Source organism: Lepidochelys kempii, chromosome 2 (assembly GCF_965140285.1).
Source record: "Lepidochelys kempii isolate rLepKem1 chromosome 2, rLepKem1.hap1, whole genome shotgun sequence".
In the NCBI taxonomy this organism is placed as follows: Eukaryota; Metazoa; Chordata; order Testudines; family Cheloniidae; genus Lepidochelys; species Lepidochelys kempii.
The window spans coordinates 73,299,930-73,372,018 of record NC_136381.1 but is presented as its reverse complement, the minus strand read 5'-3'; the positions used below and the strand labels follow the sequence as shown (position 1 = coordinate 73,372,018).

Below are 72,089 nucleotides of genomic sequence, written 5' to 3'. Positions count from 1 at the left end.
ATTTACACATATGACACTATAATCCAGTCCCCTTTAGGTGTCACTGACTGCTGTAGTAGAGCAACCTTTTTCAGCTAGCTAGCCGTGAGTTCAGAGGCAACTACTGTTTCACTAAAGCTACTAGCCTTTGGTGAGTTCCCAACACTCAAACATCTGTTAAATTATAGATTTATATATATGTTTACCAGATTTTCTGGCAGAAAAGAAAGGATGCAAATAACCTATGCACAATTCTTAGACAAGTACAGTCACACACCCAGTTCAGTTAATTTCTGTGGCCCAGAAGCAGAAGCTAAGCCTGATTGGTAACCTGACTTTTCTTTGTATTTTTTTACAGAAGGCCTCTGTATTCTAAAAGTATGACAAACTAACATGTTGAGAGGCTGCAGAGTCTAAGGGTATGTTTTCACTACCCACCAGATCGGCAGGCAGCAATTGATCCAGCGGGGATCGATTTATCGCTTCTAGTCTAGACATGATAAATCAACCCCTGAGCGCTCTCCTGTCAACTCCTGTACTCCGGCGCCATGAGAGGTGCAGGCAGAGTCAATGGGGCAGCAGTCGACTCACCGCGGTGGAGACACCACAGTAAGTCGATCTAAGTACGTTGACATCAGCTACATTATTCACGTAGCTGAAGTTGTGTAACTTAGATTGATCTCCCCCCACCCCAGTGTACACCAGGGCTAAGCAAAGGCATGCTATAAGATATTTGTGACTTGGACCGTGAAAATGAAGAGGCTGGGTAGTTTTAAGCTGAGTATAGCTGAGCAATGAAAAAGAAGAGCAGGTCCAGCCTGTACAAATTGAGTCCTTGATCATCTCAGTGTTTGTGACTTAGCCCTGGTCTACGCTAGGGGTGGGGATCGATCTAAGTTACGCAACTTCAGGTACATGAATAACGTAGCTGAACTCAACGTACTTAGATCAACTTACTGTGGTGTCTCCACCGCGGTGAGTCGACTGCTGCCACTCCCCCGTTGACTCTGCCTGCACCTCTCGTGGTGCTGGAGTACAGGAGTCGATGCGAGAGCGCTCGGGGGGGTCAATTTATCACGTCTAGACTAGATGCGATAAATCGATCCCTGCTGGATCGATCGCTGCCTGCCGATCCGGCAGGTAGTGAAGATATACCCTATCTTTCATCTTCTGCATGCTGACAAAGGTTTGAAATGTAAAACCAAAGCAACAGTTCTTGGCTGGAGCCTGAATATCCAATCCAAAGTAAGTGACTGAAGTGGCACACAAGATCTTATCAGTGAATTTCCTAGCTTTTGTTTGTGTCCATCTCAAAATACAAAATACAAGCAAACCAAAACAAAAGGTCCTACAAATCATCCTCCTGCATAGGAATTATAGAATAAGGAGTACTGGAGATCAGTGATTCTCATTATTTTGTCTATAGCTAACCAAAAGAGACTTTTTGTGTAAGTAACATGTCTTTACATGCCTCTGTTGCTCTTTGCTGCTGTACCTGACACTGGGGAAGGTCACTGCAGAAGAACAGAAGGCCAGATCAGGAATGAGAGAAGGAGGGTCCCTGAGGCAGAAGGGAAGAGCCCTAGGAATTTGTATCAGACTCTTCAATGAGTCCAGGGTCACAGTGGAGCTTGAATTTCTATGTGAGGATGGTGGAAGAGACAGGACATCAGGCCTGTGGGGCTGTCTTTGCAAGTCAAAGCACACCCTGGTTGATGTTCATGGAACCAGATTCTGCTTGATAGTTGTTCTGAAGCTCTTTCCACTCTTCCTCCTTCCTTCCAAAACATGAAACTGTAGACTATGAGTGAGGTGATGCTCCAAGTAGGGGGCATACTTGGATTCTTGGGCTCTTTGACATGGGCCTGGCTGCGTTAGAAACATAATAGTGCTCTCAGTTTAACAGGACTCTTGTTTGTTTATTTAGTCATATTTTTTCAATGGAGCCTTATATGTTCTCCTATCCACTAGTACATGAATGGCCCTTCCTATATTTCTATCTTTTAGATGCCAGGGTCTAGTTTTCAATAGCCACAGAACACACTTTACTTTTATCCTAAGTGTCTATACTATGGCTTTCTGGCCGTAATCAAGAAAGATAAACTCAGACTGGAGCAGGTGCAGAGAAGGGCTGCTAGGGATGATCAGGGGAATGGAGAAGCAATCTGACAAGAGGAGACTTGGCTTGTTTAGGCTGGCAAACCGAAGGTGGAGAAAGGAGATGATTGCCTTCTATAAATACATCAGGGGGATAAACAGCAGGGAAGGAGAAGAGCTATTTAAGTGAAAGGACAATGTTGGCACAGGAACAAATGGGCATTAACTAGCTATGAATAAATGTAGGCACAAAGTTAAAAGGTGGTTTCTAACCTCAAGAAGTGTGAGGTTCTGAACTGCCCCCTCAGTATGAGTAGTGGGGCAAAAAGCCTAACTGGCTTTAAGATGGAGCTTGATAAGTATATGAAAGGAATTATAGGACAGGGTTGCCTGCAACATCAGGGGACTGGACTCAAATGACTCAGGATTGGTTCCCTTCCAGTCCTATGTTCTTATGTTCCAGCTATGTTATCTTTTAGAGTCAGCTGCAATCATTGCCCTTAAATGGGCAGCACTACCCTTCACCTTTACTAAGTTGACAGATTCAAATGGGTCTTGGCACTGGACTTTGAGCACTGTGGCAGAACTTTGAACTACAGATAACAGGAAATCTGATAGTGCCTCTGTGTCCTGGTGCAGCAGAATTACACTTGGCATAAGAAGAGAATAAAGTATGGATGGGAAAGAAACATGCATTAGACTAAAAGAAAAGAAGTATTTGTGGCACCTTAGAGACTAACAAATTTATTTGAGCATAAGCTTTCGTGAGCTACAGCATACATCCGATGAAGTGAGCTGTAGGTCACGAAAGCTTATGCTCGGATAAATTTGTTAGTCTCTAAGGTGCCACAAGTACTCCTTTTCTTTTTGCGGATACAGACTAACGCGGCTGCTACTCTGAAACCATGCATTTAGACTGCCATTGCACTCGATGAAACAGATGAAACAGAAATAAACTAAGGGCTAGGGCTGTGCCAAGTTTATTTATACCTATTTTCCCCCAAGGGAAATTCAATAATTAAAAAGCACATTTCTCTGTGTAAAGAAGAGCCACTCTCATGCATTACAGATTGAAGAATGGACTTCCTAACAGCTAAGCTGGCCCAGATGGTGGCATGTACACGGGAGATATATTCTGGGCAAAATTCACCTCCCCATTGCCATGGTGTAAATCCTGATTACTTCCATTGAGGTGAGTGGAGCTATTCAAGATTTACACCAGTGTAACTGAGCATAGAATTTAACTCACTCTTTGTTTTTTAACTACACTTTTTCCCTTTCTCTACTCCATTTTCACCCTACTTGTTAATTAGATTTTTCTCTCTTCCTCCACAGTTTCTCCAAACCAGGCTGTGAATTCCAAGAGAATTCATGTATTCAATGAACTTTCAAACCTGCAAAGTTTGAATGGGTTTGAAGTTAAACAAAATGAGTTCACCCATCCCTAATAATAAAGTTGGAATGCAAGTGGACCAATGCACAGAATTAGGATTTAAGGCCTGCTCTATCTTTAATTCAGTCTTTTATCGCTTTTGTGCATATTGTAGAACCTATGGTGCATGAAATTCTGAAATGATTTAAGATCCTTTTAATCACAAGATCTAATCAGTGAATTTCCTGGCTTTTGTTTGTGTCCATCTCAAAACACAGAATACAAACAGACAACTCCTCCTAGCTAAATTGAATTAAAATCACATAACACATTGAATAATCATTATAGGGACTTTGTACAGGTGCACCACCCTATTGGGAATTCCTGGAGGAAGGACTTTCTAGTACTCGGAGGCACAATCCTTCCCAGAGTGGCAGGGAGGATTATACAGGCCACACCATCCTGTAGCATAGTGCAGCCAGCTACCCTTGATGTAACAGGTCCACTTTGCCTTGGCGCCACTTCCTTTTGTTGCTCTTGTGTGTTGACTAAAAGTGAGCAGTCCCTGAACTCTCTTCCAAGCCTCGGGTCTGCAGTTGTGACAATCCCTTGGCTGTCCACACTAGGGGAGAGACTCCTCATGTTCCCCACCCCAGACCTCCTGTATCAGGGCTTGTTACTGTCTGGCCCTTGTCAAACACATTGATACATTCTATAAATGCACTAGAAGTAAGGAGGCAAAGGAAAGTGGAAATATCTTCATTACTTAATGGATAAGCAGAGCAAATAATGGATGACACAGAGACGGCTCAAGGGCTTAATGCCATTTTTGCTTCAGTCTTCACTAAAAAAAAAGGTTTAATTGTGTTAAGTATCTGGTCACAATTAATATTACTAACAACGTGGGTGAGGGAACACAAGCCAGAATAGGGAAAGAACAGGTCAAAGATTATTTAGATAAGTTAGGTGTATTCAGGTTGGCATGGCCTGATGAAATTCACCCTAAAGCACTTAAGGAACTAGCCAACACAATCTCGAAATCACTAGCAATTATCTTTGAGAACTCATGGAGGATGGGTGAAATCCCAGAAGACTGGAGAAGGGCAAGCATAATACCTATCTTTAAAAAGGGGAACAAAGAGGACCTGAGGAATTACAAACCAGTCAGCCTAACTTCAATACCTGGAAAGATACTGGAACACACTATTACACAATTGATTTATAAGCATCTAGCAGTTAATAAGGTGGTAAGCAGTAGCCCACAAACCATGCCAAACCAATTTAATTTCCTTCTTTAATAGAATCATAGAATATCAGGGTTGGAAGGGACCTCAGGAGGTCACCTAGTCCAACCCCCTGCTCAAAGCAGGACTGATCCCCAACTAAATCATCCCAGCCAGGGCTTTGTCAAGCCTGACCTTAAAAACTTCTAGGGAAGGAGATTCTACCACCTCCCTAGGTAACGCATTCCAGTGTTTCACCACCCTCCTAGTGAAAAAGTTTTTCCTAATATCCAACCTAAATCTTCCCCACTGCAACTTGAGACCATTACTCCTTGTTCTGTCATCTGCTACCACTGAGAACAGTCTAGAGCCATCCTCTTTGGAACCCCCTTTCAGGTAGTTGAAAGCAGCTATCAAATCCCCCCTCATTCTTCTCTTCTGAAGACTAAACATCCCCAGTTCCCTCAGCCTCTCCTCATAAGTCATGAGTTCCAGTCCCCTAATCATTTTTGTTGCCCTTCGCTGGACTCTCTCCAATTTATCCACATCCTTCTTGTAGTGCGGGGCCCAAAACTGGACACAGTACTCCAGATGAGGCCTCACCAATGTCGAATAGAGGGGAACGATCACGTCCCTTGATCTGCTGGCAATGCCCCTACTTATACATCCCAAAATGCCATTGGCCTTCTTGGCAACAAGGGCACACTGCTGACTCTGCTGACTCTGCTGACTCTGTATCCTATCCCTACCCTCCAGCGTATCTACGACTCCTCCCAGTTTAGTGTCTTCTGCAAACTTGCTGAGGGTGCAGTCCACACCATCCTCCAGATCATTTATGAAGATATTGAACAAAACCGGCCCCAGGACTGACCCCGGGGCACTCCACTTGATACCGGCTGCCAACTAGACATGGAACCATTGATCACGACCCGTTGAGCCCGACAATCTAGCCAGCTTTCTATCCACCTTATAGTCCATTCATCCAGCCCATACTTCCTTAACTTGCTGGCAAGAATACTGTGGGAGACCATGTCAAAAGCTTTGCTAAAGTCAAGGAACAACCCGTCCACTGCTTTCCCTTCATCCACAGAGCCAGTTATCTCGTCATAGAAGGCAATGAGATGAGTCAGGCATGACTTGCCCTTGGTGAATCCATGCTGACTGTTCCTGATCACTTTCCTCTCCTCTAAGTGCTTCAGAATTAATTCCTTTAGGACCTGCTCCATGATTTTTCCAGGGACTAAGGTGAGGCTGACTGGCCTGTAGTTCCCCGGATCCTCCTTCTTCCCTTTTTTAAAGACGGGCACTACATTAGCCTTTTTCCAGTCATCCGGGACCTCCCCCGATCACCATGAGTTTTCAAAGATAATGGCCAATGGCTCTGCAATTGCATCTGCCAACTCCTTTAGCACTCTGGGATGCAACGCATCCGGCCCCATGGACTTGTGCTCGTCCAGCTTTTCTAAATAGTCCCGAACCACTTCTTTCTCCACATAGGGCTGGTCACCTTCTCCCCATGCTGTGCTGCCCAGTGCAGTAGTCTGGGAGCTGACCTTGTTTGTGAAGACAGAAGCAAAAAAAAGCATTGAGTACATTAGTTTTTTCCACATCCTCTGTCACTAGGTTGCCTCCCTCATTCAGTAAGGGGCCCACACTTTCCTTGACTTTCTTCTTGTTGCTAACATACCTGAAGAAACCCTTCTTGTTACTCTTAACATCTCTTGCTAGCTGCAACTCCAGGTGTGATTTGGCCTTCCTGATTTCACTCCTGCAAGCCCGAGCAATATTTTTATACTCATCCCTGGTCATTTGTCCAATCTTCCACTTCTTGTAAGCTTCTTTTTTGTATTTAAGAGCAGCAAGGATTTCACTGTTAAGCCAAGCTGGTCACCTGCCATATTTACTATTCTTTCTACACATTGGGATGGTTTGTCCGTGTAACCTCAATAAGGATTCTTTAAAATTCTTTAAAAATAGGGTAGCTGGCCTAGTGGATAAGGGGGGAAGCTGCAGATGTGATATATAACTTGATTTTAGTAGGCTTTTGACAGAGTCCCACACGACGTTCACATAAAGAAACTAAAGAAAAAATGGTCTAGATCAAATGGTCCCTCGGCCTGCGCCGCTTCCAGCAGCTCCCATTGGCCTGGAGCAGCGAACCGCGGCCACTGGGAGCTGCGATCGGCCGAACCTGCAGACAACAAGGTAAACAGGTAAACAAACTGGCCCGACCCACCAGGGGCTTTCCCTGCACAAGCGGCAGAACAAGTTTGGGAACGACTGGTCTAGACCATTGGTTTTCAAACTGTGGGGCAAACCCACCTGGGCTGCATGATGAGGTTATTGGAAGGGGGTGGGTGCAAGGACCTGTTGTAGTTTCTGCTGCTTCTGCCAGGCTGGAAGAACAAGGAGGAGGAAGGGATGGATGAGGAGGGAGGGGTGTTACCTTTCCCAGCACAGGAGGCGAGGAAGGACCCATTCCTGCTCCTTCGCCTCTCCAGAGGATGATGCACATGCGCCCCCTTGGAAGGTAGTTTCTCCCTGTCCACACAGGATCTTGCACATGCATCACACCAGGGCCAGAGGAGCCTGCAGTCTGTGAACGCGGATAGGGGCATGACGAAAGGAAAGGGGCTGTCTGTATCCTGCTGGCACAGCCTACCCGGAGCGTGTCCCGGGGAAGGAATGCTCACAAGCCACAGAGCAGCAGGCACCCTGGCCAGGATGGCCTCCTGGATCCTCGGCATTCATGGAAATACTGGTTCTTAGAAAGAAGGGGGTGCATATGCGACATGAATCTCTGAAAGGGAGATCAGCAAAAAGTGTTCAAGAATCTCTGGTCTGGGTGAAATCACTATAAGGTGGATTCACAGCTGGTTTCAAAAACATATCAAAGAACAGTTACCCATGGTTCTCTGTCAAGGGGAGGGGTACTGGGTCTGTCTGAGACTGGTAATATTCAATATTTTAATTAACAACTTGGATGACAGAATGAAGGGTATGCTTATAAGACTTGCAGATGATTCCAGGCCTGGGAAGAGGTCGCAAACACATTGGAGGACAGGATTAGAATTCAAAATTATCTTGATAAATTGGAGAATTGCTCTGGAGAATAACTAGCTAGGCATTAGTATGGCTGAAAAGGATTTGGGGGCAAGTATTGACTCATGAATTGAATATGTCAAAAATGTGATGCTGTTGCAAATCAGGCAAATGTCATTCTGGGATGTATTAACAGGAGTGCCATATGTAAGACATGGGAGGTAATTGTTCTGCTCTAATTAGCATAGGTCAGGCCTCAGCTGGAGTACTGTGTTTAGATTTGGGCACCATACTTTAAGAAAGTTTTGGACAAATTGGAGACAGTCCAGAGGAGAGCAACATAAATGAAAAGAAGTTTAGAAAACATGATCTACAAGGAAAGGTTGAAAGATGTGGGCAAGTTTAGTATACAGAAGAGAAGACTGATAACAGTCTCCAAATATGTTAAGGACTTATGAAGAAGATGGTGATCAATTGTTCCCCATGTCCCCTGAAGGTAGGACAAGAAGCAATGGGCTTAATTGTCCTGGGTTTAATCTGCAGCAATGGAAGATTTTAGGAAAAACATTCTAACCATAGGGATAGCTAAGCACTGGAACAGTGCTACCTAGGGAGTTACCTAGGGAGTTTATTGAATCCCTGTCACTGGAGGTTTTTAAGAACAGGCTAGACAAACATCTGTCAGGGATGGTTTAAAGGTGTTGGACTAGATATACTCTAGAGGTTCCATCCAGCCCTACATTTCTGTGATAAATCCTTGGATGGAAGGTGCTGTTTATTATAGGATCAAGTCCTGAAGTTCTTTCTTAGTCTTTATTTGAGTCAATGGGAGTTTCATCTGAGTAAGGAGTAAGAACTTGAGAATTTGGCCCATTAGGTTATTAATATCTAATAATACAATATCCACTATGGTTTGCTTTATTTACTTGCAGAAAGCTTTAAACTTGTCGAGGCATCAGCAAGCAAAGCATAACTGGAATAATTCAGTTTCTCATGCATGTGTTGGGAACCTGATCATAATTAGATATGATGCATTTTCAGTCAAAGCCACATTAAATCCTTGTCTATATATCAGGTTGGAGTAAGGAGGTTATTTAGGATTTACAAAGAAAAAGATTTAGATTGGATAAAAAATACTCGATTGATGATTCATGATCACAGGTATTGTGTTTAGAAATCTGAACCTAAGCTTGCTTAAATATCAGGCAGATGTTGTTTATCTGTAGGATTAAACCTTCAACTATTTCTTCAGGCAATTTTTACTGAAACCCACAGATTACCTTTGCTTCACAAAAAGGCTACTGGTTACTAGATATACAGTATGTGCAAACAGCAAATTACAAACAGAGACACATGTCCACCGCATAACAAGCTATTTTTAATACTCTCTAAGAACTCACCTAAAGGTTGCAACTGATTAACAAACTGATTGACAGTACATGTAGAAAAGTGAAAAGGAAACCCAAAATGCTGAGCTCTGCACTATCAAAAACTTTTAAAAGCATATGAATTTTTAAATAGCATAAATTGCCTTGCCCTAAATGTACATGCATAAAACAGCATCCATAACATGGTTAATAGATTACAAGAGGGCTTAAAACAAAGAGCTGCTGACACGAATTTTTAAGACAACCGCAACATTACAGTTCATTGAAGGAAATTCACTTCTGAGGTATATATATTAGGGCAGGTGAATAACTCAGGCAGGAATATCAGCCAGCTTGAACCAGCTACATTCATGCTGTACAGTGCCTCACCATTACAAGCTGGGTTCAGCGGACAAGGGATAACCTTTTAGCAAACATCACCACATTATAACAACCACTTTTGCCCTGCCAGCCCAGTGAAGCCCATTCTTTAGGCAGGTCTGACCCTGACAACTTGTAACCACAGGAGGCTCTCAATTCTCAGGGATCATTCAATGAAAGGAGGTGTGGAAGACAGTACAATATGTGCAGGGTGTATTCACTCCTGATTTCATAGAATCATAGAATCATAGAATATCAGGGTTGGAAGGGACCTCAGGAGGTCATCTAGTCCAACCCCCTGCTCAAAGCAGGACCAATCCCCAATTAAATCATCCCAGCCAGGGCTTTGTCAAGCCTGACCTTAAAAACTTCTAAGGAAGGAGATTCTACCACCTCCCTAGGTAACTCATTCCAGTGTTTTACCACCCTCTTAGTGAAAAAGTTTTTCCTAATATCCAACCTAAACCTCCCCCACTGCAACTTGAGACCATTACTCCTTGTCCTGCCCTCTTCTACCACTGAGAATAGTCTAGAACCATCCTCTCTGGAACCACCTCTCAGGTAATTGAAAGCAGCTATCAAATCCCCCCTCATTCTTCTCTTCTGCAGACTAAACAATCCCAGTTCCCTCAGCCTCTCCTCATAAGTCATGTGTTCCAGACCCCTAATAATTTTTGTTGCCCTTCGCTGGACTCTCTCCAATTTATCCACATCCTTCTTGTAGTGCGGGGCCCAAAACTGGACACAGTACTCCAGATGAGGCCTCACCAATGTCGAATAGAGGGGAACAATCACGTCCCTTGATCTGCTGGCAATGCCCCTACTTATACATCCCAAAATGCCATTGGCCTTCTTGGCAACAAGGGCACACTGCTGACTCATATCCAGCTTCTCATCCACTGTAACCCCTAGGTCCTTTTCTGCAGAACTGCTGCCTAGCCATTCGGTCCCTAGTCTGTAACTGTGCATTGGGTTCTTCCGTCCTAAGTGCAGGACCCTGCACTTATCCTTATTGAAACTCATCAGATTTCTTTTAGCCCAATCCTCCAATTTGTCTAGGTCCCTCTGTATCCTATCCCTGCCCTCGAGCGTATCTACCACTCCTCCTAGTTTAGTATCATCCGCAAATTTGCTGAGAGTGCAATCCACACCATCCTCCAGATCATTTATGAAGATATTGAACAAAACCGGCCCCAGGACCGACCCCTGGGGCACTCCATTTGACACCGGCTGCCAACTAGACATGGAGCCATTGATCACTACCCGTTGAGCCCGACAATCTAGCCAACTTTCTACCCACCTTATAGTGCATTCATCCAGCCCATACTTCTTTAACTTGCTGACAAGAATACTGTGGGAGACCATATCAAAAGCTTTGCTAAAGTCAAGGAACAATACATCCACTGCTTTCCCTTCATCCACAGAACCAGTAATCTCATCATAGAAGGAGATTAGATTAGTCAGGCATGACCTTCCCTTGGTGAATCCATGCTGACTGTTCCTGATCACTTTCCTCTCATGTAAGTGCTTCAGGATTGATTCTTTGAGGACCTGCTCCATGATTTTTTCGGGGACTGAGTGGCCTGTAGTTCCCCGGATCCTCCTTCTTCCCTTTTTTAAAGATTGGCACTACATTAGCCTTTTTCCAGTCATCTGGGACTTCCCCCATTCGCCATGAGTTTTCAAAGATAATGGTCAATGGGTCTGCAATCACAGCCGCCAATTCCTTTAGCACTCTCGGATGCAACTCATCCGGCCCCATGGACTTGTGCACGTCCAGCTTTTCTAAATAGTCCCTAACCACCTCTTTCTCCACAGAGGGCTGGCCATCTTCTCCCCATGTTGTGATGCCCAGTGCAGCAGTCTGGGAGCTGACCTTGTTAGTGAAGACAGAGGCAAAAAAAGCATGGAGTACATTAGCTTTTTCCACATCCTCTGTCACTAGGTTGCTTCCCTCATTCAGTAAGGGGCCCACTTTCCTTGGCTTTCTTCTTGTTGCCAACATACCAGAAGAAACCCTTCTTGTTACTCTTGACATCTCTTGCTAGCTGCAGCTCCAGGTGCGATTTGGCCCTCCTGATTTCATTCCTACATGCCCGAGCAATATTTTTATACTCTTCCCTGGTCATATGTCCAACCTTCCACTTCTTGTAAGCTTCTTTTTTATGTTTAAGATCCACTAGGATTTCACCGTTAAGCCAAGCTGGTCACCTGCCATATTTACTATTCTTTGGACTCATCGGGATGGTTTGTCCCTGTAACCACAACAGATTCCTTGAAATACAGCCAGCTCTCCTGGACTCCTTTCCCCTTCATGTTAGTCCCCCAGGGGATCCTACCCATCCGTTCCCTGAGGGAGTCGAAGTCTGCTTTCCTGAAGTCCAGGGTCCGTATCCAGCTGCTTACCTTTCTTTCCTGTGACCTTCTTCACAGAGGTCTACATTTGGTCACAGGCCAACATTACCTAAAGGGTGGTAAGGAGAAGACTAACTAGTTGATGATGGCCAGGTGAATGGCCACTCTCCACCCTCCAGATACCAGCATAGATTTCCAGTGTAAATTATGCTCTTCCTCTTCTCAGAATGCTAATGTACTTTTGCCTGAGCATTGTATAATTTGGCCCATTCTTCTGTCATGTGACAGACTGTACATTGACACAAATTCCTACTGTGACCCTGACCCTCTACATTTTCCTTGCTCAGTTGTCAGGTGGGTGAAAAATGCATGATGTTATGCTGGCATATATTTTTGGAAGGTGGAATAAAATTTCAGAACTTTCTGAAAAGTACAAACTCTGAACAAATGCCAATTACTGGTGATGGCATGAACTTTTCATACAATAAATACAGTGTTTGAGACCTGTACCACTGACAAGGGATTGGCATTGTTTGGGAGGAGCTCCTTTTTTTATCTCTGAGTGGTTTAAAATGTATGATTATTCCTGATATATAAAAGATCACTTTGGGAATCTGTAGGGAACCTGTCTTGGCAAGTTAGTAAATAGGATAGACAATCCTTGGTTTTAGACTGGATAGGTACAGCATTTCATGTGTGATATTACTGGGCTTCCATTCAGTGGCTATAAAATGGTTCATCCCATATTTTTGGAAATGTATGTACCCAAGAGGTCCCTGCTCAGATACAGCACCTGATTTTCAATGATATATTGCTTTTACCCTGCTCTCTAGCTTGCCTGACTAATACACACAAGATGGTAGCAGAGACTTGCCCAATACCGTCATGTAAGTGTCTCAAAACAGATTACAATCAATACTGCTTCTGTGTCTGAAATCTCTTTCTGTGGCCATGAAGCCATATGGCCCCCTTTGCACTCTTTATATTGTTTTAAGTGGATTTATTGCTTAGGAAAAGAGATGGATTGATAGCCTTGGAACTCAAAGTTTTCTATTTCTCCCCAAACAGATGTAGCATGGATAAAAACAGTGCATATTTCCGCACAACAATATATTTACTTTTAGAAGCTCAGATTTTATGTCTAATAACTTTGAGCAAGATTGTGCAATTTATGCACAACCAATAAGGGGACATTTTGGAGCTGCAGTATCCCAGATGGAGCACTGTAAGGCTCCCAGGTGCATACAGGTGCTGTGTTTGGTACAACATTCATTTATGGGGGTCAGTAGCTGGAACAAAGGGTGACTTGCCCCCCTCAGCTCTGCTGAATGGTGACCAAAGGAGGCATCTCCCTGTTCCCTTTGGGATTCTGTGTGCCCAGGGGGAATGGGGAGTAGGGACAGGGCAATCCTACACTCCCCTGATTTCAGAGCCTACTGTGCCACCTGGCCCTTACACAGGCTGTGAAAAGGAAGGAAGGATGCTTCTTCAGCCACCACCGCCCCTTGAATGTGCAACTGCACAAGAGCCAGTCTAATCTGTCCCTTTGATAGTTTCCCTTTTAAGTACCAATACCACATTTAGGGCCTAAGCCTGCAAGCTTTATTCCCATGAGTATTCCCTCAAGTCTCATTAAAGTCAAATGTTGAATGCTCCCGAAATCAATGGGACTATTAACCTGGGAAAGATTTTCAGGATCTGGCCCTTATTTTGTACAACACATTACCAAAATCCTTTGCAAGATTGAATAATAACTAACTGTAGATGGAGGCTATGATATATCAGGGCACAATCCAGACTAATGAGCAGCTGTGTCACCCCTGCCCTGCAACCTTAGAATGCCTTACAATGCTTGGTGAAGTAGCTCCCACCTGGGCTGCTCACAAACAGTCTTCCAGCCTGCAGGCCGCACCTTGAGTATCTGCATGTAATTGCAGCCTGCCAGCCACACTTGGGTTACACTCTGGATTTCACCAGCCTTAGTTATAAAGCAGGGTGACCCCAACACCCCCAAAGGCTGAGATATCTCCCCAGATCTGTATGTCCTGAACTACCCATCCCTCTCCCAGGCAGTACAAGTTATATTAAGTCTGTTATTCCTTTAAGAGGATAATATGCACACAACTCGTCACCCCAAATGAAGTTACCCAGGCACTTCAAGTTAAACACACTGGATTAGATAAAACAATAAAACAAGTTGATTAACTGCAAAGAGAGAGATTTTAAGCGAGTGCAAGTAACGATACTTAAAAGTCAGAAATGGTTACAAGAAAAACAAAGATAAAATGCTTATCAATGCCTAACTTAACAAACTATGTAAGATTCAAGCAAAGTTTTTCACCACATGCTTTGACCAGTCTCACTGACCAAACCATGTGGGTCAGGACTTCTCTCCCAGAGTCCAACGAATTCTTCCTTTGTCCTTCAGATGCTGTGAATACGATAAGCGGGCGGGTGCAGGAGTGTGTGTGTGTGCTTTGGGTGTGGTTGTCCCTCCTTTTTATAGTTTCAGTCCCTCTCCTGACAAACATTTCTAGCTGAGCACCAGGAGATGGAGAGTCTATGTAGGAGGATGTTCCCTGTTTCTCACCTGTTTGAGCTTTCTTTATTTCCCTTCCTGCTTGATGATTCTGTTTACTGCTTAGATGCAAATTAAGCAAAGCATGGATTCCTTTTTTAGGACTCTTTGCCAATTTCTGTTGGGCAGGGCTGTGGGGTTTGGGACATGTGTTAATAACATCATATAGGGATATCTTATAACTTCACATGCAGTGTTGACACAAATTTTACCAGGACAATAATGACCAGCAAATTATGATTTTACAGATGACACCTCACAAGACATAATTTGTGCAAAGAATATTACAGAAGTGCATAGGGTGTGAGTACAGGGAAGTATTCTGTCACAGAGACAAAAAGCTAGAAGTGAGAAAACATATGGTCTGGGTGACATTAGAAATGAGCTGGAGAGCTGAGAATGGAGGAAGATAAGGCAGGCTTTTCCAGGAATCAGGAAAAGCCCCAAATTTTAAACAGTGAGGGTGATTAACAATTGGAATAAACCACAGCAGAAGTGATTGCTCTATATTTCTTGATGTCTTCAAATCAAGATTAGATGCCTTTCTGAAATATATACTTTAGCCCAACACAAGTTATTGAGCTCAATATAGAAGTAAACTTGATGAAATGTAATGGCCTGTGGTATACAGCAGGTCAGATTAGATGATCTAATCATCCTTCTGTGAATCTGTAAAATACAAGATTGGAAGGTTCCTGCATTATCAATGGCCAGATGATGTGCAGGGGTATTGTGATGGGGTGGACTAGGTCTGGAGGCCCCCTGCTGGAGGCAGGGAGAAGAGCAGAAGAAAAGACCTCCAGGCTGCCTAGAGGGGCTGCAAGGGAGCAGCCAATCAGAGGGGCTGCTAGAGCAACCAGTCAGTGGCCAGGAGCATATAAATAGCTTGAAGATGGAGATCTGGGTGACTAGAAGAGCAGCGGGACTGTGCACAGCTCACTGCAGGCAGAACTGAGCCTAGGGAAGGCTGCCAAAGAATGGGCGCCTGGGTGGCCGGAAGAGCAATAGGACCATGGATGGTCAGTGGAGGTAGGCTGAGCCCAGGGGACTGAGCCCAGAACCTAGCCAGATACTGTGATGGGACCTGCTGGTATGGTTGAAGACTGAGCCAAGGGAGGGCTGCCGAAAGGACACCAACTGAGAGTACTGATGGGCTGTTAAAGAAGGCAGTGTTTCCAGGGAGGAAGCCTTAGTGCTACAGTCCCATAGCAGGGCCGCAAGAAAGAGCTAGAGACTGTATACCCCTTAAGGTGAGACAGTATGTGTGAGTCAGCCGGAGGGCTGAGTTGTTGAAGGCCTGCTGAAAAAACATTGGCTGCGTGGGGAGGAGGGGAGTGCTCGCGAGAGGCGGATGCCATCCCGTTGTAAGAACTGGGGAAAAAAAAACAGGCTCACACGCAACCAGAAAGGGGTGCCTGTGAGAGGTGGGTGCCACAGGGTGAAAAAGACTGAATGATTGCAGGCACATATTGGCCAGAGAGGGGGTGTTTGCAAGAGGCGGGTACCAATGCTGTTACAGGAAGAAAGGAAGCCAGTGCAAGATGAGTGGAGAGAGCAATGAGCAGAGAAGAGGTAGACCAATTAATACAACTGTAAATCAAGTGATTTTGCTGACATCAATAGTTACACCAGTGCAACATGAGAATCGGGCCTACCGTGTGTGTGTTGACAAGGCTTTCAAGCAAAGGAATAAAGGTTCTGTTATGACTTTTAGAAAGGGAAACCTGAGAACGTACATTGATAATACTGTCTCTTTTTAGATCTCTTAACACATGCAAAATAACTACTTACGTGCATTATGTGAACTGTTCAGGGAATCTGGTATCCCCTGGATGAACATGTGTTTTTCCCCAGTATCAAATGATCTTTGGGTAAACATAGTATTTTTTCCATTTACCTACTCATTGTTAGTAGTACTGATGATAATATATGTGAACACTGCAATAACACAAGTTAAAATATTGCAGTGCATATTGCAGAAAACCAATAAACAGCTTGTATGTATGGATAGGTGTGAAATTATTGCTTACTCTTCAACCATGCTCCAGCAAAATTGTGATTTCAGATATCTGTTCAGTCAAATTAAAGTTTGGTGACCGCCTCCAGATATCCATTTATCATCAAAAAACAAATCAAACAGAGAGAACGGTCAAGAATACATAACTGTATTCAAAAGCAACAACAACAGCACCGGTGGGTGAACTTTCCAGCAGTAGGCAGATAAGAGAAGCAGGAAATAAGAGTACCACAATAGATCGCATTAGGACAGGATATTATAGGATCTCAACCTTATTCACTAATATAAAATTATGAGCTACAGCTTTCATAGCCATACCTGTCAAACTATATTAAAAAGCTAGAAAAATGTGATTATTTCCTTTCGCATGTGGTGATTTGGTCAAGAAATTAGGTGTGTATGGTAACAAAAATACAATATGTCCTGCATAATTCAGAACTGCCCCCCCTCCCCCCGCATCATATTATAATACTAATTTTGTATCTCATCAGGTCCCCCTTGGCTCCATTCACTGTATTCAGATGAATATCTTGCAGACCTTTTCTTCATCCTTAAAGCTGAAGATCCACTCAGTGCAGGAACTAGGAGTGCTGGGGGTGCTTCCGTACCCCCTGGCTTGAAGTGGTTTCTGTTATATACAGGATTCACAGATTGGGTCAATGGCTCTCAGCACCCCCAATTTACAAATTGTTCCAGCACCCCTGGGTACACTAGTGAGTAGAGTTGTGCCAGTAGAACATAACCATCTGGCTCTTTGGACTGTGGTACCAGTTCATACTCTATAGAGTTGAGAAGACTGCAAAAGCTAAAGAATTTGCAATCCCTCTGTTACCGTAAGTAACTTATTTTCACTTAATCTATTTTATTAGCTGGGAGATGTCTGAACCTTTTTATATTCTTAATCTTAGGGTGTGAAAGTCTGGCTGGTGGCATGCATGTGTGTATGAACTCCCCAAAAGTCCTTATGGGTAAGGCACCATAAAGAAATTCTCCAGTTTAAACAGCCCTAAATTGTCTCTTATGAGATTAATCATTAATGTGTGTTCTATATTTAGAAGTCCTGAGAGATTGTCATCTGACATTTCTGGTAAATAGAACATGTGAAATTTCTGTTTATCAGGAATGTTCTGTTAAAGTGGCTATTATGATATCCTTATGAAGGGGGAGAGAGGGAAGAAAGGGTTAGCCACCATAGGAGTTTTAAACTAACAAGGAAGCTTTATAATTGGTTCTGAGACATATAATTGGTTCAGACATAGATAATAACTTGGTTTCAGAATTAAGATATTTAACCAGCTCCAAGGTTTGATTTTGGGAAAATTTCTTAGTTAGGATTTGTAACCAATTGGCCAACTTCCTCCTTAGACTCCTTCTTAGAATTTATAAGGATTTATTATTTTTGGTATTACTTTGATATAACAAATGTGATTTTACTACAATCCAAAATTGAGACTAACTTGTTTGCTATATTGGTTTAATTTTGCTATTAAATTGATAGTTGTATTCCTTTATTTCTAGTTCAATTTAATATTACTAGCTTATCTTTTGTGAGGTTTCCTTGATTTTTATGTAGTTTGTTTCAATGAAATATTAAAAAAAAATACTGAATCACATGTCTTTCAACAAGCAATCCAGATCCAGCCCCTTTAAGGACCAGAGTGGACATCAACTGGACAGACAAAAAGCCTGACAAGCTCCCTCCATGACCCTTCCTCCTCCCCGGTAGTGTTTGGTTCTCACAAAGGTGTAATGTTAAAATGTCCAGGCATCACACTGAAAATGTATTTCATAACCTTGCATTAAGGTAATATTTTCTTTGGGGTTTTGTGTGTGTGTATGTGTTCAAATACATTTGATGTGCTACTGTATGTATCACAAAGAAAATATGAAGCAGTAGTAACTGAGGAGATTTTATGTAGATTAGTTAAACCGCTCAGCAGGTAGAAAAAGCAGAGACTAGATAAAAAATGTTTATTTGAACCAAACAATATGGATATTAAAATGCCCATATATTTTTAGCTAGTAACTGAAAAATGGACATGGATTTGAGTTGCCTAACCTACTCCTCTCATGTCTGCAAAAGAGTCTGTATTTATATACCCATAGGGTTATACTAACATGTTTGTAATTAAAATCCTATTTTAATCCTATTCCACTTGGTAAGACTATGATTTATGATTACTATTCCTTATTTGGACACTTTGTCTATTGCTTAAGCCTTCTTCTTTGGAATACTTAAGAGATGAAGACAATGAAAGAATCCCAAGTGAGAGTTGGAAACTATACATGTGCTATCTTGGAAAGAAAGCAAAAGTCAGTTTGCTGGAGGTATTTAATCATCCTGTTGAGCATATAATATGTGCACCCTCACAAAAAAGCATTTTAATTAAATGCTAAAATGTAGGATGAATGCTAATATGACAAGTATTGAAGTGTCTTTTTCCTTGTGACAAGATCATATTGTTGTGGAAAACGAGTCACACCATCTGTTTGGTTCAAACAGTCTGAGGTCCTTTTATTGAATACAAGCATGCAGGGAGATGGAGATAGAGATGGTCACACGGAGGTGCCATCCTGGTCTCTCTCTGCCCTGCCCCTATAATACCAGACTTTATATAGGTCCAAATTCAAGCCAAATGATACATCTCCTCACCACTCAAGCATTATTAATAAAGCCTTATAAGGAATTAATGGAAGGGCAGTTTCATAACTAGCACAGTGCTGATGCACCGTGTTATTATCAAGATCTGCGGTTTGCTGTGGCAGTGTTTTGACTGGGGACTTTTGCAGGGTGGAGGGTGCACATAATGGACAGCTAGGGACTCTTTCTGAGGCCCTTTTGGTTCTTTTCTAGTTAGAGATTGGCCTAGTCCATTATCTGGGTCAAGTGCCGCAGCCTAGCACACATAAATGCTTTAGTTTAAGCCAAGTCTTACAGGATACAGCCCTGTAGGCCTCTTGTGTTACAGCTCTTGTATATGTTGCATATAGTACATAGATTTTTGCCGCAGAATGGGATGGGGTCAGTTTCAACACCAAGGTTAACAGCAATTTCCCCCACAATACCATTGTGAGCACCATGCTATATAGCTGCACATAATTATATGCATATTGAAAAAGAAATGTTATCAATACCTTTGACAGCTTGATGTATGCACTCATCTGTGAATGACCTTTAATCTCTTTTTAAGCTAAAAATTATATTAGAGTTGTGCAAACAATTTTGCAACACAGACAATCTTTTCCAGGACTTTCTGGTAACACAACTTACTGCTGAAAAGTATTTCACCCTCCCCCCAGACTCTTGTTGGCATCTGGGGAGTTGATTTGCACTGCACATCACTGAGGTGAGCTGTTGTGAGGCTGAAAATTCAAAAATTACTCTGCTTTTGGTGTTGCCTGGTTTGAATCTACAACTTTCCAAGATAAGTAGGGTTTACTCTTGCAGACAGACAACACAAGGAAAGGAGCTAAACTGAATGAATGATGGGCTAATCAGGGGAAAAATGCAAGGAGCACCACAAATTTGTTTCCTGATTTAAAAAAAAAAATCACTTAATGGGTGAGATTGTTTAGTACACAGATGGTGTAAAAGATCCAAATAGCAGCCAGAACTGCCAGCTCAGAATTCCACAGTGCATGGGAGCTCTCGCTTGGTAAAGAGATGGCAGGCAACATACTCCACCTAACCCTCACATGGGGTCAGAGAAAGGCATACCCAGTCATTCATCTGCTCAGTCTATACTGAGCTAATTTATTGCCTCCTGGGCACTCTTGCCAGCTGGCATAGGTTAAAATAGCCCCACTCTCTTTACCTGCCTCACACATTTGTTTAACTCCTCAGAGGTCCCCCAAACCCATATTTCCCTCAGCCCATAGCCATACTTCCTGCTGTCTGGTCTGGCTCTCAGGCTTATTAGGAGTGTGTGCAGATCCCAATCAGTGAGACAGAGGCCAGTTGCCAGGATTGTTCAATGGAAGTAGCTAACAAACCAGAGAGGTTTTAATAGCTAATCTTTGCATCGCTCAGAACCATTATTCTGAATAATAGAAAAAGCTTCTTGCACATAGGCCACTTTCAAATGTTACCATTAAACATGAAGAGTTATCAGAGTACATAAGAATGGCCATACTGGGTCATACCAAAGGTCCATCCAGCCCAGTATCCTGTCTACCGACAGTGGCCAATGCCAGGTGCCCCAGAGGGAGTGAACCTAACAGGTAATGATCTTGGGATCTCTCTCCTGCTATCCATCTCCACCCTCTAACAAACAGAGGCTAGGGACACCATGCCTGGCTAATAGCCATTAATGGACTTAACCTCCATGAATTTATCCAGTTCTTTTAAACCCTGTTATAGACCTAGCCTTCACAACCTCCTCAGGCAAGGAGTTCCACAGGTTGACTGTGAGCTGAGTGAAGAAGAACTTCCTTTTATTTGTTTTAAACCTGCTACCCATTAATTTCATTTGGTGGCCCCTAGTTCTTATATTATAGGAACAAGTACATAACTTTTCCTGATTCACTTTCTCCACACCACTCATGATTTTATATACCTCTATCATATCCCTCCTTAGTCTCCTCTTTTCCAAGCTGAAAAGTCCTAGCCTCTTTAATCTCTCCTCATATGGAACCTGTTCCAAACCCCTAATCATTTTAGTTGCCCTTTCCTGAACTTTTTCTAATGCCAGTATATCTTTTTGGAGATGAGGGGACCACATCTGTACACAGTATTCAAGATGTGGGTGTACCATGGATTTATATAAGAGCAATAAGATATCCTCCGTCTTATTCTCTGTCCCTTTTTTAATGATTCCTAACATCCCATTTGCTTTTTTGACTGTCACTGTACACTGCGTGGACGTCTTTAGAGAAATATCCGCGATGACTCCAAGATCTTTCTCCTGATTAGTTGTAGATAAATTAGCCCCCATCATATTGTATGTATAATTGGGGTTATTTTTTCCAATGTGCATTACTTTACATTTATCCACGTTAAATTTCATTTGCCATTTTGTTGCCCAATCACTTAGTTTTGTGAGATCTTTTTGAAGTTCTTCATAGTCTGCTTTGGTCTTAACTATCTTGAGCAGTTTAGTATCATCTGCAAACTTTGCCACCTCACTGTTTACCCCTTTCTCCAGATCATTTATGAATAGGTTGAATAGGATTCGTCCTAGGACTGACTCTTGGGGAACACCACTAGTTACCCCTCTCCATTCTGAAAATTTACCATTTATTCCTACCCTTTGTTCCCTGTCTTTTAACCAGTTCTCAATCCATGAAAGGATCTTCCCTCTTATCCCATGACAACTTAATTTACGTAAGAGCCTTTGGTGAGGAACCTTGTCAAAGGCTTTCTGGAAATCTAAGTACACTATGTCCACTGGATTCCCCCTTGTCCACATGTTTGTTGACCCCCTCAAGGAACCCTAATGAGTGAAGCTTGGAATTTGCAGCAACTGTTTAGCTATAGGAACCCAAAGAAATGTGAGGGGGAAATAAGGCAACATTTCAAACAGGGAGCACTTTTAAATATTTCCTCTGCAAAAGCTAGCAACATTTCACTAAAAATTACAAAGAAATTAAATCTTCCTATGACCAGTTATTGTGCCAAATCCAGGGATTAAACTCCATCTTCAACATGTGAAACAAAGTGATTTCAACTCTGCTTTAAGTGCAAATCACAGTGCAGTCTCAACTATGGAGTCACTATTGACATGTCTATGAATATTCAGTCTTGTCATCTAATTCTCGTGTATATGAAAGCCACTTGTGACAACTCACATTTAGTGAGATGACTAGATGATGTAATATTCTTGTGTTTCTTTAGATCGTCTTGAACATCGGAGGCAGGGTACTGCCTGCTCTCTCAAAGTCTTGAGACAGTGGAATGCTCTACTCTTCATCATATGTCAGAGAGAACCTGTGGCATCCTTCCAGGTACAGATGGGTGGATATTACCAAAAATATTCTGGTTGAATGTTTAAATGTTTAGGCCATTCTCATGCCATCTTTTAAGTTCACACTAAGCACACATGCTGGAAGTACTTGCACAGTCATTCAAACAGGCATGTGACTTATTTGACCAATCAGAACAACCACTGATCAAATAGCAAATGTTAAATACTCTCAGAGTCTTGTTCATAATGAATACAGCAGTGGGGGAGTCAGAATACAATTTTTTTTGAATAATTTCACACAACAAATAAAATCAAGGCGGTCACAGTCTGATCTCGGATATTCCAGGAGCAAAGGAAACAGCTAAGTTTATTAGATAAACTATTTATTGCAAATGATTAATCTAGCTTGACTTCAAGTTGGAATTGTTCTAGTTTTGTTGAGATGTCATTTTATTTTTGTACATTTTAAGATGGGTCATGCCAGGTAATATCTGACATTATAGGTTGTTTGTTTGAACTCTATACTGGATAGGAGATGTATTTATTTTGGCCATGTTGCCATTGTTTTTCAAATTTGTTTTATTTTATAGTTGTGATAGGTGCTATGAAGGTTTGGGACACCATATAATTCAATCTTGTAACGTTAATTATGTGCATGCGCACATACATAAAACTACATTAAAAGCAATTATTAAGGTGGGAAAGTCAAGTACTCAAAAGTTAGGATATGGCAGAATTAAGGTAGCCTGTATAACCTTTAATCTGGTCCCTTGTGCATATGCATTACAATACAGTCTTTAATTACATGATCTCATTATTTTTTTTCCACCCTTGCCTTATTCAGCACACAGAATGGACATGCTCTGGTGGTGGAGCATGGGTGTGCAGTGTCATAAATATAAAGGGAAGGGTAAACCCCTTTAAAATCCCTCCTGGCCAGAGGAAAACTCCTCTCACCTGTAAAGGGTTAAGAAGCTAAAGGTAACCTCCCTGGCACCTGACCAAAATGACCAATGAGGAGACAAGATACTTTCAAAAGCTGGGAGGAGGGAGAGAAGCAAAGGGCCTCTGTCTATATACTGCTTTTGTCGTGTATAGACCAGGAATGGAGTCTTAGAACTTTTAGTAAGTAATCTAGCTAGGTACTTGTTAGATTATGATTTCTTTAAATGGCTGAGAAAAGAATTGTGCTGAATAGAATAACTATTTCTGACTGTGTATCTTTTTTGTAACTTAAGGTTTTGCCTAGAGGGATTCTCTATGTTTTGAATCTAATTACCCTGTAAGGTATCTACCATCCTGATTTTACAGAGGGGATTTCTTTATTTCTATTTACTCCTATTTCTATTAAAAGTCTTCTTGTAAGAAAACTGAATGCTTTTTCATTGTTCTCAGATCCAAGGGTTTGGGTCTGTGGTCACCTATGCAAATTGGTGAGGCTTTTTATCCAACATTTTCCCGGGGGAGGGGGGTGCAAGTGTTGGGAGGATTGTTCATTGTTCTTAAGATCCAAGGGTCTGGGTCTGTAGTCACCTAGGCAAATTGGTGAGGCTTTTTACCAAACCTTGTCCAGGAAGTGGGGTGCAAGGTTTTGGGAAGTATTTGGGGGGGAAAGAAGTTTCCAAAGAGCTCTTCCCCAGTAACCAGTATTTGTTTGGTGGTGGTAGTGGCCAATCCAAGGACAAAGGGTGGAATATTTTGTACTTTGGGGAAGTTTTGACCTAAGCTGGTAAAGATAAGCTTAGGAGGTTTTCATGCAGGTCCCCACATCTGTACCCTAGTGTTCAGAGTGGGGAAGGAACCTTGACATGCAATGTAAGAGACTCTCGTCTGCAGGACCCCTGCTTCATTTGTTGCAGAAGTTGGAATTCAATAAAGTGGGAGATTGCAGGAATAGGAAGGATGGTCTCATGGTTAAGTGAATTGAATGCAGCCGTGGTCAACTGGATTCTATTCCTGTCTCTGCCACAGAGTTCCTATGTGATGCCAATAATGCAGATAAAATCAGTTCAGAGTTCTGTTTAGCTACCTTGAAACAAGATTCTGCAAACAACATCATGTGGAACATAAACTATTGTGTTTTAAAGGTATATTATTAATCTTTCAAAACTAATATAATGAATTACTACTCTGTAGCTCTATTTACTAACATTCCAAGGCAAAAACAAGAAGTAAATGATCTAAGTACAGCTAGTACCAAACCAACTGCCAGTTACTTATCCTAGTCAGCCTTACTATTTTAACTAAGGCAAGCCTCCACGTTCAACTCAGGATAGTTAGTCAAAGCTGCCATTTAAGTCACTGACAGAAGGTCAATGCAATGACCCTATACTATACAGTGTCATTAGAAGATGATTGCAGGGCAGGAGCTCTGCTGTTGTACGCTTTCATAAGCAATATGTTTCTCATAAGTAGCAGTTCACTTTTACTAAATGCACTAGAAGAACCTGTTCCTGGTCTTTTGGTATAAGACAGGATATACCACTCAAGGTGGTTAAGCAGCATAGAGTCATGTGACAGCTGCAACATGAGCTGTGTTTTCATCTCTGCCAATCCTCCTATGAGATATGGCTAAACGTATTCCTCCTTTATGGAATATGTGCAATTCAATAACTAAAGCTTCTGGCATTTCTGTTTAGACCTGATTGGAAAATGGAATTTCCACTCCACAATTTTTTTTTTAGATTTTGAATTTGTTTTGTTCAAAATTAAGATTAAGAAGCCATTTTTTTAAAAAAACTGAAACAAAATTATTTATATATATATTTGGAAATCAAAATGCTTTGTTTAGATTTTGAGATTTTACATTTTTTAATATAACAAATTTTGAAATTAGAAGTGTTTTAGAAAAAACACTGACATTTGTTGAAATTGATACAATTTTGTGCAAAAAAAAAAAAAGTTTGTCAAAGAGCATTTTCCAACTGATTGAGCCTGGTATAAATACATAGATAGACATGCCAACCCCATATGTTTAAAAGAAAAACAAAACACCATGAGTCACAGCCCCAAAATAAATGGCTTAATTTTTAATTGGGTTGTTTTTATTTGCCATGTAGTTTCTGAACCTTTAGAGTGCACTGGCCACACATTTTCAAGCTTTTCTCCGCACTTAGGAGCGTTGGAAACTAACTTCTTCAATGAAAGCTGAGTCTCTTATCTAATCACAGGATTTCAGAAGCTGGGGTTTTGAGAAACGCATCGCATATCACAAGACCCACGATGAAGTTGTGAGAACTGCTGGCAACTCCCTTCTGCAAATCCTCTCCCCGTTGCCTGCTTAAAACAAAGGTCTTTGAACAGCACTTTGGGGCGGCTAATCTCCCCCCCCCCCACCATGCAACCCCAATAAATGGACTGAATGTTAGGGGAAAGGGTGGGGATGAGCTAGAAGCCTCTCTTTTGGGCGTGAGATCATCAGCAGTGGAGTGATTGTGCGGGAAGGGTCTCCTCTTCCAACCAGGGAGGGGGAAAAGGAAGGAATGAAGGGGTGGCTCCCCTGTCTCCACCCTCCCTCCCTCCGTGCCGGGAACCACCTGCTGTAAGAGGTGTGCGCCCCCCAAACCCTGCCCAACCCCACTCCTTGCAGCACTTCCACAGCTGCAAGGACTGGGGGGGAGGGGGAGACTGTCCCTCAGCAACCCTCTCTCCTGTTAGGGCCTAGCCCTCTGCGCCCCGCGCTCACACAGGCCGGGGCAGCGCAGCGCAGCGCAGCTAAGCTCCCTAGTGCCCTTAGTGGGACGTTCCCAGCCCGGGCAGCACGCGCTCCGCCCCGGCTCCTCAGCTGGGCAGCACGTGCGCATGCCCACCCCCTGCCCAGCGCCGGGATGTCACGCCGCCCGCCTGGCCCGGGCCGGGGTTGAGTCAGGTCACCGGGTCAGGGGAGGTGCCCCGCCGCTAGGGTTTCAGTCGCGCGCCTGGGCTCCTCTATATACAGCCGCCTCGCGCTTCCGGGCCACTCAGCGCGCGCGCGCGGAGCCAGAGGGGCGCTTGATGCTGGGGAGGGCTCGCGTGTGCATCCGGAGCCCCGTCCCGTTTGCTGGCTGGGCGGCAGCGCTGCAGAGGGGGAAGCCTTTCTGGGAGCGTGGGCCATCCAGGTAAGGGGAGCAGGATTTCTTCTTCTGCAGAGGCAGCGGGGAGCGTGGCTGGGGGCTTACGGTCAGAGCAGCCCGGGCGGGCAAGTGGGGCAATTTGCCTGAAGCCCCGGGCCAATATACTATACTATACTATAGTATTGCAACTTTTTTTTATGGACGGGGCCCCCGAAATTGCTTTGCCCCGACCCCCCTGAATCCTCTGGGCCGCAATGCTTACGGTTGCTTTGCACAAGCCGCCAGGATAGCTGCTGGGGCGTTAAGTTGGGTTACCCAGTGAGTGCTGTTGGTGCTCCTTAGAAGTCTGATGCGTTGCAGATTGGGAAGGACCTGCAAGCGTTTTCTGGCCTTATACGTTTAAGGTTTTTTGGGGCCATATTTTCCCCTTCCCTTACACTGGTATAAATCTGAAGTTTATTTAATTAAAATCTGCTGAGTTTCATCAAGGTTAGAATTAGCCGAAAGATCAGAAGGGCCCCAATAAAGGTGTTGCCCCGCACCTTGGTGCGAAAGACACTTTACACTGGAGATCATTATTGTCAACATATTTATTTTTTTTCTGTTGCTCTCCTGCAGATTGTTCTGAGCCAGTCTGCTTGACTTTTGCCCCAGTCCGTGCCTTTACTATGGCATCTGTGCCTTCAGCTGGCTGCCTCCTGGCCAAGAATCAGTACTACAGAAGTAAGGTGTTTACAAAAAAAAAAAAAAATCTTCAAACAAAACCTGGTGCATGTTTCCTGTTTCGTGGCAATTTCTTCTTGTTTATGAAGGAAAGAGTTACATGGCTGAAAATCCTCCATTCTTTGGATAGGAAACATCTCAAAACTGATGCTGATTCTGAAAAAAATTTCAACACCTGTCTATACAGTGTTTAAATCACTTCTGAGGGTTTTGTAGGTTTGAGGACTGTTCTATTTATTTTGTTATTGTCTACGGAGGCGGGGGGATAATCTTAATTTTTAGGGGGCTTGTATATTTCTGTGACGTAGTCTCCTACTTCTCCTTCCTCATATTAAGAGGAAAGACTTTTTCTTCTCATGAGGCATGTGTAACTTGCATTTGACATTAATAAACATCAAAAGGAAGGATGTGTAATGAGTCTGTTGCAGGTCCCCCTCTTTGCCAATCCCTAGTGGATATGAGTTCTTACATTAGCCAACTGTAGAGTTTTACTTCTTTAGCTCAAGTTGTAGCAACTTTTGCTTTGAAATCTGGAGGTCCTTGGTAGGTCATTACATAAAATCTTATGGTTAACGCAGAGGACTAGGAATCAAGTGATTTGGCTTTTGTCTCTGTTCCAGACTTCCTTTGTGGGTGGGTCACTTAATGTCTCCATGCCTTTGTTTCCTCATCTATAAAACGGGGAAGTGCTACTTGCATGCCTCTCACAGGTAGTTGAGACAAAATGTTCTGATGCTTTGAGATTCTTGGATGACACACTGTAATGTAAAGCATTATTGGTATTAATTTTATTATGAAAGCATAAGGAGAAAAAAAGTTCTAGTATAATGTGTCTTATTTCTTATGTGCAGCGTTGTTGTAGCTCTGTTGGTCCTGGGATATAAGAGAGACCGTGTGGGTGAGGGAATATCTTTTATTGGACCAACTTCTGCTGGTGAGAGAGAAGCTTTTGAGCTTACACAGAGCTCTTCTTCAGGTCTTTGGAAGCTTGTCTCCCTCAACAACAGACGTTGGTCCAATAAAAGATCCACCTTTTCTCTCCTATTAGTTATATCAAAGGTCAGTATTCTAGAACTGAATCTCTTGTATTAATAGCAATATATATGCCTGATCCTAAAATACATCTTGTGGCCTTAACTTTCATTTAGCTTCAGTGAAAGTTACACCAGCAGATTACGTGTCAGCATGCCTCTCTGGTGAGGAATAAGTGGTAGCAGTAGGTGAACTTGTAAAATATTTATCCCGCTGTCATGCAATGTCCATAGCGAAATGGGGATATAAAAATACTGGAATATTAGGTTTACTTACATTTTTTTTTTTAATCTTTAGCTATACAGTGTCGTCTTTGAGGCATCGGGGGTCTGTAAAGTCTTGAAAAAATCTTTAGTGTGGAATTAATGTATATTCTGTAATTTGAGACCATTGCTTTGTTTTCTACACTCAGCTCGATTGAATTCTGAATCCAGTGTTTCATCAGGCAGTTCATCATTCTGTTCTGATCCTGTGAACTTCTCAGACCAGGAAAAAGCCCATCATGGTATTGCCTCTTTCTTTCAAACATACGTTTTTCTCATTTTTGGCACTTTGATTAAATGCCAATCACTGCCATTATGTCTCCTTTTGTAGGGTTACCTGAATTATTTGATAAATGCTGGTGGATAAAAAACTTTTTCCACTCTGAAACATCTGCTTCTCCAAATATGAGTGGAAAAACATTATCGACCAGCAGGTAAGTCTTGCTTTTTGAATGATTGAGATAATTTACTTGTTTTATTTTTCTTCTTTACTTTTACTGATTGGAATACCCCTCTCTTTGCCCTGCCCTCCACATCAACTTTAGGAATACAATATCTTGGTATTGATTTAAGTGAAATATAGTGGAAATGCAAGGTCACAGCTGAATGCCTGTGGAAATTTCCAGTTGTTTCTTGTTAGTGAAGTTAGTCAAGTCCATACAAAAGTTTACAGTAAGGAGAGAATAGTGACCTTAACTTTTCTTTACTTAACTTTTCTGATTGCTTGAAGTGATAAAGCAGTGGTTCTCAAACTTTTGTACTGGTGACCCCTTTCACACAGCAAGCCTTTGAGCCCTTATAAATTAAAACCACTTTTTTATATATTTAACACCATTATAAATGCTGGAGGCACAGTGGGGTTTGGGGTGGAGGCTGACAGCACACAAGGCCCCATGTAATAACCTAGCAACCCCCTGAGGAGTCCTGACTCCCAGTTTGAGCCAACTCCCAGTTTGAGAACCCCTGTGATAAAGCAATATTTTGTTTGTTGGTATGTTTGTAAGATAATGCTTGGCTACCTAGCAAGGCTTAGAAAATGTACTGATATAGTGTCTTAGCTAGAGGCCATAGAGTACAGTACAATACATACAAATGTTAAAATCTATTCAGTTCAGTAAAATTAATACAATTTTTAAAAATACAAAAGATAAAAACTTAAGGTCAGCCATTCCCCTGGATAAGTTACACTTTAAAATCACAACCTCTAAAACAGTATACGCTTGGGTACCTAGATATCCATTTCCTCTTCACCCTAACTTAGTTGACTTAAATACATATTTCATAATTTTGTTTACACTGGATATTATCCTGTTAATAACTTGTCTTTATCTGTTTACAGTGTTGCAAGTTGACTTTACCTGCAGTAGTGATACGTATACAGACTACTCCTTTCTCTAAAGCTCAGGGTCTTTCAGATGGCTGCATTCAGCTGTGTGAAGAAAATACGCTGCTTGGAACTTCATTTCCACGCGAGAAATTAGAATTTCACAAAGATTTGTCAGTAGCTTAAAAGGAAATTAAATGGATTTAATATCCTAATGACTAACGCGCATCACTAGAAGAAATGACGGTAAAAAGTAAGATCAGCATAAAGTGGCCAGTGACTATCTAGGTTTTATTTCTGTAAGTTGAAAAGCTTCTGTGGACTGTCCGTGTTAAAATTTTTCAAGGGTGCTGTGACTTAAAACAGACAAGTTTGTGTTTTGAAATGTCTATTCAGTAAGTAGTATTTTTCCATAAGTTTACATTTTACTATATCAACTATGCTGACATCAAATGGATATAAACTAGTTTCAGGCGAACAGATTCCTGTTATATAATGGATCTGGCACATCTTTCCCAAATGCCCAGTATAGCAGTTACATACTGTTAAGAAGGAAGTTTACAGAACAGTTAATAGCTTTAATTGTGGAAAATCCTATTAAACAACAATCATAAGCTCTGTCCCCTTGTTATGGCTGAATATGGATTCTGACCTTAAATACAGGTGTGTAATTCTCATTCACATGCATGCACCTAAGTATTTGAGGGCAGAACATGAGGACTTGGTAAATAGTCTGACTTTCATGGATTTTGACCTTTTGATTTGCAGCCATACTTCACTTTTTTTATGCTACTCTTACTTGTTCTAGTGTTGGTTAAAGAGCCTCTTGTTTTGTATTAAGTGCTCTCTATAAACTAACCTTATTGGTTGTGAACTCTTTGACAGTTCCAACTCCTTAAATAATCACAATTCTGGTATTCACAATCATTTCTGTCCATTAAATATATTTTTACACTAATTATGGTTTCCCTTCTTAACATATCCCAAGCTGCTTAAATGAATTATTAATATAATCACTTAACTCAGTGATGAATTGAAGCCCTCTCTGGTGTGAAGTATGGTAGTTTAACAGTGCACAGTTCTACAACAGCAGTTATGTTTTGTGAGCAAAATTGCTTAGGTGCAGGGGATATTGCAAATATTTGTCTTGAGCATTTCATATCCATAAGTTTCAGGACTATTTCTCTATGCAACTTTATGATGCATCAGGTCTGTTCAGGTCACTTACTGAATTTATCTGGTACATTTTTAAGCTCTTCAGGTATTAAGTAACAATGTATTCTTTTAAAGTAAACATGTAAACTTTATCATGACATACAGATAGTGCTATAGATGTCCATGGCACTTGAGAAAATAATGAAGTAGTCCCATCCCCAGAACATTTATAATCTAGCTTGAGACAGTATACACAGGGTAGGTGAGAATAAGGATGAAGACAACTGTTAAAAGAAATAGTGTGTTGGAACTCTATTACATGAAATATAAGAAAAACAATTTATCAATTTACTTGTTTAAAATGATTGCATGGTTTGATCTTAGGATTATTTTTAAATGTATGTTATAAGCTACTCTATTTTTATACTAAAATTTTATATTAATAAAGTTTAATTATTATGAGGTCTGAAATGTTTCTTCTCTAATACAAAATGGTAGTCACTGTTGCATGTGAATTTGTGGCAAAAATCTACAAAATGACCATGAACAGAAATTAAAGAAGTCATCTTTCAAAGTAATTTTTGAAACAATCATAACAGGAATGTGAGAGGAAAGGAGGAGTTTAAATAAAGAAAGCAAAACCAGGAGGGGAAAATTGCTTTAATGTCTTAGTGAAAACAAAATAAAAGAATATGGACTTGTAACTACAAGTTTTGAAGATGATCTTCTCCTAATTTGTCTTTTTCTTTTCACAAAATGTGTGCAGGAGTTGGAAGAGGAAGTTTGCCTACAACTGCTAGTAGCAAATATCCCCAATGGCCAGAGATGGGACACTAGGTGGGGAGGGCTCTGGAGTTATTACAGTGAATTCTTTCCCAGGTATCTGGCTGGTGGATCTTGCAGAGATGCTCAGGGCTAGCTGGTCATCATATGTGGGAGTAGGAAGGAATTTTTCCCCAGTTCAGATGAGCCGAGACCACACAGGGGAGAGGGGGTACACCTTCCTCTGCACTATGGGTCACTTGGTCAACATAAGAACGGCGATACTGGGTCAGACCAATGGTCCATCGAGCCCAGTATCCTGTCTTCCAACAGTGGCCCCTGCCAGATGCTTCAGAGGGAATGCACAGAACAGGGTAATTATCAAGTGATCCATCCCCTATTGTCCAGTCCCAGCTTCTGGCAGTCCGAGGCTAGGGACTCCTAGGGCATGGGGTTGCATCCCTGACCATCTTGGTTAGTAGCTATTCATGGAGGATGGGTCCATCTATTTATTTCTTTTTTTGAACCCAGCTATAGTTTTGGCCTTCGCAACATCACTGGCTACAAGTTCCACAAGTTGACTGCATTGTGTGAAGAAGTGCTTCCTTTTGTTTCTTTTAAACTAAAGCCTGTTGATTTCATTGGGTGACCCTTGGTGCTTGAGCTAGGTGAAGGTGTAAATAACACTTCCTTATTCAATTACTCCACATCACTCATGATTTTGTTAGACCTCTATCATATGCGCCCCTGCCTCTCCCCCGAGTCGTCTCTTTTTCCAAGCTGAAAAGTCTCAATTGTCTTAATCTTTTCTCATATGGAAGCTGTTCCATACCCTTAATCATTTTTGTTGGCCTTCTCTGTACCTTTACCATTTCTAAGATATTTTTTTTGAGATGTGGAGAACCAGAACTGCACACAGTATTCCAGGTGTTGGCGTACCATGGTTTTATAGAGTGGGATTATATTTTCTGCTTTATTATCTATCCCTTAATGATTCCTAGCACTATTAGCTTTTTTTGACTGCTACTGCACATGGAATGGATGCTTTAAGAGAACTGTCAACAATGACTCCAAGATCTTTCTTGAGTGGTAACAGCTAATTTAGATCCCATCATTGTGTATGTATAGAGAGGATTATATTTTCCAAGGTGCATTAGTTTGTATTTATCAACATTGAATTTCATCTGCCATTTTGTTGCCCAGTTTTGTGAGATCCCTTTGTAACTCTTCACAGTCTACTTTGGACATAACTATCTACAGTAATTTTGTATCATCTGCAAACTTTGCCACCTGATTGTTGATCCTTTTTTTCCAAATAATTTATGAATATATTGAACAGCACTGGTCCAAGTACAAATACCAGGGGGACACTGCTCTTTACCTCTCTTTTCTGAAAACTGACCATTAATTCCTACCTGTTGTTTCCTGTCTTTTAAGCAGGTACTGATCCGTGAGAGGACCTTCCCTCTTATCCCATGACTGCTTTGCGTAAGAGCTTTTGGTGGAGGACCTTGTCAAAGCTTTCCAAGTCCAAGTATAATATTTCTGGTTTAAATTAGAGTAAATCGTGGATTCTCTGTAATTTGAGGACTTCAGTACTCAGCCAGAGGTTATTGGTCTATTACAGGCATGGGTAGGTGAGGTTCTGTGGCCTGCAAGGTACAGGAGGTCAGACTACATGATTATGATGCTGTCTTCTGGCCTTAAAATCTGAGTCTAAAGCTGCTTTATGCCACTGGTAAAGCTTCCTACCTTAAGATGAGCCAACTGGGGACAGCTACTTCAGCTTTAGGCCCACTTTATGATGCAATGCAGTGCAGCCCAGGATCAAGTCGAGCATATCTAACTGATGATAATTTGAAGTAATTTGTATACTTTCCCCAAGTATTGATGGAACAGAACACATACCCTTGATCAAATCTGCAAAACACATTTATTGCCACCCACCTAGAAACAGTTAACAAATAGCGGAGAAATTCAATAGGAAATGCAAGTTAAGTCAGCATATTGCTATTAATTTAGATCTTATTCAGAGGACAGGCAGCTTGGCAACTGAAATTAAGATCTTGATTTTCCTCCAGCATTCCAGTATCAATGGTATATAATAATTCCTCCCAAAAGCAATAGCCAAAGCATAGCTGGTTGATCCTTGTAAGGTCCCTTTTTGGCACTGATACTTACAAACATGCTGCTATCACAAAAGTCAGCGGAAAAATACTATTCACTTCAACAGGAGAAGGATCAGGCCCTATTAATGCATTTTAGCTATGGTAGCTCTGAGCAGCTAAATTCATAACCCTGATACGGTTTCCCAGATCGTATATCAACTCCATGCCATTCTCAGCATCGCCCAGGTTAATATTAGGTTACATGACTGACTCCTGCATAATATAAGGGTCTTTCTGCTTGCCTACATTTGAGGGGTTTTTCCCCATCAAAACAAGGGTTGAGGTGCTGTGCATATTAGACCTGGAAATCTGCAGAGATATTAAGTTCTTGTGTGTGAAATATATTACTGGCTGAGTTTTAGCAATTCTACATTATTCTTGGATAAGTAGTGAGTACATTGTTTTAATGCATTTAACTTGAGAAGTGTTAACTCCAGTACTACAGATTGTGGAACATCGTGTAATAATATTGACAGTCACCAGATAGCCCTAAACAAGTTCTAATTAACAGAATGTGTAGACAGCTAGAACTTGGAAGAAACACTGTACTGCTAACAGCATTTTCCCTACAAGATCTAAATGCCTGTTAAACAGAAATTGTAAGAGTATTTGTAATAGCATTGTTGCATATTATGTATAAGAGAATGAGTTTAAAGGGGGGCAGGGAACTACTGCCGTGATATAAGTTTCTGTTTCCTTCTTTGTACAGTTCTCTGCATAAGAGTCTTAAATAAAAAAGATTCTAAAATAGTTTTTATGAAAATGCAATAGAAAACTGCAAAGGGAGCTAGTGTAAGGTGTTTGAAATAAGCATATCCTTTTCTGCACATGTGCAGTCATAAAGACTGTCACAAATAACATTTTACATCAGGACTTATTTGTAGCTTTCCCAGAAGGGCCATGCCACCTATGCCTTCTGGTTAAGGTATAAAGCATCATATACATCAGTATGAATTCTGCATTGTTAATGAGTTACTGTGTCAGTAAACTGCTGAGAATGCACTAACCCCAAAAGAAAAGGAACTATAAAAGCTAGCTAGTTTTGTGGCTCCTTGACACTAAACAAAGAAAGGCTTCAACAAATCTGAAGCCTAGGATAGATTAGCTTTAGGGTGTTGTAATTTATGCAACAGACACTTATGTGGCATCTTACTTTAGTGTTCACTAGCACTGGCAGTTTTATATGGGTGGTGTTTTTTTGAGGATCAATAGTTATTACACTACTGTTCCCATGTATGGATTATTTTTGTACAAGTTACATGAACATATTGCCTATGTCTCCCTCACACCCTTGATGCAAAGCTTCAACAAAATCTTTCTGAATAATGAATTTGCATGACAAAAAGGTGAACATGAGAGAGCAAGTATGTATTTTCTACCATCTGCAGAAAGAATTTCACACTCTCCGTACTGATGTTCATTTTATTGGTCTTTCATACCTTCTTCCAACAACATGGAAAACTCTAATGGATTTTACTAGACCAATATTTTTAATGAGAAACTTTTATTTTTCTATTTGTGATGACACTGCAAAATTATGTTACAAAATAGAAGAATTCCTGCCTTAATTTATGAGATTCCCCCTGTTCAGGGGGAGGGATAGCACAGTGGTTTGAGCATTGGCCTGCTAAACCCAGGGTTGTTAGTTCAATCCTTGAGGGGGCCATTTAGGGATCTGGGGCAAAAATTGGGGATTGGTCCTGCCTTTGAGCAGGGGGTTGGACTAGATGACTTCCTGAGGTCCTTCCAGCCCTTATATATTTTATAACCTTTATAAAAGGGCATTCAGGACATAGCTAATTGGGTATTTTCTTTCTGGAGAAGCAAGATGTGTCTAGCATTCTCATAGCTCTGCAAATGAAAATCTGGTTCACTGCTCTTCAGTTTGCAACAGGATTAACATTGTTTGGAAAATGTTTCTCAGATTGTGTTTGGCAGCTGGCCACTGAAAATTCTGACCATGTTAATGCCAAGTGCCCTGCCTTGTCTTTGAGTGTTAGAGGATATCCAATTTCATGTGCTCTGTCATCTTGCCATTTTAGACTGCTCCTGCAGTAGCAGATCTGAAATATGCTGTTCAATAATCACAGGAAGATATGTCTGTGCAATAGGAGGAGGAAGCTATTCACAACAGGGGAGGGAATCCAGTCAGAATATTGGGAAAGGTGGAGGAACAAACTTTTTTATACACCCTTTGTCTCTGACAGTTATTAGGTAAAATACATTTGTTCTCCACCTATTCTGAGCGTATGGGTTACATTCTGATCCCAAATGCTGTACATGAATGTAAATCCAGAGTAACTCAAATGGCTTGGACAGCATTACTCCATTTCTACACTTGTATAACTCAGATCAGAATCTCCCCCACCGGCTATGCCTGGGCTGGTCGTGTCAGGTGCGAGGGGATATTCTTTGTCTGCTAGTGTGTAGCACGAGCTGCAGACTCCACAAGGACAGCCTGAAGATTTATAGTCTGTGTGGTAGCAAAAGGAGTGGGTCAGGGCATCCAAGATAGATGTGCAGTAGTTGGAAATATTTTGTGTGGTTACTAAAATTTCCTTTTGTCCTTTGCAGCAACTGAAATCACTAGCATATTAGAATGTATCTGATCCATTTTGCAGTGTGTATGTGGATGATAATTTTTGAACAGTAGTCAAGAGATTAATCAAGAACTTGTGACACAAATAAGAGATTTTTAGAGCCTGATCCAATGGGAGTCTATATTGATTTTTCAATGGGAGCTGTGTTATCCCACTGATTTTCTGACAACAGTAACAGCTATACAGTTAATTGTTGAGCTTACAGATGACAGTGAGGATGCTGCGCTTAGATATGGCATTTATTATTGAGCACATTTTTAAAGCATGTAGGTGTTCTATACAAATCTGTTCTTTACTAACCCTTTTTGCTACTATGTGCTAAAATGAAGAACCAGTTTTTCCAGCGTCTAATCTCTATATTTAACCCGCAGTTTAGATCACTTGGACAGCTGAATGACAAATCAGATATGTACATGGCCAGTGACCTAAGCTGCTGGCAAAAATAATTGCAGGTTGTAATATTGCAACCACAGCCACAAAAATGGAGGACAGACTGAAAGTTGGGCCTTAAAACTATAAATTGTTGCCTGCAGCCTGCTTCACTTAAAGGTAGGATTTAAAAATCTTGCGGCTTCAACTGCACAATAAAATAGTGCTAAGGGCATGTTTGTATGACCATAAAAAAGATGCATCTAAATACATAAATTGTTTTACACCATTGAACCCATTTCATCCCACTTGCCCTTACAACACGAAGGATTCTATGCAGCTCCTTCCAGAGACCTTTCAGTGCTGCTCCCAAAACAATAAGAGCCTCTTCCAAGTGCAATGTTCACTCTGTTCACAAGGGTACATCTACACTGAGGGGGGTGAAGAGTCAGGGTCAAGCCGGAAAGTGTATTAATTCAGGTTAGTGAACCCAAGCTCCCCTCTAGGCTTTAACTTGAATTGCTAACCCAAGTTAAAAACTGAGTTGCTGTGTCTTCACTGCTATTTTTAACCAAAGTTAGCCAAGCTCACTGTTCCCACAGGTCTCTTGGCTGGGCTGTTGAGCTGGTTGCCTGATGTAATCAATCTTGTTGAAAACTTTTAAATTATATTACTGTAATTGCAAATGATTCAGTGTTTCATAAAAGCAGAGAAATTAAAGAATATTTTTAATGGCAGAATATCCAATGAAGTAGGTTCCTTTAAAGAGGTATAGTTCCATTACATTTGAATCAGGTTAATTTAATGCTAGCTTGACTCCAGTTCAGATCTGCAGTACGTTTTAAGTGTAGGTGAAATCTAGAATTACTATTTGAATTACAACCACCTGGATTTGTTTGTGAAGGTCTAGTACTTAGCTATGCAATCATAGCAATACAACTGAAGTTTTGAACATACAAAGCAGACTAAATATAAATTATACTTGGCAACTCCTTTGTATTCTATCAAAATAAAATGCCTGCCCACAAAATGTATGATCTATCTTTTAAAAACTCTTTTCTCATTATGTTCTTTTTTTATAAATATTCCTTTTTCCAGGTGAAGCATTGGTTGCTTCATATTTCACACTGAATTTACCTAGTAAAGACCAAGATGAATGGATAAGGTAATATCTTTTATTGGACCAAATTCTGTTGGTGAGAGAGACAAGCTTTTGAGCTTATATAGTAGATTATTGCTTTCTGTCCTTATTTGTTTCAGTTGTCATAATTTTTGTTCATATTCTGTCATTTAATGTATTTGGTGAGGGAGCTATTTGTTCTGTTTATTGCTATATAGTTCATGTAGCATCAGTGGTATTGGAAGGAGACAGCTCTGTGCTTTCTACATCAGGTTTTAAATACCTAGACACCTTGGAATTACAGCTTCAAATCCTAGGAGGGTCAGATCAGACCTTCAGGCTTCTGAGATAAATGTAATTAGACTGTAACTCTGGTGCAGGGACTGTCATTAATTCTGTGTTCTTACAGCACCTACATATAATGGGGATCCTGAGTGCTACGATAACACATAATAATATTGTCATGTATCATACTACTGTGTCGATTTTTTTCTAATTAAACCTTTAAATGGTAGCCCTCTATGTAGGCATTAAAGACTCCATGGCACTTTTAATAAGAGAAGGGTTTTGCCCTAGTGTCCTTGACCAAAATTTCTGTCACCGTGCACAAAATTGTGGGCAATTTGTAATATGGCTATACCCTTACAGTATCTCATAACCTAAATGTATTTATTGTTGTCACTGATTTCTACCATTTATCTTAGTCAGTAAATTAACTTTTAGTTTTCAGTGTTTAAGACTGAGTGCTAATTCAGTTGCTAAATCTCAAGGTCCACTGGAGTAAAGGCTGCTGTTCATAATAGATTGATGAAAATTCTTTGTTTCAGTATAGAAAATGAACATAGCTTATCATGGGCTCAGTGGTTGCTACCCACTCCCTATTACTTAAGGTCTTGAGCCCACAAAAATTAATGGCTTCAACAGAAGAAAGTCACAGAAGCTAAATGTGCAGGGTAACTGCACATTTGACTCACTCTGCGGTCTGCTCTAGGAATGCCTGTAATGCTTCTAGCCATCACCTTTCTGTGGGTAGAGACCTGCATCCCTTCTCTCTCCAGACCAGAGTTTCAGACAATATGGTCCCTAAAGGTACTGCATGTGGTTGCAATATCTGCCACAATATCCTCTACCCTTAGACAGCTAATTTATTTTGGATAGGGCTTCCAAGCATATTAAGATGTGGATTCAGTTGGGAGGCAGAGATTGCACCAATGAACTCTTTCTTCCCTGTACATAGTTTTTTGTTTTTTAATTAACCCAAGCACATTCTGGTTGCCCACAGAATATAAATTGGAGTCACTTCAGATTGCATTAGGGTATCTCCTTAGCTCCTCCATATATAGGTGATACAGAACTACTATTTTTACCTTGCCACATCCTGTCCTCCTCTGCACAGCAAAACTACACAGATTCCTTTGCTTCCTGGGCCTTCTCCACCCATGGAAAGGATCAAGGACTGGAAGTATTCCTCAGAGCTGCAGGATAGGATTAGCACATCTAGAGGACATACATTTCTTCCTGGCTTGTGTTAGAAATAGACCCGACAGTTTCCCAAGGAAGAGTCCAGGCCTACATTTAGAACGCCACATACACTTCACTGAGCACGTCCTAGGTAACCTTTATATTCAGCCAGTTGTCATGGATAAAAATCAGATTCAAAAGACCTATAGTCTGTTTAAAATAATAGTGGGTAGAACTGGATGGAAGATATTCCTCCCCCCCCCCAAAGTCCCAAGGCTACAGTATCTCCTAGGAAATGAGATCCAGTTGAGGGTTCATAGACCAGTTGGGGAGTCTGAAGCAAATGAACTACAACTCCCATGGGACAATATCCAAATCAAAATAATTTGGATTTTGGCAGAAATATTTCAGGGTTAGAAAAAACGTTTTTCAGCAAAAGTCAGTTTTCCATGGAAAGTTGACAACTTAATTTTCCATTGAAAAATAGCTTTGATGGGCTTTTTGTTTTGATTATGTCAAACAGTGTGGGCTAATGATGTTGGAGAGAAATGCAGTGTGATGAGTAAGCCTAATATCCTGTTCAATTGCCATGTCAAAGAGGGGAAAAATTTTAATTAGGAGAGTAACGCTAACTTCCGTGGCTATCTGCATATGTGGTTATGTCTACACTGCACGTGGGTAGTGTAGATGGACTCATGCTAGTGGGACGTTAAAAATAGTAGTGTGAATGTTGAGGCTTGGGTGGCAGTTCAGACTTTTCAAGCCCACCAAACCTACTAGGTCTAAGCTTGGGTGTCAACACTGTTGTTTTCAGTGGATTAGCTCAAGCCCCAGTAGCGTGAGTCTTTCTACCTTGGCTGGAAGGCTCGCTTCTATCTGTCATGTAGACATACCCCTGAGCCTGATTCTCCCATTTTTTTTTTATATGCAGAACTGGTAGCTATGCCTATAATTAAGGTTGCCCCCACACTTTCCATTAAAAGACCCTGTTTTCAGTTCCTTATAACTTTATCATACATTAACAGTTTGGGCTGAAATTTTCCATGCCCATCGTCTCTCTTAGGCTGAATTTATTTTTGGAAAAGCTGTTGCACAGGCAACCCTAAGCCTGGCATTTCCTAACTTTGGATTGCTTTACTTTTCCACCCAAATCCCAGCCCACCAGTCATCCTCATTTCCATTTCGCTTTTGTGTAGAGGAGTGGTCTATAGAGAACATTGCTTATTTTTAGCTTTCTCGGATACAGTCTTTCCAGTTTAGGAGGAGGAGTTAATCACATGTAGTCTTCTATTTCCAAGAAATGAAAGAGCTGTGTAAATATTACATAAGCTAGCCAACATACCTTGGTTAAAATCTCTGCTGTGTAGCTTGCATAACTATATTCTATAATTAGCTGACAGGTAAGTAGAACATTTATTACAAGAACATGAAGGAAAAGCAGATTCATAAATAGATCATGGGGATGCATACATTGTCCAAACCCATTTGTTTATATAGTGGTTTTAAAATATATATTTTTCACTGAAAGCATGGACTTGCACGTTTCTGCTTGCAAGCCAACATATTGCAAGTATTAATTTTTTATTTCAACTACTATGTTTGCAGTTAAAATCTCACATGATCCCTCATTCTTCATATTTATAGTACTGTACTGTACAGTAATGTTTAAAAGTGCACATTGGAGGGAGGGAGAGAGCCTTGTGTACCTTGATAGAATTATCCACAATCTAGCCTTTGAGATTTGTTGGGGGAAGGCAGGTGGATGGAATTTTAATAACAAAAAGTTATAAGCTGCTGAAACATTGATTCTGAGTACACAATATTTCTTTTAGCAGAAGCTGATTAGGCCCTGTTCTCTTTGTGCCATCATCCGGGGGCTGCTACTGTCAGGCTGCTCCTGGCATAGTTTGTGAGAGGGAGATTGGAAATGTTGCATTGGATCATTCATGCAGAAATTAAAAGGAATAAAAGAAAAACCCTAACCTTCCTTGGTATCTAAACCAAGAGAAAATCATAGGTGGGGCAGGAGGGAATGCAGATCCTATGACTTTTAGTTTTAGTTTTCCAGTTTTTGCTTCATCCTGAAATATTCTGCACATTCTAAAATTGTCAATTAAAAGTAAAGTCTGTCTTTTTCCATTGTTAAGTTATAGCCATTATAATAATTCTACTGTTTTGCTAACCAGTCTTTGCTGCCACCAGCTAAACAGCACCAGCACACTCCCCCCACCCTTAACCTCAGTGATTTGTGAAATACAAAATCTTAGATCATTTAAATGCTAACATTATTAAGCCCAAACATTTTCTCTAAAATAAAAATAAGATAAATGCAAAAACTACATTCACAAAAGGATAAAGTTACGCAGTTAAACTTTAACAAAATGAAAAAAATAGCACCGCTCCCCGTATACTAGCTTATGCATTTTACACAATCCTCTGTATTTTATGGTGCATATTAAACACAGATATGTATTGAAGTTTGTGTGTGTATGTAATACACACACACACAAGAAAAAATAGTATTGAAATATTACTTATATACAACATAGTCAGGACATCATCATTGTAGGAATTTGCATTTACTGATGAAATGTTTACTGTTCAATTTTAAAATTGTATTAAGATTTTTTTATTTAAAATGGATACTAATGTGTGTATTTCATAATGCAATCTGTTTAGTCTTCTATATCATGTCAAGTTGCCAAAACCACCACCAATGATACTTTTTCCTAATTAGAGGACTTCAATTAGAACAAGTTTATATCCAAAAATTGCATTGCAATGGTGTCTGCATTTCTGCAGGGAGAATAGTTTCTGAATACTGTAAGTCATTATAATACACTATTACTATGAGAGATTTTCTTTTTTTCCACAAAGAATTGTCTCAATTTGTGTACCATGTATGTAAAATTTATTTCAGAGGAGACCATTGAGACATTTTTTTTTACATTTTTCATTTTATTATAACTATTTATTTGGAAATAGTTTCTCCTTTTTCTTCTCAGGTATTTGCCTTTCCCTTGGCAAATATCCCTCCCCCCTCCCTCCAGTGTTTCTACTGAACTGTTTAATTTAAATAAAACTTTGGTTTTCATGTGATTGTCCATGTCATATCATCTCTGTCCATACAACAGCATGGTTAATGATGTCACCACAGCTCTGGGAATGGTATTTGTGAGTTAATAACCACTGCAAAGCCAGCAGAGGGAGCACAATAAAAATTTTCATGTTTTCGGTGATGGTGGTAGATTTAAAAATGTATATATTCACAACTGTTGTCTGAGGTTCTAATGATGGGGTGAAGTACTTTGGCCTGTCTTAGGCAAGAGGTCATAATGGTCCCTTCTGGCCTTAGTCTATGAATTTACAAACCTACGAACTAACATATTACACGGCAGGGGCACTGTTTTTTAGTTTTTACAGATGTTTATCCCACTGATTCAGCATGGCTGCACATTCTGAAAGGGATCCTAGCTTAAAAAATGAGGGGATCTCTAAATAAATATGTGGCTATGGGATCCGTCATCAAGTGAAGAGATTTCTGCAGCATGTTAGGTGCAGTGATCAAGTCCAAGCAATGGTGTTCCAATATTCACATCATGGCACTATGCCAAGCCATTGCACAACAAATACTATATTTAAAATCAGCAACCACCATGGCATCATAGGGGGAGTTATTTCAGACACTGCAACAATGCTGTGATTAAATTAGCATCACTGCCAGAAATCTTCTGGCCTAAGTTTTATTCCCTGTCTCTGCTAGTTGGATTTGCAACCTGTTGTTCAGTACCATAAGCATCAATCATTATAGTCAATGCATGTGGCCTGTGTGCATTCCTTTCTAAGGGTCTCATCCTACTTCCATTAAAATCAGCAGCAGGACCATGCGCAGGAATTTAAACTTAACCACGTTTGGAGGAGTATGTTCTGGGTTTCTGCCACAGCCCTGGGGCCAGAGGAGCTTGCTCTCTCCTCCCCAGCCCTGGGGGTGGAGGAGTTCTGCACCCCTGATTATTGCGGGAGCCCATGTCCCTATTCCCCTCCCCCCCACCCCCAGTGCATGCCCCTGATCAATAGTAAAACTCCAACTAACTTCAGTGGGGCAATCCTATAATAACGGCTATGCAGGAAGGCAAAATCTTTGTAGAGTGAGAATTCATCTCAGCAGATTTTTAACTGGCCTTTCTGTGACTTAATGCAATACACTGATTTAATCTTGAATATATGATTTGCCCTTACATTCGTCATGGGAAAACATTCTTTTTTACATAAGAAGCCATATGTGTATTTAGGGCAATTTGCTAAACATGGCAACTTCATGAGGCTGGAAAGGCTGATGTTCCAGGCACTGAATACAGCTGTAGATCAGTTACTTTGTCTTCTTTTCTGAGCAGGCATAGCACTCAATGGTTGTATCATCAATCATCATCAATAATAATAAATACTGAATATTTATATGGGACCAGATTCTGCTGGGTCTTTATGCTGCTGCTCAGAGGAGAGAAGCATAGCTTGTACAATGACCAGGCAGAACTGCAGTCCCAGCTATATAGTATTTAATAGAATATGCTGTTGTGTAACTATTTTTACTGTAATGGTGCTTCACTACTTTTTAATTTCCTTAGATGTGGACCTTGTCTTTTTCCCAATGGAGTCAATGGGAGCAGGAAGCAGGGCTTTTGCTTATAGAGTCCATGTAATGTTTTTATGTATGGTTTTTTTTTTTTTCCTACAAATGCTTCAGTTGATTTGTCTTTTGGAAAATATGTCACTGAGGACTCCCTCGTCCGTTTCAAGCATTCAAGGTGTTCTAAATGGCAGTGGGGAAAGGAGTGAATTTAAATAGAAATAACTTCACGTTTCTATGTCATCTCCAGCCTGAGGGATTCTAAACCACATTCCATACAGGAAAATCTGCAGCAGGTTTCTTTTGGGAAGTGTAGTAAAGAATAACTTCTCTAGTTTAAACCAGAGGGGAAATTATAGGTAAGTAGAATATCAATACCCAAATTGGATTTTTTTCCAGTATGTCAGGGTCAGTGCTGCTATTATTACATTCTGTACTATTTATTAAGTGCTGACATTGTCCTCAGAACTGTGCAAAATGCAAGAGACAGCATTTACCGATCCCAAAGTCTTAAAATCAAAACAAGACAGATACAGAGAAGATTGAATGCCCAGGAAAGCCCCAAGCAGAAAATAATTTGAAGTTTTATCTTATTCACCTACTTATTACTCTTATGAAAAATACCCCAGGATCTTTTAATGATAATAATTGTTCTGGGTCTTGATTTTACTTCTTATCTGAAAGATGGCACCTCCTGGAGCACACTGCCCTCTAGTGTCTATGTTAACTCTAGTGTCCAGAGTTTCAAAGTAAGATATGTACAATTTCCCACATACATGCCTAAATTATGCATGAAGCTACCGAATATAAGTGAATTGCACACTCTGCCAGCTACAACCTCGTGCTCTATGTACCTGCACAGATACCTGATTTATACACACACACAGTGTTGGTACTTAGAAGTGAGGCACATACAAATGTATGATGGGAAGTTGCACCTTAGCTTTGAAAATCGGACCCAATGGGTATTACCAAAAGGTAGCTGCAGATGGTAGCACTGGGAGCCATCAAAAAAGGGAAACCCAACAAAAGGGAAAGAAAATATACCTTTAGATTTTGAGCATCTTTGCTCTGGTCAGTTTTAGAGCTGTGGTTCAGCTCAAAGAATTCACTGTCAGACTGAGGAAGGCCTGCTTCAGCCAAAGGAAATAAACAGCTTTATCTCAGGGTACGTCTACAATGCAATAAAACACCCGTGGCTGGCCTGTGTCAGCTGCCTCAGGCTTGTGGGGCTATAACATTTCAGTGTAGATGTTTGGCCTCAGGCTGGAGCCCAGGATCTGGGACCCTGCGAGGGAAAAGGTTCCTAAAGTCCAGGCTCCAGCCTGAGCCTGGATATCTACAATGCAATTTTATAGCCCTGGAGCCTGTGTCAGCTGACATGGGCCAGCCATGGGTTTTTTATTGCAATGTAGAAATACCCTCAGTGTCTCTCGCGCAAGATGTACAGGCTCTGGTGGCAATGATATAGTCAGCATCCCAGGTTCTCCATGCTCTTAGACCAAAGCATTGTCTGGAAATCTCTTGGGTTTCTTTACTTTCCTGAAATTGGAGGCAAAGAAGAATACCCCTTTCGAGTGACTAAGCAATCAGTTTCCCACAAGTTTCATGCCAGCGTATCAGGGCCTGCTCTAGGTTTCTTTTGTGAGTATTGCCTTCCTAGACTGGATGAAAACAGAGGGTGAAATTTTGTCAATAGCAAAATTCCCATTGGCTTCAGAGAGGCCAGGATTTCACCTAGAAATAATTCCTGTCTTCCAAGAACTCTTGGAAGGGAATTAACTTCTTCCCAACCTGATTTAGTGTAGAATATGCACACACAATCCCTTATCCCTTAATTGGAACAAGAGTATAGTTGGAACAACAAATATATGAAATGACTGAACACTGTACCAATCCCATGACTGAAAGATATCACATGAGAAAGGCATAATACGATCCAATGGCTGGAAGTTGAAACCAGACAAATTCAGACTGTAAATGAGGTGTACATTTTTAGCAGTGATGGTAATTAACCATTGGAGCAATTTACCAAGGGTTATGCTGGATTCTCCATCACTGGCAGTTTTTAAATTGAGATTGGATGTTTTTCTAAAAGCTATGCTCTGGGAATTATTTTGGGGAGGTTCTGTGGCCTGTGTAATACAGGAGGTGAGACTTGAGATCATCCCTTCTTCCCTTGGAATCCATGACTCTATGACTGAGAGAAAGTTGTAAGTCCATTTCTACAAAATTAACATCTAAAGGGTGATCTGTCATTAAGAATTTAATAACCAATTTTGCAAAAGCCACTAATTAAGGGATAAGATGTGAAAGTCAAACAGCAATAAAATCACACATCTAAAAAATGTGAAGAATAAAACATCAGATTAGTCAAGGGACATCTGGAGGGGAGAGCTGTGATCATGAATTATTAGTGCTAGCAAAGCAAGAGGTTCAACTTATTAACAACAACAAAAACCATCCCACTGATGCTTGTTCAAGATCATAAGGTAACTCCTGCATTAATTATCATTCAACGCTTCCAAATCAGGTGCAAAGGAATTGAAAGAAGGGCAACTCAGAATGATAGTTTGTTTGCATTTTAACTTTTCAATTATATATATCTTTACTAAGTAATAAATAATGACATTATTAAAACTCCCACCAGGGAACTTAGTTCTTTTGAAGATTGCTCATTATGAGCTATTTTACATTTCTGGTAAATGTGATGAACAAGATTTTCTTGTCATACCAGTTAGTTGTTAGTGTAACTCCATTGATTTAAGTAGAGCTACTCCTGCTTTGCCCCAACATGAGAGACCATACATGTGTTTTTCACTCGGGCTGTGTTTGTATCAAACAGATGAACTTCATAATAAAGGGAGTGGAGGGCAATCAAACCTGGGAAGGGCAGGAAGGGAGGGGGAAATTAGTCTATTTGTTTTATCAACAACTAAAAAAATTAAGGAATTTTTGAATAAAATGAATTGTTTTAAAATGGAAAATACAATTTTTTTGACTAGACCCTAAACATGAGGGGTTTAGCTCATAGGAAAGGCTGTTCTCTACAGTATTATACTCACAAAGGATTTCCCAGCTCAAAATAACACTGATCCCATCATCATTATCTTTCACAGTGATCCCTCTCTGTGAGCCCCTTGAAATAGCACTAAAAGGCAGCTGCTAGCAGCCCCTGAATGGGAGCCTAGCCCTGTGGGTGTTCCAAGGTCTATATACCTCTCCGGACTCTGTGGGTTTATGGGACCAAGCCCCCGGCTGCTCCTAAGGAGATGCAATCTCTACCCACCAGTGGGGTGATTCAGAAGAAACTTTGCAAGGCAGGCCTAGCAGATTTTCCACCAAAATGCACCCCTTTCACAGGTTTTTCCTTAGAAAAGGCTGATAATAGACCTAGCTCATGGGATAAAACTGAATGTTTACACTGTGGATTTCTTTCCAGAATTGGAAAGCTATTCAGCTGTGTACTGTCCTTCCAGTGGAAGTTCCCTCTTCCAAACTTTTGCACACATTTTTGTCAATAACATGGTCTGATGGTCAAACATACTTGTGAAGGGGTGTATGTCCCACAATGACAGTAGAACAGGGAAGATGAGCTGAAAAGCTCAATTAGGGCACCTGCTAGGAAATACAGGGCATGACAGGACCAATTAAGAATAAGACCCAGCTGGGGAGGTAGTGGGTGACTATTTTAAAGGAAGGACCTCATCAAAGGAGGTAGAAAGTCTAGGGGGAAAGATGGGGAAGTACTGTCTTGTATGCTTTCTTGTATGGGGGACCATACTAAAAAGTCAGGAGAGCTATGGAAAAGCCACTGGAGTGTGGTAAGCCTTGGTTAAAGGGCAATATTTGGATCTTTTGGGAGCTGTTCAGCTGAGGAACAGAGCACAGGGGAAATTTAAGAGGGCCTGAAGTTATTGCCTGAGGAGGGCAGAAATGGTTTGTCTATATTTTCATTTGGGATTTTTGGGGGGACTTCAGGTTGGAGCCCCATGTTGGAAGGAAAAGTGTGCCTTGAGGTTGTGGTGCCTGAGAAGAATACAGGTGCACAATAGACCCAGGATGGTGTGTGTGAAAATCTTTCAGGTAGGGTGAGCTGTGATGAGAGATGGTGAGAGTCTGAATAGGCTTCCCTTGCCTGCTTATTACAGGGTTCCTGTGCCGGAACCCAGAGGAGAGGACCGGACTGGATTCTTCTCCAACCTCACTGGGAAAGTTATGTGAAAGTCCTGAGACTAGGTATGGAAGGACTACTGAGTTTGGACTCTGATCAACAATTCAGCATGAGGCTTTTAGACTCTTGTTTGTTGCACTCCATATTACCCTAAAAAGGGTGGGACAGAATATGATCTAGCCAGAGAGCTGAGTCTTCTGCACAGGCAGACCACAGAGCTGTAGGGAGTGGGTGCCAGAGGAGGAGAATATGTCCCAGCCACAAGGGGTTAAAACAAACAAACCTGTTTTAAAAGCTTCTATTTATTCTTCTACCACTAAATGCTGGGAAACGGATATATGATGATTGAATTCACCTTGAACTGTTAGGAAGAAATTCAGGTCCAGTTGAAATCAATTGGTAATGCTAACTTCAGTGGGGCTGCAATTTCACTCTGGATGCTTGATACTTTAACCACCCCTTTAAAACAGTGTAACTCCCTGGACTTACACCAAGGTGTACAAGAAGAAGATCAGGCTCATGAACATCACCTCCACTTACTGTAGACAGGGAACCAAAACTAAGCAGAATTTATATTTCTGGAGCCTTCTGCCGCATAATAATCCTGAAGCCTAAATTAATAGATTTGTCTTTCGGGGTTATTAAACAGGACTCTTCTTGCTTGTTTGCAGTATTGTTGTAACTGTTGGTCCAAGGATATTGGCACTAAGGTGTATGAAGTAATATATATATTTTTTTTATTGGACCAACTTCTGTTGGTGAAAGATGCTTTTGAGCTACACAGCTCTTCAGGTCTGAGAAAGATACTCTGTATCACAGCTAAATACAAATTGGAACAGATTAAGTATAAAATCTTAACATGTGTTGCAAGAAACCATTCAAGATTAAGTGGGTGATTAACAACTTTGTAGTCACAGGACAAAGGAGGGTCTGATGGGTTACAGATTCAGTAGAAATGCTGGTTTTATACCAATCTGATTTTTAGTGCCCAAACAAAGTTAGGAATTTAAGCTCACGGGCTTGTCTTTTGGAGCTGATGTGAATGAGGACTCAGAGGTCAAATGCAAAGAGATTGCTTTGTCAAAAGTGTTCAACCATTGGTGATAGACTGTGTGTGTGTGTGTGTGTGGGGGGGGGGGTTCTGTTATTTACTTACTGTATTGCTTTACAGGACTCTATTTCAACCATGTACCCATCTTACGATTTAACTAAATAGCCACAGGACATAAAGACAAGTTCAATGCCACATTGGTCCACAGTATTTATGGAAAGGTGGCATTTTCAGGAGTGAAAATGTGCCGGTAACATTTGGACATGAGTTCCTTACTGCTGCTGGAGTGGAAAAAGCTATTGTGTTGGAAAGTCCACAACAGGTAGAACATGTACTGTGCTCACTTCTTGAGAAATACAGTGAAGGCAACAGAGCTGGTCAATGTAGAGACAGCAGGACCTTGCCATTGAAGAAAGTCTGTCGTGAACTAGCACTTAGTTGTTTCCTCCTATTATACCTGGCAGTTTGAAGGTGATTGTTTTATGGTATGAGGATAGAAGAATACACTGTCCCATCCACCAAAGAATTTACAATCTAAAAAAAGATGGATAGGAGGGGGTAGAAATACAAAAATAAATAGCAATTGTTTTTATTTTTTTTCTCTACCAATAAAGGCTGCACTTCTTATCCTGGCAACTCAGCTTTACCCATCTCTTCCTGCTAATGTTCATTAATTCACCACTGCTTGCCTTCCCTGCCTTCTTGTCCCTACTGATATTGACTGAAGGCTGAACGACCAGAGAAATTACAGCTAATTCACAACTGTTAAAGGCCCAATTGTCCAAAGGTGCTGCAAGTCTGAGTCCCACAGACTTCTGCCATTCCTCACACCAAACTGGAAGGTGGGGGAAGCTTAGCGTAAGGGTGAGGGAATCCTCCACCTTCCAGCTGCCTTATGCTGGGTGAAAGGGAATGTACAGACTAATGGTGCCGTATCTAGCTGGGGGAGTCTCTACAGTTCCTGTACCAGGGGAACAGCTATAGGGCTCCTCACAGAGACACGCAAGCCCTGGCATAGGAGCCAAGGACAAGACTGGGAGGGGTGTTTTGGAGGGTGAGGCCACAGTGCACAGAATTGTGGAGGTTCAGAGGGCAGCCTGGCAAGGCTGCTGTCACTGGGCTGTCTGTCTGCCTCTTGGGCCCTTGGAGCACCCCAGAATTGGCATGTTTAAAGTCACTCTAGTGCTAGCCTCCCCTCCCCTGGGCTGTGAGTGCTGTGCTTCTTAAGGTACATCTACTCTGCAGTGGGGTGGTGTAATTCCCAGCTTGGGTAGATGTATGTGAGCTAGCTCGGAACGGCTGCCCTAAGATTGGCAGTGTGGCCTCAGTGGCCTGGGTGTCTGTACTTGGGCTGCTAGCCTCAGTAAACCTGTCTGAGGTGCTAGATGCACACTCTAGGCATCGCTATTTTTCACATGTTAACTCAATCAGAGTCTGATTGTGATTATGAGTCTGTCCGAGCTGTGAATTACACCTCTCAGCTACAATGTAGATGTACCCCCAAAAGTACAGCATAGGCTCTTACAGTGGCTCTCAATATATGGTTTGGGTAGGAGCCTCTATACCGCCTCTCCTGCCCGACAGATCTTAAAAGCAACACTTCCTGCTGCTGTTCCTGAACAGCTGAGACCTAATGTGCAGTGGTTACAGGATGGAAATCACACCTAGGATTTTTATGTGCTGCTCTGCTTTGTCCTTGTCTGAGAAATTAGCAGTTAACTTCCTTTTTCTGTGTGTGTCAAACACAATGTGTCAATCATTTATGATGACAGTTGTGCTTGTCACAACAGCAATAGTTAGAGGGCTAGATTCACTGTATGTAGCACACCAGCCTGTTGTGCTGCATCAGAGATTCACACAGAGGAGCAAGAGGTCCTACCTGCCCTCTCTGAGGATGTCCTCAGTGGGGAGGTGGTGGTTTCTGTCTTCTGAAGTCTCCATGAGAGCTCTACTGGTGGAGGCTGCACTGAATCAGTGCATCTTCAGCCATAACAGTGACAGCACCCCTTGCTGCCCCATCATCTTTACCCAGAGATTAGATTGTGGTCACTTTGTGCTGCGGTCACCCTTCATTGTGACTTATTAACCACCAGGGGTTTGATGATTGAAGTTATTCTAGGCAGGAATCCTTCATAAAACTCTCAGTGTTAGCAAAATGATTTCCATTCTAACTCCATGGTTTCAAATGCTTAACAGTCTGAAAATACTAGTTTTGTCTTGAAATTTTCATGCTTGGTGTCTGCCCAAAGATGAATCACTTTAGAGAGTTTAAGCAATAGATCTCCAGCTGTTCTGGCATAGGCTGAACATGAAAACCACAGTCTAGATGTGTAAATATGAAAAGATGTATTCCTCAAACTCCTACCTGTTTTCTTCCCAAAAGTCAAGTATTATGAATATGCACCATGAAATTCAATTAAGCTATGAGCTCATCTATTTACCTAGGCATATTTAACACCCAGCATCTGACCTGTCTCCATAGGAGCCAAAAGAAGAATCCTCCTTCCATGACAACAAAGCAGCTGTAGAATAACTCTGCAGAGGTTCCTACAGTCAAACTAGCCTTGCCTTGCCTCCCCAACGGTGGCAGGATCTGTACATCGGCTGTTTCTGGTCCTCCCTTGGGCATCACATGTCCTGCACCTGCTCCCTCTTGCAGGGAGCTCATGGAGAGCCAGGCTCCACTGCACTGCATGCTCTCTGCATACCCCAATCCCTCTCCTGTTCATCAGCCTCCTGCCACAAAGGAACCACATGGGTTTTTCTGCCATGTGGTCACCTGTGGCTGCAAATTAGAGGGGGCTTCATTTGTCCCTTAAACACTGCTTAATTTGTGCCAGGGCTTGCCAGTTCATAGCCCGGGCACCTCTGGGCTTGCTGCATCAGTTACAAATGTAAAAAATATTGCTTGAGCCCCAGCACCTCTTTTGTTACAAATTAAGCACTGACCTAAAAGATGGATGTAGTGTGGTTAGCTAGGTAACCGCAGCTATTTGTAACTTGTAACCTTCTTTAAAAAAAATTGTAGTAACTCAGAGATGGAGTCTTAAAATCAGATGGCAGAACTGTTTTGGGATTTAGTCCTCTGTTTGCAGTCCCCAGCTCCCTTCCCTCTCCCTTATATCACAAGAATATATGCCTTTAAAATATTTGCATACAAAACAAGAATGTGGTGATTTATCTGCACAGTTTATTAGTTGTGTGAGATTATGACCTCTGTCTGTGTCTCCATCAAACTGGAAACTCCATTTTGAATGTGCAGCCCTGTGCCTCCTCTCTCCTTTTACTTGTTGGACTGAAACTCCAACAAATAGTGCGACAGGGCTGATAACTGAAAGTTGTTAAAATAGTGCGGTCCGCAATTCAAATACAAACCTCCTAGAACAGGGGTTCCCAAACTGGTATGTTTACTCCTGGGGTATGCGGGGCATCACTGGGAATGAGAGAAATTGTGTAATAGTGGATTTTATTTATTGGATTTTCATAATATGCTACTCGGACAAAGCTTTAAACCTCTGGGAATTTGTTATATTAAAATACAGTAGTTAATTCACTTCAAGCTATATCAGTGAGAACACAGACACGGAGCCCTCACCTCCAATCACCATACAACATGGGGTCAGTTGTCTAGCAACTGTCCTGTCTGAGCTCAGAATTTAGGGTTTTTTCAGTTGTATACATCTCACTATAACTAAATCTGTACATGACAGATAGCTAAAACATTGTGTTCTTAACACTACCTGTCATCTGGGTACGTGGACAACTGGTAGATCTGGAAGTGGGTACACAATAAGAAAAGCTTGGGAACCTTGTCCTAGACTTAGGCTGGCTTCCACCGGAGAACTGGTTTGTCAAAGGAGAGGTCACTTAACAATGAAGTCACCTAGAACAGTGGTTCTCAAAGCTGGTCCTCCGCTTGTTCAGGGAAAGCCTAGCTTGCTGGACTGGTTTGTTTACCTGCTGTGTCCGCGGGTTCGGCCCATCGCGGCTCCCACTGGCTGCAGTTCGCCGCTTCAGGCCAATGGGGGCTGCAGGAAGGGTGGCCAGCATGTCCCTTGGCCCGCACCACTTCCCACAGCTGCCATTGGCCTGGAGCGGTGAACCACGGTCAGTGGAGTTGCGATCGGCCGAACCTGCGGACGCGGCAGGTAAACTGGTCTGGCGTGCCAGGTGCTTTCCCTGAACAAGCAGTGGACTGGCTTTGAGAATCACTGACCTAGAAGGTGGCTAATCTGGGAGGTACCTGACAGAGGGACTAGAATATTATAAAAGGACTGGAACTGGTTTATTCAAGTTCTTTGGCCACGTTCACCAGCTCAAGCAGAAGGAATCTGCTGCAAGAGTCTGAGGCAGGGGAACCTTGCCTATGTGAACTGAGATGGTCTCCTAAGAGAAGAGTGAGCTAGAGTGAGGGGCATTGCATTCAGGCCATTTGTTTTCAGTATGATTTGTGCTCCCTATAAAACTATCATGCCACTAAGTAAGGAGCAATGGTTTATAATTCAGTGCAAAGCATGCCTCTGTGTTGGGTATGTATGTGCCCCTTGAAGAGGTACACTTTTGGCCCAGAACACCATCTTGGCTGGAATAGTGGGAGACTGTGGTTAAGCTATGGGGAGATCCTGAGGGGTCCGCACTGGTTGTAGGGGCTAGGCAGTGGGCCACATAGTTGTAGCTCTCAGGAGCAGGTGCTAGGACGGGTCTGTACCTTGAGCCTAGGGACCCCAAGACCACTGGACTCCATTCAGACTCAGGGGACTTAAAACACACAGGATCTAGCGACTGTGTCCCTCACATTAGTCTGGTGAGCAGCCAAGAGGGGGCACTTGACTGGAGCTGTGGCAGTGCAGTTTTTTCTCTGAATGTTGCCTTTCATTACTCAGCAGTCCTACTGGGTCTTGAGCAGGAAGAACTTTGCCTTTCTCATGAGCTTTGTGGCCCAATTTGCAGTCCTTTTGTTAGGATTTGTTCTTTTTCAAAGTGCCTAATGGATACACATGTACTTGTCATGTAGAGTGAAAAACTAGGCCCATGGCCATCCAGTGATGTCTCAAAGCCTGAAGGGATTACTGTTCAGTAGAATTAACTGTTGGCCTCTTGATCAACTTGCTTCATCTCTTGCTTTGAATCAAACCAGAAGCCTTATTCTTTCCTCCATCTGTAAACTATCTTTTTCTTTTGCCTTTCAAAGTCATAATGAGAGAAGGGACCTGGATGAGCAGAATGGACTCTGAAATTCCCTATTTATCCACTCACTGAATTGTTGCCATCTTGTCTAGAGCTGGCCAGAGGCTGACAATTCCATTCTGCAACAACTTGCAAGGTTTCAAAACTTATCTTTGTTCCACACTGGAATGAAAACAAAACCTTTCAGTGGGTTTTGTGAAATTGAACTGTGTTGAAATATCTACCTGATCTCTTTGATCTTGGTCTCTCTCAGAAGTGGCTAGAGAGTCAGTCCACCCTGGACTTCTGAAACATTTCTATTGGAAACTTGATCAAAACTGATACATTTTCAGGAAATTTTTGACTTTGATAAAAACAGATTAAAAAGTACACCCAGTTTGTAACAGCTCATGTTTATAGGGATGTTCTGAAGTGGTCATTTTGTTTGACCCTTTTGATGGTGGTGGTTTCCTTCTGAACATATTCTCTACCACCTTTCTTCATTCAGTGTTTCTGAATGAAGGATTAGCTAATATATTCCACCTTTCAGCTAAACTCAGTTAAGTAGAACCTTTTTAATTGTTTTAAATGGAGTGCTTCAATACACCTATCAATGGGGCAGAAGCTTGGTCCCCCTAAAGCAGTGCATGCATGTACCTCCTACCTCACATATGTCTGGCCTTGGTAACTTCCACAGCAATGTACTGCTCTTGGCCACTTCTACAGCACTGTTCTGCCCTCCCCATGGAGGGCACTCAGCAGGTTCAGGGTCCACAAACAGGAGAGGAGGTGGAGGCTTGGTAGCACAGTAGGAAGAGGAATGGGTGGGGCTAAGGGAAATGCACATCTCTTCCCTTTTATCCCTGTAGAAAAAGTTAGCCAAAGGAGAGTCTGTGGTAGGGCAGCTTTAAGATACCTGTTCTGCCAGGTAATAAGTGGAACAGCTGGGCAAGACACAGCTAGCGAGGAGGTAACTGTCCATTTTGGGTTGCCTGGTCTCCCTCAGATCCCTGAGGATCTGCCAGCTTTGGGTGCCAGGCATTGTGTCCTTTTCCACAGGGGAGCATACACCACCTCTGATGAGATGGATCAGATTCCCCCCCCCCCCCCCGCCATTTTATGGCTTTTCCTCTGAGAGAGGAAAAGATAAAGGCATGGATTAAATTCTGCTCTCAAACAGGTGTAGAACTGAAGTAACTATTAAAGTCAATAGTCACTCCAGATTTACACTGGTGTAACTGAACTTAATTCAGACCTACAATTTATAAACTAGAGGATCAGTTAGTGACAGTTTCTGGTGGTAGATTTAATGATATGAGCACTTGTCTGCAAAGAAATCAAGAGAACCATATTTAATTTCCCACTGGACCACAAACAGCTTGCCGATGCTAGTATATATGTTGAAGATGAAGAACAAGTCATCCAAAATAGATTAGATCTTATCACTTTAACTGTGACACGGCCACAGAACAAGAGATTTGCAACTTGTTGGAATAGTTTTAAACTGGATGAGCACAGGGCAGACTTACCTGAAAATACTTTCTTGCACTGAGCACTCAGCTAGTCTAGATTCAACCACACATCTACTTATTAAAATCATTAATCCCAGGGTTTTTTTCTATTGCCACCTTATTCCTGAAAACATTACTATCACCAGATTAGATTTAGGTGTTTGGCAGCATTGATTTATGTGGGTATCCCACTGAAATAAATGTTTGAAAGCAGAGTGGCAGCAGCTTGAATAAGAGGTTTCTGAAGCAGATTTTTTTTGTTTTGAGAAAATGAAAATTTCAGCTTCATAAATATTTATTGTGGAATGCTCTTCTGTTTCACCTAACACAACCATGGTTGATGCAGTGTTCTGAAGTTACACCTTGTTTAGAATTCTGCATTGCTCAGATTGACTACACCCAGTCATCTGTTAGCTTGACAGACAGCGGTAGCACTGATGAGACACTTATTCTGCAGTGCATTGAGGTTGGCTTTTCTAAAGAACAGACAGCAAGTTATTTAACCTCTTATCTTTTTGGTCTTGTACACATCATATCTATGGGCATTTCTTAACTCTAATTGTCAGTATCTGCCCAGAGAAGTAGAAGAGTGAAATGTTAATCTGTTTCTTGAATTCAGGTGCAGAGATCTTTCCAAACACTCTCAAATCACAACTTGCCTACTAGCTGACTCAAAATAGTCTGTGGGAAATATTCTGCTAAATGATCTTCTGATGCAGATCCTGTCAGAATGCCTAGGAGAAAAGAAAATCAACATTACACAGAGGTGTCTGCGAAGAGTTAAATGGGTCAGGGTGGTTTGAGACCAGCTGTGATATTAACCGAAGACAGGAATTACATTAGAGTGCTCGGGGACTGTGAACAGACACTACCAGTGCAGAGGTGGTGTGAAGTGCCTCACTAATACCCCCTTTAGGGTTACAGTAGCTGAAGCTATCAAAAGCCAATCAGCCAGAAGTAGTAATTATGATTAATTGAGAACACCCTATCATTGTCACATTACAGTCTGGGAATAACTGGGAGAAAATGGCTTTGCATTTATACTTTAGGCTTCATTAATAAGGGCACCAATCAACTATGGTGAGTTTGAGGATTAGGTTCACATTGGAATGGTTTCTCCAAATAGAAAACCAGGATTCACAGAAGTGTTGCCTCCAAAACACTCTTGCAGAATCTTATAACACAATTGTTGTCCTAGGCTCTGATTCAGCAAAGAACTTAAGGACTTGCTTAAACTTAATCATGTCCTTAAATCCTATTAACTTCAATAAGCATGCTGAAAGTTAGGCACATACTGATGTACCTTACTGAACTGGAAACTCACTGCTCGCATACTCTTTGAAAGAGAGTTTGGGTACATGTACACAGCCCGAGTAGCAAGCCTCCCAGCCCCGGTCACCAGGCCTTGTACCCGTACTCTAAAAATAGCTGTGCAGATCACACTTTGAGGTTGCGGCTTGGGTTTGGAAGCCTAGGGAGGAGGCCGCAACCTGAGTGCAACTTCAAAATGCAATCTACATAGCTATGATTAGATTGTTAGTATGAGCCCTGCCAGCCCAGGTCTGTCCACCAAGCTGGAAAGCTTGGTGCCACAGGCTGTGTGTGGACAAACCCTTAAAGCATCATGACAACACTTGTATCTGAGGGGACGGGGAAACCTTCACATTTTCCTCTTTTCTCTTTATGAAATATTTTGCTTGAATTTCAGAATGGTTTTGGAAAATAGGCACTCTTACTGGAAGGGTAAAGATAAAGCATACCTCATGTTTCAAGTAAAAGTGTTGTGGTGGGAGAAACAAACCCCAGGGCCTTAATCTCCACTGCCTTTTACCCTCTGGAGTGTTACACCCATGTAAACTGAACATGCCACTCAGAATGGGGGTGTCTTACACCCGCTAGTCAGGTTTAAATCACCAAACAAGTGGTAGAGCACTGAAGGAGTAGGCATATGCTCTTTTTGATTGGAGCATCTGCAAGGAGTTGCCTTGCTGATGATTTGCAGTGTGGACCATATCTTGACATGACAAGAATGATGGTGGCTTTTTGGTAGGTGACCATATTTCCCAAAGGGAAAATGAGACACTGTGTGGGGCTGGCCTGAGCTGCTCATCCAAGCTCTGCCCGTCCCTGCATGTGGGGCTGGCCCGTTCCTTGCCTCCCCACACGTGCAGGGCTCTTGTCTGAGCCCAGCCTGCTCCTCCCCCACAGCACAAACCCTCCCCCCCAACTATGTTACCAGGGTCCCTGCTCATCCCCCTCACATTTCTCCACATCCAGCTAGGTGTGCATGTCCCACTTTTTTTGGCAAAAGTGGACATTTGTCTCATTGGTTCTTGCCAACTGATCAATGCCCACTTATGCCAAAAACGTCAGGATGGCTGGGACAGGCCTTAAAAAAGGGACTGTCCTGGCCAAAATGGGAGGTACAGTCCCCCTAGTTTTTTGTAATTTAAAAGTTGCAGGTTTGAAAAAATGCTAAATATTAACATGTTTTTTCCTTGTTCATGTAAAATTTGTTCTGCTTTGCACTTCTTTGGCACCTTCAGTCCAGCAGTCAGAAAGCCCTTTACAAACATTAATCTGACAGCACTCTTGTTGATCAAGTTGTCTACCACTGAAGTGTATCCATGGCATAGGGGCAAGACTATGACATGTTTTAACAGTGTACAGCCACATTAAATAACAGGAAGTGAAGAAGAATCCTTTCCCCAATAAAACAGCAGGGCTTGTGACACACAACTTTCAGATCATTAACCCTTAGCAAGCTGGCTAAACCTTAAGCTTCCTACCCTTTAAAGACTAGTCAACTGGGTCACTGCTTGCTGTCCAGCCCTATTCCATTTCTTAGCCTTCCTTTTTCCCTGCATTTAGTTTCTCCTGAAGTCCTTCCATCAATTAGGAAAAATTAAAGTACATCAGCACTAGAAATCAAGGAGAGAACTGGGTCCAATCTTTTTTTATTTAGGATTTATAAAAAGACAAATTTAGGAAACCTGGTTACCTTTCACATGATATTAAGTTTTAGTCAGATATGCTAGAAAGACTTCTCTGAGTGTGTTTTACTATGTACCACATAGCCCTAGAGAAGCAAAGTCATTTAATCTACTGGAGATAGGCATTAATGTTTTCCCTGTAGAAGAAAATGATAGTTCTTGAAGTTAAAATTATGAAAGAGGAAAAAATTAACTTGTCAGTTAAATCAAATAATTACAGTAGGAAGTAAAGTGATATAATTCAGCTTTACAGAATGAGAATCCAGGAATTTGGAAATAATAGGAAAGCTATCAGTGGCTTATTAGTTGTTATAGCATCAGGGAGCCCCAGTTATGGGGGTCAGCCCAAGGACCCTGTTGTGCTAGATGAGTAAAAAAACATAGAACAAAACGAACAAGGTGGTGGTGAAAGCAGGCATCTCTACATAAATGTCAGGTGTATCTCTGGACACTTGGAGGCTTATGACAACTTCAGAAGTGCTGTCAGAGAAACAGCAGGGTCTATCATAGAAGATTCTGGTTGGAAGAAACATCAATAAGTCATCTAGTTCAACCCCCTGCTCAAACAGGACCAACCCCAACTAAATCATCCCAGCCAGGGCTTTCTCAAGCTGGGCCTTAAAAATCTCTAAGGGTGGAGATTCCACCACTTCCCTAGGTAACCCATTCCAGTGCTTCACCAACCCCCTAGTAAAATAGTTTTTCCTAATATCCAACCTAGACCTCCCCCCACTGCAACTTGAGACCATTGCTCCTTGTTCTGTCATCTGCCACCACTGAAGACAGTCTAGCTCCATCCTCTTTGGATCCCTCCTTCAGGTAATTGAAAGCTGCTATCAGATCCCCCCTCACTCTTCTCTTCTGCAGACTAAAGAAGCCCAGTTCCCTCAGTTTCTCCTCATAAGTCATGTGCCCCAGCCCCTTGACAATTTTTGTTGCCCTCCACTGGACTCTCTCTCCAATTTTTCCACATCCTTTCTGTAGTGGGCCCCCCAAAACTGGACACAAAAAAATACTCCAGATGTGGCCTCACTAGTGCCAAATAAAGGGGAATAATTACTTCCCTCGATCTGCTGGCAGTGCTCCTACTAATGCAGCCCAATATGCTGTTAGCCTTCTTGGCAATAAGGGCACACTGCTGACTCATCCAGTTTCTCATCCACTGTAATCCCCAGGTCCTTTTCTGCGGAACTGCCACTTAGCCAGTCAGTCCCCAGCCTGTAGCAGTGCATGGGATTCTTTCTTCCTAAGCGTAGGACTCTGCACTTGTCTTTGTTGAACCTCATCAGATTTCTTTTGGCCCAGTCCTCCAATTTGTCTAGGTCACTCTGGACTCTATCCCTACCCTCCAGCATAGTGTCATCTGCAAACTGCTGAGGGTGCAATCCATCCCATCATCCAGATCAGGGGTGGCTAACCTGAGCCTGAGAAGGAGCCAGAATTTACCAATGTATGTTACCAAAGAGCCACAGGAATTCATCAGCAGCCCCCGCATCAGTGCCTTCCACCCACCGGCAGCCCCACTGATCAGCTCCTACCCCTCCCTCCCTCCCCACACCTCCCAATGAGCTGTTTTGTGGCATGCAGGAGGCTCTGGGGGGAGGAGTGAGGGCATGGCAGGTTCAGGGAAGGGGTGGGGTGGGGGCAGAGCCAGGGATTGAGCAGTGAGCACCCCGTGGTACATTGGAAAGTTGACACCTGTAGCTCCAGCCCCGGAGTCAGTACCTATACAAGGAGCTGCATATTAACCTCTGAAGAGCCACATGTGGCTCCGGAGCTACAGGTTGGTCACCCCGATCCAGATCATTAATGAAGATGTTGAACAAAACCGGCCACAGGACAGACCCCTGGTGCACTCCACTTGATACCGGTTGCCATCTAGACATCAAGCCGTTGATCACTACCCACTGAGCCTGATGATCTAGCCAACTTTCTATCCACCTGCTCCATGATTTTTTCCAGGGACTGAGGTGAGGCTGACCAGTCTAGTTCCCTGGATTCTCCTCCTTCCCTTTTTTAAAGATGGGCACTATATTTGCCTTTTTCCAATTGTTCAGGACCTCCCACAATTGCCACAAGTTTCCAAAGATAATGGCCAATGGCTCTGCAATCACATCAGCTAACTCCCTCAGTGCCCTTGGATGCACTAGATCCAGCCCCATGGACTTGTATATGTTCAGTTTTTCTAAATAGTCCTTAACTTGTTCTTTTACCATTGAGGGCTGCTCATCTCCTCCCCATACTGTGCTGCCCAGTGCAGTAGTCTGGGAGCTGACCTTGTCTGTGAAGACAGAGGCAAAAAAAAGCATTGAGTATTTCAGCTTTTTCCACATCATCTGTCACTAGGTTGTCTTCCCCCATTCAGTAAGGGTGCTACAGTATCCCTGACCACTTTTTTTTTTTTTTTTTGCCAACATATCCATAGAAACTCTTCTTGTTACCCTTCACATCCCTTGCTAGCTGCAACTCCAATTGTGCTTTGGCCTTCCTGATTGCCCCCGGCATGCTCGAGCAATATTTTTAAACTCCTCCCTAGTCATCTGTCCAAATTTCCACTTCTTGTAAGCTTTCATTTTGTGTTTCAGCTCACTGAAGATTTATCTATTAAGCCAAACTGGTCACCTGTCATATTTGCTATTTTTTCTACACATCAGGATGTTTTTTTTTCCCCCTGCATGCTCAATAAGGCTTCTTTAAAATACAGCCAGCTCTTCTGGACTCCTTTTCCCCCTCATATTAGCTTCCCAGGGGACCCTGCCCATCAGTTCCCTGAGGGAGTCAAAGTCTGCTTTTCTGAAGTCTAGGGTCTGTAATTTGCTGCTCTCCTTTCTTCCTTTTGTCAGGATCCTGAACTCTACCATCTCATGGTCACTGCTGCCCAGGTTGCCACCCACTTCTACTTCCCCTACCAATTCTTCCCTTTTTGAGCAGCAGATCAAAAGGAGCATGGCCTCTAGCTGGTTCTGCCAGCACTTGCACCAGGAAGTTGTCCCCAACACTCTCCAAAAATTTCCTGGATTGTCTGTGCACTGCTGTATTGCTCTCCCAGCTGATGTCAGGGTGATGGGAGTCCCCCATGAGAACCAGGGCCTGTGACCTGGAAACTTCTGTTAGTTGTCTGAAGAAAGCCTGGTCTACAGTCTGAAGAAAGCCTGGTCATCCTCCTGGTCTATAGCAGACACCCACCATGACATCACCCTTGTTGCTCTCACCTCTAAACTTAATGCAGAGACTCTCAACAGGCTTTTCTCCAGTTTCATACTGAGCGCTGAGCAGTCATACTGCTCTCTTACATATAGTGCAACTCCTCCACCTTTTCTCCCCCTATCCTTCCTGAACAGCTTATACCCATCCATCACAGTGCTCCAGTCAATCATTAAAGACCATTAGAAGACTAACTTCCAGATGCTTTTGAACCACATAAGACCTTATTCTGTTAAGTGTCTTTAAAACAAAATTTAGTTTGAAATTTACTGACTGCTCTGGTGATTAAACTTTCCAGGCAGTGTTATCATTTAATTAGCTATGTTGAGCAGCTTTTCTCCCAGCCCAGGATGCAATCATGAAGAATTCATTTTGTGAAAATTCTCATGATGTACAATTAAAACTGTTTAAGAACTGTCCCCTCAAACTTATGGCAGAATGACACAGCTCAACTGTATTCCATTACAAAAATTATATAAAATAATTGGAATTTATATGCAGTAAGCTTTTAGACCTTTAGGTATCCAGTTTGATAAATTGTTTAATCATAAAAATGTCAGGAACCTAAAATTTGATACAGAAGAGTGATATGACCATCTTGTACACAACAAATTTCAGGTTTCCCATACATTATTTTCTTAGCATGAAAATACAGCTCCAAGAACTGACAAGTCTCTTTATTGAAAGAGGAACATTTTGATTAGCTTTCTTCCATCCTCCTATATTATTTCAAGTGTGTGTTTGAACACAGCAGCATGTTTTGATGTCAATGTATTTAATAACCTATTTGAGGGTACCATCTTGATTTTATTTTGCTGTGTCATCTTAAAGGTGAACCACTTTGTTTTTGGTTTTATTTTTTTACTCAAAGGCCCCAATCAAAACCTGGCTTCAGAGTTAAAATAACTTTGTAATGGCATTTAAGAGTAAACGTAAGCATTGCAAATAAACACATTTTTCAAAGAAAATGTCTCAAATTCAGCTCCTCACCCACCTTCTCAAGGATATCCCAACTGCTGCTGATGTCATGTGATGATCCTAGTGGATGTCGCATGCAGCTGCATGTCCTGCATGGAACCAAGGACTGGCTTTGCTGTCACATGGTGGGCAGTGCTCTGGCCTTATGCTGAACAAGGCCAGTATGGGATCTGTATGCCTTTCAAGTAGGCACCTCCAGTTTCAGGGGAGCTATCCACAGTTCTGCAGTGTCTGTATGTTCACACATTAGTGTTTTTGGTTACTCTGTCATAACAATATTTGGGAGTGTGCACCCAGCCATTATGTATGACTATGTAATGGGGTCAAATTTCATAACACATAACTACCCACCTGCACATGTATTTGATCCTTTGCCAAAGAGTCCTGTGGATGCTCTACCAATGGAAGCATGAAGGTATATAGTCAGCTATCCACCATAACATCTCTGCTGTCACATATCTATGTATGTGCATGTCACTGAGGACAACTTAGCATATTGCATTAACAGGTGGCATCTGGGGTAGGAGTTGAGATTGGCTTCCTCACAAGCTGCTTTGTGAGGAGATCAGTTCTTTGTGGTTGCCTGTAATCATCTCCCACCACAAATATCTAAGTTTAGCTTCTGTTTTAGCACAGATTCCCGCAAGCACCCTGGCAGGTGTGTCCAGGATACTATCTGAATACAGTGTGCTTTCCTGTGAAAGTAATAGGAACATCTTCTTCCTTTCTGTCTTGCAGCTCCTGATTGTGGATAGACTCTTAAACCAAGATGTGATGATCCATGGGCTCATTTTTAGCTTCTAACTTTGCCAATGACTTCCTCCTTGAACCAGGACAGCAACTCTGGCATACATTGGCATATTATGACTGTATCTACATATTATTTTAAATACAACTGCCAAATCATAGATGTCTTCCAGTTTACTTCATACTCAATGTAGCTGCATTTCTCTTTGAAATGTCATCTGCAGGGGCTGCCTGTCTACTTTCTCTGTGATACACTGATCTTACTGGATTCTTTAAAAAAATCAAGGCCCTGACCCTGCACTATGTCCAAGCAGAGCTGAGTTTCCATGCTCTGATACAGAGCCACCCAACCCCAGCAAAAGTGAGGCTGCATAAGGGCAACCCTAATTTACACCAGAAAAGGATTTGGAATAGCCAAGCTCCTCTCCACTCTGTCCCCTCTCCTCCCCATCTTGCCCATTCCCTACCCCTAGAATGCTTCCAACATGCTCCCTCCTTCCTCTTACACTGAGACTGGTGAAGGGTGACTGGCTTAGAAGCCGAAAGCTGCCTCTGACAACTTATGCCAGCAGAGGGTTCCAATTCACATGTGGAATTTTCCACTAGTCAACCCTGGCTGTATTAATGCTGCTTTACCCTGGCTGCATTAATGCTGCTTTACCCTGCTTATGTGGTACAAAGTAGCATTAGTGGATTGGAGAATATGGACCTCACTGAGGGCCCACTGTGCAGGCTTTAACTGAAATCAGTGGGAGTTTTGCCTAGTACTGAAAAGCCGTATCTATGCAACAGTTATAGGAAATTCCTTTCCTTTCTTCACACTAATGGATTCTGGCTGCTGCCTAGGTAGAGAGAATATAGAAGCTGATGTGCACATTTACCAAATATAAACAACTTTAAGTGTGCAATTTGTTGATCCTACTGAAGTATAAATCAAATACCATTTGCTTTCTGAGAGTAGTTTAGATAAGGATCAATAAGTCTGGAAGTTCACATTACAGTTAATGTTTTTCTTTTTTTATCTCATCTGCTTCTCATATATTCATATTTTTTTCTTCAGCTGCTGATGGTGAACATTGATTACTTAAAGAAACAATATTAAGGAAAAATTCTTCCTACCAGCCCACACTTTCAAGGTATCCAAGATAAGAGTGTGACACATCACTCTTCTGACATCTGCACTACTTAGAATCACATGGGCCAAATTCTTTCCCTGAGTAGCATGGCATTAAAGTCAGTGGCGTTTCATCCGCAATGAATTTGGTCCTTTGTCCCTAGTCTTGTCTTTTGCTTTCCTTCCTTTATCTTACTGAATGTCTCATTTGCATCTGCTATAAGTAACATCTGTGTCCAGACTCTGTTGATGTAATTTATTTCATGCTGTTATACACAGTATTTTGTATATAATGATATATGCATCTTACCATCCTTAATTTTATTCTATTCTAATCTGTGAGCTTCCCAATACTGATAGATATGAATGATAGTTTTAATTTGATTTATGCCATTCAAGCTCTTTCTTCCAAAGAATCCTATCTCTAATGAGGTGAGTTCATCACCATCTCTTTCTTTTCTGATGCTAACACTATTCCATTTTCTTCTATAAGGAAACCTATTTAACTGGAAGCATTTACATGCTTGACAAATGAATAGCTGCTTGTAGTTGAAATAAGAGCTGTGAATTTTCATGTCTCCTTGGATGGGCAATGGAGACCTTGCATCTCATCAGCTAATTCTAACAAAGACCTTTTAAAATACACACTTGAATTTGGTTATTCTGAAAATGAAGGACTAATACTGTAGCATTAAGACCCCAATCCTGCATCAATTAAATTAGTGGAGATATGCCATTCACTTTGATGGATGACTAATCAGGCCCTAGAGGCACAGTGATCTAAATTCTGCTTACATTTTACACCCTCCCAATTTCATTGCCTTCACTGGGGTTGCATCAGTATACATGAGCGCAGACTGTGGTACAGAAGGGATAAGTGCTTTGGAAAAGGAAGCATCGTCTAGTGTAAGCACTGGACTAGGAGTCTGCAGAATTGCATTCTATTCCTTGCTCTGTGACTTTGGGTCAGTCACTTCAGCTATGAATGTCTTGGTTTCCCTTCCCATCCTTTTGTCCAGTGTATAGATCTTCTTCTATTCTAAATAGATGGGGAAGGGATGCTTCCTCTGTGTCTTTTACAGTATTTCACACAACAGGGCTCCAATCTAGGTTAAAGCTGTCCTACAGTGACTCTAGAGCACGAATACCAACCTCAGCGCAGACTGTTAAGAAGCAGGGCACAAACCTCAAATTGGTTGTGAATTCTATATTTAGATTTCACCAACCAGTTATAATGTATGAACTCCTCAGGTATAGTAACAGCCTTAACACACTGTCCCCTTGGGTACACAAGCCTATCTTTGTGACAGATGGTCCCTTACACCAAGAATCACAGCAATTTTCAGGTTAGCCCCAATTCCAAAGGACCAGTCACTTATTCCAGGTCAATTGCACCTTAGATCTCACATCAAAGACAATGTTTGTAGTTTATTATAGGAATGGCTATCTAAAAATTTAAATAACTCATTTCCTTTCTGATTTACAAGGCTAAAGCAGGTTAACACTTTTTTGTGTGTATATATATGTTTCAATTTTAAGTTTCAAAAGGTAATATATTAAGCAAGCTCTAGGGCTAACCTAGGCTAAGTAGCTGGCAATCCCTTGCTTATGCCTAAAAACCTTGCCCTCTAGAATTAAAGTGACATAAAGATACAGATCCTTCTTATGAGGGGAATAAAACCCCCTAACCCCAGTTACTCTAAGCTGTGAACTCAGCTGATGGGAGGAATCCACTTGCATGATCCATCTTCATGGAGAGGTAGAAGGAGAACAGACCGAAAGTCTTTTTTCCTCTTTAATGTTCCACAATAGTCAATCTGATATTAATGTGCCTTCCCTGTTGGCCAGGATGTAACCTCTTTAGTTGGAGACCAGCACTTCACACTATTTAGGACAGGTCTAAGCTACAAATGCTGCATGGGTACAGCTGCACTACTGTAGTGCTTTGATGAAGATGCTGTAAGCCAACAGGACAGAGCTCTGTCAGCTTAGTTACTCCACCTCCATGAGAGGTAGTAGCAATGCCAGCGGTAGAAACTCTTCCACCAACATAGCTCTGTCTACACCAGCATTTAGGTCTTTTGCCTGTCTGGTGATCTACACAGTCAGGGGCTTACAATACAAATGTTTAAATATTACATTACAATATGGATACAGATGCTGTAAGTGAGACTATTGAATACTTATGAGTTGCTGCATGCATTATAGTCTAAACACATTCTTATAACCTAATAGGGAGGAGGGTGAGCTTCAGAGCTTGAGCTCCAGTCTCAGCTGCAACTTCAGCTATTTTAGCAAGGTAGTGCAAGCCAAACTTTGTTGACTCCCAGCCCAGGTCTTACTGCTGCAGAGTGTGTAGACATACTGTGGCCTGATCTATAGATTATATATTAACTATATTGATTAGTTAAGAATCCCCAGATATCGCTCTGAGGTTTGACAGGTTTTTGTCGCAAGATCAGGCCCAGTATTATCAAAATTACTGTTTAGTTGGGAGCCCTGATGTGCACAGCTACAACACTCACACTATAGGAATCCTTCTGTATTTACAATAGTTTGCTAATACATTTAGCAAAGCCAAACACTCTAACCTGATAAGATACCTAGAGATACTACAGAAAGTACATCTGAACATCCATATATTCAACCATCCCTTGCAGAGCAACCTGAAATGTTAGCTGTTATCTTTCTCATCACCATCGCCTTCCTCCTCGTCACCAGTGGCCATCATTCTGGCACCTCCCAAGGGCTACTAAATCTCTCCTTCTGTATTCAGGCTGGGGCACAACTTTTATAATATGGTATGCTGATGCCACTATATCTAATGCATATTCAGTAGGGGGTTCTCCCTTCTGACTTATTTCTATTTTCTCATCCTACTAATGTTAGTGTCCTTCTCTTGTCAGGTTAGTAATATTAATGATCTCAACCTATTATCCTATCTGTCAATTCATTGCTGGCACTCTTCTGGTTAGATATCTGTAGATGTTCTGTCCAGAAGCTGGTGTTAGCTCATGTTCCTGTGGCTGGCTGGTGTCATCATAGGAAAAAAAAATCCCCCTTATGCACTCTATTTTCAGTTCCCCAAATGTTATGGGTGACCACTAAGCCATTTATTTGTGCCAAAGTTCACAATCCTCAAGCCTTATGCTAATTGCTGAAGTTAATATTTTGGGTCTCTAGGTTCCTTGCATTACTGCTGAATAAAATAAATACTAAAGCTAGCTCTAAGGACTACAATACCTGAATATCCACTGTAATACAAATAACAAGATCACATCATGTATAAGCTAGGACAGAAGTTGGCCCTTATACAGTATCTCCTTACGAGAGCACCTGAGCTTCTGTGTAATACTTCATTTAAAAATGCATAAGACACAATAAAAATAAGGGCATAGTACAACCACACTTACAAAACTGCAAACAAAGGAGATGCATTTAAAGGAGTCATTCAGATGAAGGGGAAAGGTTCTAGATATTGGGGCAATGACGTGGAAAAAATACAACTGCTCAAAACATTTCTGAATTTTCCTGATGCGGAAAACAGGGACAGCATTTTGGCTAAAATGTTTATGGAAAAAGTCTGTCCCCCCCACCCTTTGTTTTTTTGGGTCATTAAAGACTTAAACTTATTTTAATGTTTTGGAAACAAACCCCAGATCTCTTCTGGTGAAAAATTGTGGCCATGGTTCTCAACACCTGCCCAGGGTACCTTCTGCATTTACTTAAACTGTAAGATGTTTGGAGGCAAGGCTGTTGTCATAAATATAAAGGGAAGGGTAAACCCCTTTGAAATCCCTCCTGGCCAGGGGAAAGCTCCTCTCACCTGTAAAGGGTTAAGAAGCTAAAGGTAACCTCGCTGGCACCTGACCAAAATGACCAATGAGGAGACAAGATACTTTCAAAAGCTGGGAGGAGGGAGAGAAACAAAGGGTCTGTGTCGGTCTGTATGCTGGGTCTTTGCCGGGGATAGACCAGGAATGGAGTCTTAGAACTTTTAGTAAGTAATCTAGCTAGGTATGTGTTAGATTATGATTTCTGTAAATGGCTGAGAAAAGAATTGTGCTGAATAGAATAACTATTTCTGTCTGTGTATCTTTTTTGTAACTTAAGGTTTTGCCTAGAGGGGTTCTCTGTTTTTGAATCTAATTACCCTGTAAGATATCTACCATCCTGATTTTACAGGGGGGATTTCTTTATTTCTATTTACTTCTATTTTTTATTAAAAGTCTTCTTGTAAAAAACTGAATGAATGCTTTTTCATTGTTCTCAGATCCAAGGGTTTGGGTCTGTGGTCACCTATGCAAATTGGTGAGGCTTTTTACCAAACCTTGTCCAGGAAGTGGGGTGCAAGGTTTTGGGAAGTATTTTGCGGGGAAGGACGCGTCCAAACAGCTCTTCCCCAGTAACCAGTATTAGTTTGGTGGTGGTAGCGGCCAGTCCAAGGACAACGGGTGGAATATTTTGTACCTTGGGGAAGTTTTGACCTAAGCTGGTAAAGATAAGCTTAGGAGGTTTTTCATGCAGGTCCCCACATCTGTACCCTAGAGTTCAGAGTGGGGGAGGAACCTTGACAGCTGTCTTTCTGTTTTGTGCTTGTAAAGTGCCTAGTGTGGTGGGATCTGTGACTGGGGCTTGTAGGCTGTACTGCAGTACAATAATAAATACTAATAGGAAAATTATTGTGCAGAGCCTCTGTAATAGATCCTCGTTACCCACTTTCTGGCTGTCATTGTATGGGATGTGGCTGGGAAAACAGGAGTGTAAGCAGGCCTTCCTTGCACCCAAAGGACAGAGAACACCCAGCTGATGGAATAAACTTTGGGACCTCTGACAGCTGTCATAAATTAAATCAGCCCTTAGGCTGCTCTATTTTAGGTCAGGGACACAAACTTGCACCAGATAGCCCCAATCTTGGGGCTAGCAAAAAAGTGGGTTAAAGCCACCTTTGTATCCCCCATCTCAAACTGTGCTGAGTGCTCCTTGGTCATACTCCTGCATCTGATCCTGTTAATATTAACCAATAAAGATAGTAGATCTTCAGATTATGTTTTTTGGCAATGCTTGCTGTGCCACAGTGGAATGGTGCCATATTTCATGCTGTTATATAGACTCTTTTGAATGTATATTAGAAAAAAATGTAAGTACATCAGAACCAAGAAGCCCACTAAGCAATCAGTGGGGCCACTGGATAATCAAGGTCCTAAAGATGCATTCAAGGAAGATAAGGTAAGTGTGGAGAAACTAAACTATTTTTTTGCAATGGTCTTTACTATGGAACTTTCCCAGATTGAGGTGTCAATTGAGAAGGTTTTGGAACAAATTAAATAATAGTAAGTCACTAGGACCAGAGGATATTCACCAGAGTTCTGAAATAACTCAAATATGAAATTACAGAACTATAACCGTGGTATATAACCTATCGCTTAAATCTGCTCTGTACCTGATGACTGGAGGATAGCTAATGTGACAACAATTTTATAAAAAGGCTCCAGAGGCGATCCTGGCAATTACAGACCAGTAAGTCTAACTTCAGAGCCAGGCAAATTTTTTTGAAACTATAGTAAAGAACAGAATCATCAGACATGTAGTTGACTACTATTTGTTGAACAGACAACATGACTTTTGTAAAGGGAAATCATGCCTCCTCAATGTACTAGAATTCTTTGAGGGGGCCAACAAACGTGGACAAGGGTGATCCCATGGATACAGTGTACTTAGACTTTCAGAAAGCCATTGACAAGGTCCCTCCCCGAAGGCTCTAAAGCAAAGGAAGCAGTCATGGGATAAGAGGGAAGGTCTTCTCATGGATCAATAAGTGCTTAAAAGATGCTCAATTCTCAGAAAAGAGTGGTAAATGGCAATGTCCCTAAGGGATTTGTACTGGGACCAGTGCTGTTCAACATGTTCATAAATGATTTGGAAAAAAGGAGTACACAGTGAGGTGGCAAAATTTGCAACTGATACAAAACTACCCAAGATAGTTAAGTCCAAAGCAGACTCTAAGAGTTAAAAGGAACCTCACAAAACTGGGTGACTGGGCAAGAAAATGGCAGATGAAATTCAGAGTTGATAAATTCAAAGTAATGCACATTGAAAAACATAATACCAACTGTACATATACAATGATGGGGTCTAATTTAGCTGTCACCACTCAGGAAAGTTCATGGAGTCATTGTGGATAGTTCTCTGAAAACATCTGCTGAGGCTGCAACAGTAGTCAAAGTTAACAATGTTAGGAACCAGTAGGAAAGAGATAATAAGACAGTAACTAGAATGACACTATATAAATCCATGGTACACCCACATCTTGAATACAAAAGCAGTTCTTGTCTCCCCATCTAAAAAATGTATATTAGAATTGGAAAAGGCACAGAGAAGGGCAACAGAAGACTCCACAGTGTGGAACTGCTTATATATGAGGTGAGATTAAAAAGACTGGGACTTTTCAGCTTGGAAAAGGTACAATTAAGGGGGGGATATGATACAGGTCTATAAAATCATGAATGGTGTGGCAAAAGTGAATAAGGAAGAGTTATTTACCCCTTTACAGAACACACAAAGCAGGGGTCACCCACTGAGATTAATAGGCAGCAGGTTTAAAACTTTTTAAAAAGGAAGTATGTCTTCACACAATGTACAGTCAATCTGTGGAACTCATTGCCAGGAAATGTTGTGAAGGCCAAAAGTTAAACTGGGTTCAAATAAGAATTAGATATGTTCTTGGAGGATAAGTCCATCAACTGCTTTTAGCCAAGATGCTCAGGGTCAGCAACCATGTTCTCTGGGTGTCCTAGCCTCTGATTGCCAGAAACTGGGACTGGATGTCAAGGGCTGGTTCATTGGATAATTGCCCAGCTCTGTTCATTCCTTCTGAAGCACCTGCCATTGTATCCTGTCTAACAGTGAGTTTGGCCATTCTAATAGAATAACCAGCTTGAAGGGCATGGTGATGTGTTAGAGATGACTAAATCCTTTACAGACAGAAGAGCATGAAGGATGCAGAGGGATTGTAATGTAGATTTAGTTAAAGGAGTAACACGCTCAACTGAAGTTTCCCATAATAGCTTAGTCACCATTCACTGTAATTTTGAGAATTCAGATAGGGAAGGTATGTATTGTTTGAAATACCTCTTTCCACCAAATCCCCCTCTGCTAGAGTTGCCATCAGGGGTTTTCAA

At 41.6% G+C, this 72,089-nt stretch overlaps 1 protein-coding gene across 2 annotated transcripts; it reads left to right on the top strand.

Moving 5' to 3' along the window:
- The first annotated feature begins 26,098 nt into the window (after positions 1 to 26,098).
- Positions 26,099 to 31,680, top strand: PPDPFL (pancreatic progenitor cell differentiation and proliferation factor like). 2 transcript variants are annotated; one of them, XM_073331235.2, is made up of 5 exons: positions 26,099 to 26,411; positions 26,985 to 27,089; positions 28,534 to 28,626; positions 28,716 to 28,818; positions 29,724 to 31,680. In XM_073331235.2, the coding sequence occupies exons 2-5, from the start codon at positions 27,035 to 27,037 to the stop codon at positions 29,734 to 29,736; spliced, it is 264 nt and encodes an 87-aa protein (XP_073187336.2). In that variant the 5' UTR covers positions 26,099 to 26,411; positions 26,985 to 27,034; the 3' UTR covers positions 29,737 to 31,680. The 2 variants fall into 2 exon arrangements, with proteins under 2 accessions (XP_073187336.2, XP_073187338.2); XM_073331237.2 differs by lacking the exon at positions 26,099 to 26,411 and having other exon boundaries at positions 26,422 to 27,089.
- Positions 31,681 to 72,089: the final 40,409 nt, after the last annotated feature.

Coding starts and splice junctions, on each gene's coding strand:
- PPDPFL (XM_073331235.2), top strand. CDS start 27,035: ATGGCATCTGTGCCTTCAGCTGGCTGCCTCCTGGCCAAGAATCAGTAC. Junction 27,090..28,533: donor CAAGAATCAGTACTACAGAA/GTAAGGTGTTTA, acceptor TTCTACACTCAG/CTCGATTGAATTCTGAATCC. Junction 28,627..28,715: donor CCAGGAAAAAGCCCATCATG/GTATTGCCTCTT, acceptor CTCCTTTTGTAG/GGTTACCTGAATTATTTGAT.